Here is a 63,029-nt window from a genome sequence, read left to right as displayed (position 1 = left end):
GTAACAAATTAATTCTCATATTTGGCAAAATTAAAGTAACACTTTATATATAATTGTAACGCTTATAAAACGTTAGGAACCTAGTTACACTTTAAAACCGTTACTAAGCAAAAAACTGGAGCGTTACTAATATCCTGTTTTGGTGTAGTGTCCGCCCTCCTTTTTCTCTCCCCCACTATTACTCTTTATACCTTTCTTTTCATCCATCATGGCCCTCCACCTATCCCTCCATCTCGCGGTCCTCTTAGCTCCATGTGTAGGGTTTCCGTACCGCGACCACACGCTGTCACCCCAATCCGGTGGATCACGAACTTATGTGTTATGCTGACCCGGCCCATCTCACCATTGATATCCCGGTGCTACATCCTGCCACTACATTTTGGATCAAGTTGATAAAGAAGGGAAGAGTCTTTCAAGGTGGGAGCTTTGTTGTGATATTAAAGAGTTATGGAATTTTCGAAGATTCAAGCTTGCTCTTGAGGTAAATATTGTTTATTTTTGGTTTATTTAGAATGGGGGTTTGAGTTTTGTTGTTTTCATTGTGGAAATGTTTGAAATTATCTCTGTGTAGACCTGTTCATTTTGCTACTTCAAATTTGCAAATGTCTATGCTGTCACATCCATATATATACATACTTACATTTTTGATTGATAGTTGTGTCTTTATTCTTATGTATATTTATTAATTCAATTGAATTGTCCATGGTTAAACAGATTTTGAATTATATTCTTAAAAGATTGTTAAGTGCTGAATGTTAAATTGTTCTGTTTATGTACTTTTGACCAATTTCAATTTGTTTATCTAAATTTATTTGATCACATTTTTATGCGCTGTTGATTTCATACAATTAATTACTCGGAAAGTTTAATGTTTGAATGGGTGGATGTAGACCAAGCCTCTATAAAAGAAAAAAAAAAATGCTAATCGGTCGTGGAGGAAACTTTCAACATCTTCCCACTTAACATAAATTTTGGTTTGTGAGGTTTTTTTATTCCACAAACCCATAGGGCATACTGTTCTCCTTCTCCCATTTTTTTTGTGTTTTCGCCACCTCTATAATTTTTTACTTTGTTGGTTTGTTTAACTTCTCATATGAACATGTTGTGTTACAAAATCAAATAGGTTTTTAATTTCTCTTATTGAATTGTGGTTTAAATTTGCTAAATATTTTATACAGTTCAAATTTCCTTGAGTGATGCCTATTACTTTACAATTCCCTCAAATGGAATGGATGTACGCTACCCCAACTATTTATTCAACCATCCATAGTGTCTTTCCTTCTATATGTGTTTCCGTACATAAATAATTTAGATGTCTCTCATGGTCATTATGAGATTGTATGTAAAATCAAAATTCATTGAACTATGGATGATGCTCAATGTGGATTTAATCATGTGCGGCTACAATTGCAGAAATTGCTAACGAAATTAGGGAGCTGTAAAGGCTAGGAGGGACATGCTTATAGAGGCACCATCCTCAGATTGTGAAGGCGTCTTTCCAAAATCTGCTCTCCAGTCATCCACTTTCGATTTGTTGCAGCCAATGAAACTTATAGCTAGCATAAGGTATGTCAAAATCCGCTAAGCTAGCGTACACAAAGTTCATAATCGTATTTCATTGACATGACAATAACATAACAATTAAACTAAAGTTGCATTTCCCACTAATATACTAATGTAAGGGATGTAAATACTTTGTTCTTTCTTTGTATGGACAATATATTAAGCTTTATGTTCCTCACACCAAACTTTCATGTGATCTTTGGGAGCTTTGTGATACCAGGCCTTCGATGAGATTGAGATATTGACATCTTGGCTTCCTTACTATTTTAGACACCCAAGTGGGTACACTCTTTTCTTTGATCATATCGAGAGGCAGATAGGAGGAGCGTTCTTGTGTTGGTGAACAATTTCTATGAGTTAGAGATTACTTATCTTTGGTGACTATGCACTCTCTTCTTTAGTTTCTTTCTCTTTTCGGTGAATTGTTTGCGTCTAAATTTGTATTCGAACTCTCTTCTTAAGCTTCAAGCTCACCCACCACTTTTGGGGAAGAATGCATTTGGATTTGGATCTGGATCTGGTTATGATTTTGATGTTCATGTCCATTATGGTCTTTGGTGCCGACATTTGTGGTGAGAGGGCGGATGATAGGTATCTCTTTCTTTTCAATAGTAGTTTGTGTAATGCTATGCTACGAAACATCAAATTGGTATGTATAATAATATATAATACTCGCTTTTAAATCATCCCTCAAAACCATTCTAGGCCTGAATGTGTGGCACGCATCTTCTGAATCTTGACTCTTTTCATCACTTTCAACTAGAGTGCGTGTTTAGTTTAATTTTGGAATTGGGAATTTCTTTGACGAAGGCTGTATTAAGTACATATTGATCATCTAAAGCTCTACCTTAACGATGTTTACGTGATTTTTAACGCAGATAATTCATCAACTACTTTTCTTTCACCAATTTATTGGTTCTTAATTTTATTTATATATTTACTTTTTTTATATAGTTTGAACTCTCATCCATAGTAATCGTAGTTATCTTTCTCTCTCTCTCAACTTGGGAAGATAGTTTTTATAAGAAAAAAACTTCTTATGCTTTAATAGGGTGCTTTGTCATAAACTTCATTTCTCAATAAATCATTAAGGTGACAAGATGATTGCATAAAGTTGAGCTTCAGGATCATGCTAGCTTTGCATTTGTGTTGTATTTACTGAAACTTCTACTCTTTTTTAGGGTGTTGTTTGGTGACTTGGTCATCAAGAACCAATTAATCTTCAACTTACCTGGTCCACAGAATTTTCTTTCATTGGATGAGCTTGCAGATTATTGGTGTTTCTAATCAATCAGATAAAGATACCGAGGTTGAATAAGGATACACCTTGGATGTTGTTGTATCTCTCCGGGTATATATAATTATTTTGAGTACCTTTCTATTGTATTCCTTTCCCATCTAATTCCCCACCACAGTTACAAATGTTCAAAGTGTTGTTGGTTCTCCTACAATTTTAAGGCAAATGCCTGAGTGTTGTTAGAGAGACACCGCGATGGAGTTAGAGGTGGATAGGACAATTTACTTGCAGTAATACCAGGAGGTTCGTCTGCTCATCACTCTGTCCCACTTGCTTCTTAAGCACATATATGACAATGTACTTATGGAATACGATGCTCTCAAGGGCTATTTCCGGTGCGGGACTGTTGCAGCTTGTTGTGGTTGACAAGTCGATGAGGCGTTGTAGATGCAATTGCAAGTCTCTCTTATTTTTACGAGCATGAGAGCTATGGGCGGTGCACATGCAATATATTATCGGACATTTAAAACCCGAGCTTGAGAGGAGGATCAAGTAGCATCTTTGACACATTCCATGTCTTGAATATTTCTTTCAAAACCTGCGTGATAAAAAAATCAGTTTTGTGTTTTTTTTAAGACACTTACTTCCCAATTATAACTTCATGATTTCATGTTTGTATTGTTAAGACGTGCGTAGCACGTGCATGATGCTAGTGTTAATTAATGTTCTTATCTTACTGTAACAGAACATGCATGCAAGTAGCCACACGTGCGACTATTGATTCTGTCTAGGTCTCTAGGATGACAACACACCAATGTTTTGAAAACTGAACTGGTGATTGAACCGATTTTTTGTTAAAATGGTTCAACTAGGTTCAACCATGGTTTGACTCAGTCGGACCGATTGATGTTTATTTAATAAAATTTTTAATAATTACAATCATAAAATGAATAAATACATGTTTTAATTCAATATTAATTGGTATTATATATCAAAACGAATTTCTTATACAAGAAACACATAGTAGTATGTTGGTTTGGAGTTTGGACTATTTGGTTTAGGTGCTAAGTTCAACTCCCCACATTATTAATTTTTCAAAAAAAATAATAATAATAATAATAAAGATGATCCGGTTTAGAGCTGAACCGGTTCAACCGGTTCGCCGGTCCAACCATGGTTTAAACTTAAACCGATGGTCCAACCAAAAACTCAAATTATATCTGACCCGAACCGAAAATTTACCGGTTCCAGTCGGACCCCAGTTCAACCACCGGTCGGTCGGTTTTCTAAACACTGCAACACACAGGATATAACACTGTTAAGCAGTCACAGTTATGAGATCCAAGTTTTATTCCCACGCATACAGCCAGTCACCCTCAAATTTTCATAGTAAAACAAAAAACTATACAGTGTAAATGTGTTCCCTTCCTACATCAATTACTTTGACTTTTGTATTTTAGTTGGCATTTTGTGTTTTGTGACCTATTCCATACTTTACTGCCCTTTAGTTAGCTATGTGGCTACGTGACCGTTTCACGTGGCCTTTATAACTATTTGTTTTTTGAGATCTATTCCAGTAGCCATTGTTGCATGCAAACAGATAACATTAAAACAGATAACATATTTAATGGTAAACAGTGATATTGCCTAAGGTAAAATTAGCTATTGAGAGTATTTTTCAGATGTGTGCTTTTGTCGAATTCTATTTGCTAGTCTCACAAAAAAATTATTTGTTACAATTTAGTGTATAAATTAGTCTCAATATATGTTTAAGTCCTAAGAAAAACTCTTAAAAAAATACCACAATTTTTTTTTTCAAAGTCTCAATGGTAGGCTAATTTCAAAGTCTCAAGATAAGCAGCTAAGCCTAAGTATTTACATAGAATTTGAAGTTTTTTTCTTCTTGTTTTTACAAAATTATTGTGGTGAGTGCTATATATATAATCCATGATAATTATATAGTTTGCCCTGGTTTCAATGGATACTCTCCCATCTCGCAAATGGGCTATGAGATTACCTTTATAAATAAAAGTTGATCATCCTAATTAAATTCAATAATATACTCCAATCAAAAGTTAATTATATCTTTTCGATACGTGTTAATGAAAATAAAAAGGGTTAACGAGTACTATCCCCCAGATGGGAAATTAGGGTTTCTCTCTCAAAAAAAAAAAAAAAAAAAAAAAAAAAAATTAAACCAAATTGGATTGACCGTGTTTTTTTGTGTTTAGGGGGGTTTTCCATATAGTAGGGGGGAAATCCTAATTGGCTCGGGGGTTGGGTTAATACTCATTAACCCAAATAAAAATACTAGAAATCGTGCATTTACTTCTTTCTTTTTTTTAGTGAAGTGATTGGTATCTTAATTGGGCTAACACTCTCCCGAGTTCCTGGCTCCTGCATACATTTATACAACCATAAATATTTTATGACAGAAGAAATAAATAAATAATTAAATGATCACTTAATTTATCATCATCAGTAGACATTAAATTACTACATAATATTAAAGCCGACATTACTACACAAACAATAGTTAAAAAATATAGTTCTTCACTCAACTACTATTTTCCACATACATTGATCACTCAACCAGAAAGAGTCACTGTTATTGATAAAGTTCTCAATCTCTGTTATATTGGCTTGACCGGAAGACTCTTCCTTCTTGCGAAAGCGGCAATATTTAGCGCAATGTCTTAGTTTTCCACACACCAAACAATTTTCTTTGAGCTTCTTAGACGATTGTTGTCCATTTTCATTGGAACTTTCACGGGAAGACTTTCTCTTCTTAAACTTCACTACTAAAAATAAGACTTTTTGCCACGGCCTCCGGCCGTGGCCAAAAGTACCCAAAACCGCCACAAAAATATTTTTTTGCCATGGCAAAACTTCTTGCCACTCCCGAGGCAGTATTTGGTGTCACAAAATGTCTTTTGCCACAACAAAGGTACAGCCGCAACCAAAAGTACATCTCTTGCCACGGGAGTTACCGCGGCAAAATGTTTTTTGAATTATAAAAAGATAAAAAAAAAAGAAAGAAATCAAAATATGTGTTGCCACGGCTTGGCCACGACAAAAAATTTGAAAATTTTGAATTTGCCAAAACTTTTCAAATATCTTTAGCTGCGGGGGTGGCTGCCACAAAAAAATTCCTCCAATGGACTCTACAACTACATCTCGCTACAACCATGGCTGCTGCTAAAAGTGGTTATGCTAAAAATGATTTTTTTTAAGAGCACCTATTTTCAATTTTGCACATGTTCAAATCACTTCAATTTGAACCTATATCTCAACAAACTTCATAAATAAATAATAAGAAACATACTTAATTAACCAAATATCGACCAAAACAAATAGATAACATTCAACATCAAATTCATTACATCACGTTAAATTTGGCCAATACCATAATCCAAAAACCTTCACAAGTTTTCAATCTACAAAAGAATTCATAAGTTTCCAATCTACAAAAGAATTTATAACTAGTCCGATATAATGTCCGCTTCCAATCAAAATTCCAATGATGCCTATCTAACCAAATTCAAATCTGCAAAAAACCCTAGTATTCGTCTTGTTCATCTCTACAAAATAGAAAAAAAGAGAAAAAAAAAGTGTTAAACCTTAAAGAATTCTAGATACAAAAGAATTAAAAGCATTAAAAGCAGTAAGATAAAGAATTAAAAACAGTAAAATACAAAAAGCATGAGTTAAACTTACAGCATTCTAGAAAGGGAAGTTCTCTGCATTAGTGTTTCCATAAATCGAGCTTCCATCGCTTCACATTGTGTATCGAACCCTCTCTTTATCTCATCAAGCTTACGTTGCCTTTCCTCCTCTTTTTCTTGCGCTACCTTTCGCATTTCAGCTATCTCATTTTCCGATTCAGCAACGCGATCAGAAATTGTACCATGGGAAGATGCTTGAGAGCCAAAATAACTAGTTGGTGTCACACCACGACCTATCAGCCTCACACGCCCATGTCGCTCACGCGGCATAACTTAATGGAATGTTACTGTAATGACTAATAGAAGAAGTGGCAGCTCATTCGTACCTTATTAATTCCTTAAATCTATGTATTACTTTCAATACTATCAATACCAACAGGGAGTGGATGAGAGTCTTTAAGAGTATTAATCTACATACCTTAAAAAATATAAAGGTCAAGGTCCATAGACTAAGGAAAATTCAGGGTTATTACAGTTACCTTAAGTGTGTTCCATAGCCATAACTTATGATCTCCACCTTGTTGCTCCCAATATTTAGTCCAATCAAATCAATGTGATGATGTCATCAATATTCCCATAGATTCTACATACAAGCTTGGATGTGTATCTGGTCCATCAGGTTGATCATTGCCATTCCAAGTCAGTTTCAACTTCGAACTAAATGTGTTATTAAAAACCTTAGGAAGGGTAGAAATGCCTCTAACCTATTTCCCTTTGTTTAGAATGTTAAATATAGAAATCAGCACAACAAATAATATGAGTTAGATATTACTCAATAGTTAATAACCTAATAAATCAAAAATCAGTTGCAAATCTTACCATTCTTGTAACGCCCGTATTTTTAAATACGTATTTTTTCTATTTATTAATTAATTAAATTATTTATTTTCAAAATTCGTCGGATTGGACTCGGGATACGTGGGCCTGGTTTTGGGCCCGAGTCTATGTTGGGCTTGGGTTTCGGACCCAAGTATATAAACATATTGTTCTGGAAAATAGGGTTCAGAGAATAATAAAATATTAAAAATGGAGGCAGAGATAAAAGTTGGATTTCTGGAGGGTAGAGCGCGACGGCTCGGACTCGGAGAAATTCGTAGGAGCTGTTCATACAGGTGAGTAGCTATTTTGCTATTTCACCGGGTTTTCCGTGTATCGGAGTATACCGACTAAGGTTTCAGCCTATTAATAGTATTCATTATACTGTTGTGTTGGACTTCGTGACATTTGTATTATTAAACTTTGTTATATTTCGGATTTTGTCATTAAACTGTCGAAACTGTGTTAAAATTGGGTAAACTGTCGAAGCTTCGACAAAGCATCAATGGCGTCGCCCAAAACAGTATCGAAATCGTGTTTTTGACTTGTTGAACTTTCTGTATTTGTTGTTGGTGTTTGGTGGTGGACTGATGAGGGTCGAGTGGGGGCAGTGGAGCTTGGAGGCGTTAATAATGGCTCGGTGTTTGAAATTTGTGTTTTTGGTTTAAATTGGTTGTTGTGTTTTTTGTGGTGATGTGGGGTGAGAATGGATGAGTGGGGGTTTGGGGAGTACGGTGGTTGGGCTGTTGGGAGCCTTGACAGCGCCAAATGGCGAACGCCCATTACCGTATTCTTGGAGGTTTTGTTTTGATGCGTTGTTTAAAATTGTTTAAACTGTTTTGTTGTGGTGGGTTGGTTGAGTGATGTTTGGTGGTAGTGGGGATGGTTGGGGGGCTGTCGATTGATGCTCGAAGCTCCATCAATGGCGGCGGTACTAGATCCAGATCTAGTTTTGGCAATGTTGGATCTAAGGATTTGTGATTTTCGGTTTCATTAAAGTTGTATGGGTTGTTGAAATGAGTAAAACCGCGGGGTCAAAATGGGTGGTTGTGTAGAAGGTGTGGTGGCCGGATTTTGGTGGCTGTTGGTGGAGGGGAAGATGAACAGTAACCATTTCGGTTTGGGCCTTGGGCCAAAACCTTTTGGTTTTTGTTTGGGCCGGTTTAGATTGATTGGTTGGGCCGGATTCTATATTAGAGGGTTGGGCCCGATTATGTTCTAAAGTATTGGGCCAGTTCATTTCTATTTTTTGTTTGGGCCCTTTTCCTATTAGTTGATAACTTGTTATGGGCCAGTTCTAATTTTTGTAATTGTGGGCCGGTTTTCTTTTATTTTTGGACCGAACCACTTAACTGTTTTGGGCCCGTTTCTAATATTGCTTGGGGCCAGTCCATTGGACTTAAAATGGATCTATATGGGTTTTCCAATGTTTAGACTTCCGGGTTCTAAGGTTTGGGCTTGGCCAGTTGGGTCCGAACTATTATTTTAGTCACGAGCCCGTGAGCCATGCACTTTGACCTTAGCCATGAACCATGGCTATGACCATGAACCTGTCGAACATGGAAACGACAGTTCGACTTTGACGATGACAGTTTGACTTTGACCATCGACTATTGACTTTGACAGTTGACTTTGATCTTTGACCAGGATAGTTTGACTTTGACCAAGACCTGTTGACTTTGACTTTGACCATGACATGTTGAGTTTGACCTTGATCATGATGTGTTGACCTTTGACCTGTTGACTTTGACCGTTGACTTTGACTGTGGAAGGTTGACTTTTCTAGTTTTTCACATATTTGATTATATAAAATATTGTCGAGATTATATAACTTGGTTGGTCATTATCTAATTTAGATTTGACGTGAGTAGTGTGTAAAGCATATATATATTGGGCTTTGATTGTGAACTGTGGACTGTTTATTTGTGCTACGTTTTATGTGTATATTATATGGATACATATAGTAATAAAATGCTATGGAAGCTAGTATGTATTTGGTTGTCATTATCTAAGAAAGATTTGACATTGATGTTGTGTATTTTTGACACGTGACGATATTGAGATGTTAGGAGATATTATATTTCTAATACGTTATAATAAAAATGTATGCGATACGTTTGAAGCATTGTGACATGATATAATATGCTGGGATAGTTATATTAATGCAATATCTTGGAGAAATGTATATACGCTCCATTATTTTATCTATGAGATGCTACTATGAGGTAGTATAGTATTGATGAATATTTGCCCACGGGAGTGTGGTGTAGTGCAATAATATATTGGCACGTGAAAGAATGAAAGTGACTATGAGATATAATTGAGATGTTTCTAGATATTATGGCTTAGTGCAATAAGGTAATTGACCTGCACGTGATATAGTAGAAATGTTTATGAGTCATTAATGTATGACACCTGACTAAATTACGTAACGAAAATCCTAGAACCTGACTACCACAACTCATGTGATTGGCCCTTCCGGCGTTTCGATTAAATCTGAATGGCCTTCGGGCTGCCCCCTCCGGCGTTTCGATTAATCTGAATGGCCGCGGCGCCCCCTTCCGGCGCTTCAATAAAGTTTGAATGGCCTCCCCGGGCGATTTAATAATAGTGGCTTGATTATTCCGTTAAGCAAAATAGAACGATGATCATAATATTTTATGCCGAATAGTGGCATTACTTACATAATTGCTTCCGTGTGAGGATTTACGGTGTCGCGCGCATCCCGGGGGTAGTTACGCACGGAGTGGTTCATTATGTAAGGGGAGGCATGTGGATGTACATGTTAAGTTGGGTAGCGATTGTGGTAGCCAGGGAAACTAGGTAAAACATAGATAATGACGTGATTTTAGGGACACGCAAAGAAAACCTTAATTAATATAATTATGGTAATATGTTTGTTAATGATGTATATGTAGATAGATGATTATATATGGTTTTGCGAAGGGTGGGTCAAACTAATTACTTCAAGCGAGACGACCCACTCGTGATTGAGCATGAAATGAGGTGCATTATATAATATGTTTGTTTGGTTATTTGTTTAGTTGAACCTAAGGCGCCTCGATGGAGGAACTACATGCCTTATTTATTATGTGTATAGTTTGTTGTGTGGTTAGTGGGAAGTTAAGGCGCCTCAGTGGAGGAACTACCTGCCTTAAATTATTATTCTTAAGGATGTTGTTTTAGTCATTGAAAGTTAAGGCGCCTCAATGGAGGAACTACCTGCCTAAATTATTGTACTTAAGGATGTTGTTTTAGTCATTGAAAGTTAAGGCGCCTCGGTGGAGGAACTAACTGCCGTATAGATTATGTATATATTTGTATAAGTATATGTTGTTTTTAGAGCTACTCACACCAGCATTTTTATAATGCTGACCCGATTTGCATGTTTGCTTATCGGGTGTGTTCATTCAATGAACATAGTTGATAAGTTTTTGACAGGTTTAGTGTTGAAGAAGAGTGGTTGCTGCTTGTGGATTGCGTTAGCGTTGCATCTCAGGATTTGTTTTGTTTTCCCTTGAGGTGATATAGAATTTCAGTCTAGACAATGTTTTTGTATTTTTCATTTGTAAATTTTATTAAAGAGTTATTGAAAGGAGGGTTGTAATCTAATCTTATTTGTGAATCTTTGTCATGAAGAAGACTTTTGTTTAAGTTAAAATTTTTATTGGTTTTTATTATCCGCATATTTAAACTGTTTATGGGTTTTTGGGAGTGGAGAGTGCGTCACACCTCGGAGATCGAAGGGTCGGGGACAAATAATGTTTTTCCGAATTCTGTCGAAATTCGGGGTGTGACAATTCTCATCGCCACTTGGATCCTCTCGTCGTCTTTTTACCATTGTGTGCACTTATCTATGTTATACAAGAAAATTCAAGCAATGCCCAACGTGACTAATAAACACACTCATAAGAAAAGAAAAAACAATCAAATTAATAAAAAAAACTTATTGAGCACGACACAAGCATCTTCATATTAAGAAAGGTATCATCAATTTAAACTACTAACGTTTCTCTATTTTCTTTTTTATCAATAAAATATGATGTACAAAAAAATAGTTAAACTAGTAACTAGATGTTTATGGTAGCAGTGTGGTGCAACTCTATATAGGACTATCAACTCCATCACATTCTGCTTCTGAACCCGTGCTATAAAGACATCCTAGCTCTTTTGAAGAAACTATACCAATCATAAATAACAATTTTCGGAGTATAAGACCTAGGAGGACTTAATCTAGAGGCATGACAGGAAAGACGTTCCAAAGTTTTCACTGTTTTTTTCGTAAGTACATAGAGAGTTAACCAATAAGAATGCATTAGCATAAAGCCATAAACAGACTCTTCTAACTCTAAATATCAATTTTAGAATCAGACAGAAAATGCCAAATTCCACAAAGATATCTTAAATGTATACACCCTTATATACTTCCGCAGCCACAATTAACTTAGCTTGACGTTGTAATAAAAAAAGTAAAACTCTAAGAGTGAACGTCATTCAAGATATTCTATTGTCCTGAATTCTAATCAACTTCACTTCACTTCACAAGAACTAGTCGTACGCATTTTCACCCTCTAATTAATAGGATGAACATGATATTCCAAAATTCTCTATTACGTCTGGAAACACAATTTTGTAAATTAAAGTTTTCAGCAAAGAGATAGTAAACTCCGGCATTCATAGAATTTACTAAAATTTACATTGCTTATAATCTTATTTCATATGCATCTTCTCAATAGTTTACAATGGTGACTGATATTACGGCAGTATGTGATAACTAATAAAGTATTTATGAGACTTAGATTATCATTCACATTCACATTCTTGAATATCAAAAATGTTTTCCACAACTCTACTGACTTTCTATCATTAAGCTAAAAAAATTCTAATGTGAAAAAACTGAAGATGAGTTCCAAAGTTTTGGCAAATGAATAATGATCGAAGATTCATCCTACACTTGAATAGCTTTACAAAATCTACTCATTCCACATCTCTGGCAAGTTCACCTATAAACAAGAAAGTTAATAACCAGTTAATACTCCTTAAAGGATACAGCTATGAGGACGACTGGAAATCTACTAACTACATGGAGGACATCCTAACTCTTTTAAACCTTTATGGGGAACAATTTTCATTTTATTTGCTTCCTCTACTTACCAACATTTGTACGGGATTGAGGTATTGAGCTAGGAAAAGGAAAAGAAAAAGGAACCTCCCAATCAAAGCTATGGAAATAAAAGAAGATAGAGGATACTAACAAGCTAACTCTACTAGGACCGTCTACTTCATTTGACAAAATCAACACAGTGAATAAAGAGCAAGAGGTCACCCAATTACGATCTCTATTTCTTCCTGGTCCTTTCTTGTAAATCCAAGTTTCTTGTCTAAGAAACTCAATTACGATTTTTCTACTTAACACACAAAGAAACAAAAATAATTCAGTAAGGCTTACCTGAAATTAAATGAATTTGGTGAAAGGAAAAGAAATTGAACTGAAGCTTACCTGGTTCACTTTCAATACAAACGGATGAATGGGGGAAGATATAAAAATGGGTTTTGTATATGATGGAAATTTCAGTAATAGAAAATGGGAATTTAGATTAGCCGCCCATGGTTTAGTTAATATTTGGGAGAAAGAGATAAAACCCTAAACAAGCTCTTTCTTAATTGTTTTCATTTTTTTTTTCAATTTTTAGGCGCGAGATAATGAAAACATGAGCAGGATATGGAAATAAAGCGGGGGTCGATATTTTCATTTCTTTCTATATTAAAATTTACGATTTTAATTGTTTAACCAATTTAAAATACCATTTAGCAACAGCCAACCACACCTGCCGCAAAATGTGCACCTTTTAGTCGCGGCCTAACTACATCCGAGGCTAGAAGTATCGTTTAGATATGATTTAGCCACGGGATGGTGACAAGCTGAGGCTAAAAACTATGTGTTGTCTCAAGTAAAGATGGCCACCACAAAAAGGGGCTTTAAGCCTCAAAATCAATGGTTGTGACCAAAAACTCGCCGCAAGAAGCCCTTTTTTTGGTAGTGCTTGGACTTGGCGCTGTCTTCTATCACATTGTATTTGCTTCAAAAGGGATTTGATTTTTCTAGCTTGTCACACATTTTGTTGTCCTCTTCAACTCTCAACCTTACAATCAAGTCCTCTAACTTCATTTCATTGAGTTTGTGTCACTACAACAAAAGGGGTCTTTTGCAGCGCACTCTTTTGCAACGCCAAAAAATTGTTGTTAAAGGTCACCTATTGCAACGCCATATGGGGCTGCTAAAGGTTTGTTGTGCTATTAGCTTAACTGTACATAAATTTTTTATTGTGACACCTCTTGCGTGTCAAATAGTTATAATTTTTTTTTTCAAAAAACAGAAAATGCAATTTTTATAGAGGGCTTTATCATTTACCACGCCATTGTTGCTGTTAAAGTTAACTCAATCATTTGTGACGCCACTTTCGTTGTAAAAACCTTTTGTAAATGTCCATGTCTTATTGGATGTAATATGTGTTGCAGCTAGAGAAGCGTTGCTATTGGGCTTTTTATGGGCGGGAGTTAATTTCTTCTAAAGGTTTTTTTATGGGCGGGCCTATTTTTATTGTTGGCGCTCCAACAAAAAACCAAAAAATAAAAAAGTAAAATCCAAAACCTAAATTGGGTTTATTTTTCTCATCTTTTTCTCTTGCTGCCGCCCACCATATTGAAAACCCAGTTAACAGAGATAGTAAAAGAGCCTTTTGAATTTTGTTGGTGTTCATAGTACGTTGTACTCTCTGTCAATAATAGGTTGTGAAGGTGGCCTTGTTATCCGTAGCGCGTCATGAGCACCAGGCAAAAGGCGGGGCGGTTGAGCATAAGGACGGAAAGAAAACCCAAAAGAAAAACCATTAGAATAAAGATTCAATTGCATATATTTCTTAGCACCCTACACTTTCACTTCAATTGGACTAAGTGCCAATCAACCGGCGAAGCTTCGAGTTTTTGGTTGCTACTCTTTTCGAGGTTAATTGGTTTTAGTTTTGGATTCTTTTTGGGTTAATTTTTCTGGTTGGTTCTTTTAATTTATTTTACAGGTGTAGAATCTGAAATTACTACTAGAGAATAAAAGTCGGAAACATTCATTCTTCAGGTTGGTTCTTCTTTCTTTTAATATTCCTTTACATTTTTGCTTAGCATTTGTAGCATGTGGTGGTGTTGTTTTTTGGGTCTCTGGGGATGTTGAGTCCGTGTTTTTCTGTCTGTCCTGCTTTCTGGTGATGGTGTTTGTCCTCTGCCTTTGTGTAAAACTGTAAAATTAACTCAATGCAAAACATACGATTATGTGGGGAAAAATAAAACGGTACTTGGGTCAACAATGGAAGGACAACATTCACAACATGGTGACGACTTCATATTTGACTTTTGAGAATTCTTGAAAGTGTATCTATAAAATTTGTGTATTACTTGGGTTGGGATTTGATGCAAAAGCATGTAATTGTTGCTTGGCTTAGATACTGATTAAAATTCTTGAGGTCTTAGGATTTGTTTTATCATTTTGTTTTTTTTTATATCACTTTTCTTGAGTAAATTATGTTGATACTCACCTTATGATTATGACTGTTGGTTGTTCATCTAGTTACGGACATTTTTTATTCACAATGGCTTGTCAGTTCTCTTCAAAGAAGGTCCAGCAGCATACAAAGCCTACTATTTAAGGTAAGTTTAATTACATGAATGTTCTAATAGGACAAATTTGGTAGAACAAGATTGGGAGATGTATGATTCCAATAATAAATGAGACAAATTCTCAGTCTAATATGAGAGCCTTGTCATGAAGTGACTAATAATTCTTATTTTGTGATTTTTTTTTCCCTTAGTCCTAACTCTTGTGGTATGTGTCCAATAGAAGTATTTGTTTGTCAAATGCTCTTTCTTGTTTGTGCTCTTCAAATCTCATTTCTAGCTTCATATCCACTGCCTGACATTGATATTTCCCTGTAGTGTTGTCCCATATAAATTATTGATAATGGAATGAACCCTATTGCATGTACAGGCAAATGAAAACGTGGAACACTTCATTTGGGAAGCAAGGGAACTTAGCAAGATCTTGGATGAGTGGTAATTTATTTGTCCGCTTATGCGGTCGATGCATCTTCTCTTTATAAATGTACCCCTCGTATTCTCTTTGTTGTGACATTAGCTCTGAATTTTTGCTACTCATTTGGTTATGAAGGGCTGCTTATATCTGAAGGAAGTGTGGGAACAAGCAGCTTTCATCATCCATATACCTCAATGAAGTGAACCTTTCCTTGAACAAGTATGCAAAGTGCAGCCCGAGAATCAAGCCCCGATTGGTTCACTGGAAATTTTGTTAGGGATGAAGATTTGAGTCATTATTGAAGGAGGAAGGGATGAAGAGGGTGACCTTGAAGCGTAGCGCGGCGTCTCCATCAAGCCCTAGTTCTACAGTCATGGATGTAGTTCAAAAGATGAGGGCTTAATTGTATTCTTTCTGGTAAGTTCCTCGTCAGAGAGTTCTCGGCTCTCTTTGGTACTTCTTCAGTAACCTCCGCGGAGTGTATTGTAATATATTAAAAATAGAGGGTGAGTTTTGTTCTTTTATCACTGTTAGATTTCTAAGGGACGGTTGGGACCCCCACGATCTAAGAACCTCTATATAGGGGAGGTTTATGTTCTTTTTAGTATAGATTTCTAGCCCAAGCACGGACATGGTCTACTCTTCTCTCAGTATGGAGAGGGTATGGATGACACAATCCGGCAAGATGTCATCCCGAGGGGGGTGGTGGCCGTAGGTAGGTGAGAAGTGACACAAGTAGCTCCTTGTGGGACTGCTGGTGGTATGTTAATAGTCCCAAGGTCATGGTGTGCCTATAATTGCTGTATCTGACCCTCCATTCTCCATCTACTCACCGGGTGGAAACATCATCTGGTGTGTTAAAAACTGACCACAGATCCATTAGGCCATTGATTACTGAGAGTTCTCAAGTGAACAAATTAAGTCTGGATCAACCATGACTACTCCCCGCAACTTGTCTACCTTTAGTTCGTTGCTCAAAGTTAATATTGTTTTATTTAATATTTAGTGACAAGTTTCAGTTTATCTTATAAATGTATTTTGGTAGATTTTCTCCCGTTTATATGTTTAATCTTAGTTTTTGTGGGTTAACTAGTATTACGCACCCTTGTTGAAAACGCTTATTATCTGTGCAAACCACCTGAAAGATCTGCTTGAGTGTCTAAAACCCGTCCACTTTTGCATCAGGTATAGCTTACATTTGACTTGATTTGAATCAGCTAATACGTTCACCAATGTGGTCATGTGGATTTTTTCCTTTTGACAGCAACCAGCAGATTTTATAGCTTTCTTAAAATGTTTTTCTTCCCCTTTGTTCTTTTTCTTTTTGTAGTATATATATTAGAAAGCTGCTTTTCACGGACCTGGACAAATCCTCCATTGAGCATATTCTGAGACAGTTGCGTAAATTGCCCTGGAATGAATGCGAACCATACCTCATAAAATGTTTTATGAAAGTTCACAAGGAAAAATATAGCCAAGTTCACGTGATTGCTTCGCTTACAGCTGGTCTGAGTCGTTATCATGATGAATTTGCTGTGGCAATTGTGGACAAGGTAGGTTCCTATTCTCTCTCTCTAACAAAAAACCTCTTTATAATAGAGGTTGATGCTTACAGCCCAAGCAACTAGGCGTAAAGAAATTGAACCCCCCCAAAACCTGATGTAAGTGGAAATCGAACCCAAGACCTCCTAATACAACCACCAGGGCCATGACTAGTTGAGCTACTGGACACTTGACAATCACACACTCACAACATGCAGACTCACTCATAGTTAGGCTTTCACTTGACAATCAAGTGTTACTATTTAAAATAGGGATATTCAAATGTGATTAATTGCAGTTCTTCAGTTATATCAGTTGATCATTGTTATGTGTATACCTTCACTTTGTCCTAGCTTTCTTATAGATTGTTATGATTATTTCAGGTTCTGGAGGAGATTAGATTGGGTTTAGAGTTGAACGATTATAGTTTTCAGCAAAGACGCATTGCACATGTGTTTCTTGGGGGAGCTCTACAACTATGAGCATATAGATTTCTCTGTTATTTTTGAAACACTATATCTGATTCTCGCTTTTGGCCATCTTCACCCAGGTGAGTTTCATAATGGCAGAGACAAGAGATCAAATTTTGTACTTTTCGAATATGAAGTGCGAGCTTTCTAGGAGTCGTTACTAGACAATCTATCAGTTGTATTTTCTTCAAGGTTTAAATGATCCCGACTTTCATAGAATGAAATGTAAGATTGTGGATCATATTTCGGGCTTGATACTCTAGTTCTTTTGATCTCATCTTTAAAATGAGATAAACTTGGAGAAAAAGTGTAGTGTAAAGTTTTCAAATTGATTGTCCGAGATTGATTTTTTTTTTTTCTTGTGACTATTAATTATCTTTGTATATCGGTTTGCATTCGATCTTTCCAATTTTAAAACAATGCTTATATTTACTATTCGGGACTTCATTGTCGAGAGGGGCAAAAAATTCCCCTTGTACAGGTAACTTGTATTAACATCTTATCTTTGTGATATTGGTTTATTGCGATCCTCATTTTAATGTATCAGTATTGCTATATGCGATCACGATCAAAAAATATAGCAACATACCTTGTTTTTCTTGCGGTCGTGTTGTACAAACCAATCCACTTAAAGTTATTGTGGTTCCTGCTGTTGGAAAGGATGTAGAAACTGAACTAAGGGAGCATGACTTATCATGGGGAAAATTTTTTTTCGCATTGATCGAAACCGATGGTAATCGAAAGTAATCCATGATTTACGCTTGATTGGCTTACTTGAAAACGTCTCGTTTCATTATGGTTTATTGAAAATTTTGGGCTCATGTTTTAGACAAAATTGAGTTGCAAGCTGTTCATTGTTATCTAAATTTACACCTAATAATCCTTCTTTAGGTAAACTGGTCTTTGCGAGGTCAAGTTATTACAATCCGGTTTATCAACCAATAGAATCGTGACAAATATCTTGTTTTAAATCGGGGAACCACCGGTATTAAAATGTTTATGAAACTTACTTTTGGCCAAGCCTCTATCATGCTATATTGCATCTAACAAATTATTCCTTTTTTGTTATGGTATGGCTTCCTATAGGAGAACCGAAAGCTATTCCTTGGACACAACTTTCTCCCATCTGTTTTGCTTGGTGACTCATGGGCTCACCGTATGGCTGCGGAAGTGGAGACGTCTTCTGTTGGCCAACCAATTTAGGGTGGGTGATGGGACCAATTTTACTTTATTCATGCTTTCAAACTGGTACCGCTTTAGCCCTTTACCATGGCTCTCCTCTCGATCGAGGTTTTGGAAAATTTATTCAGGTAGTGGCCACCAACATGCAAATTATCCTATTACTTCCCTTAAAATGTCATTCTTCTTGCTATACATGAATGCCTTTATTGTTTCTGTTCTGTAATACATGTTTAGGATGCAGGGGTCACTCATTTGGGTACAGTACCAAACCTAGTGAAAACTTGGAAGAACACGCGATGTATGGAAGGCCTCGATTGGACAAAGATAAAGTAACCTAATGGCCCTAAACTTTTGTTCATAACGAATTTCGATAAGTTCTGGAAACCTAATATGTTCCTGTGCAGGTCATTTACGCATATAGGAGGTGTATAGTTTCACATGCATTGCCAACTTGAGTGTATATTAGGTTTATTAATGTTTCTAATAAATTTACTTACGTGATTTTTTTTTTTTTTTTAATTTGTTGTGCCAGATTGGTCGATTGGTTGCCAGAAGTAGTAGAATCAAGAAGAAGCTCCGAGTGGATGCTGCTCAAATTAGCATGTTATAGACATTATTTGTGGAATTTTAGTTTTGAATAATTCGTCTAAATTTAGTTGAACGTTGTTAAGATTATGTGAGACGATGTTTTTTCGCAAAAAATAGTTATGTGAATTCTTTAAGATCTTTTGTATTGAATGATTTAGTAATGAAATTCATTTTGTTATGATTTGTGGTGAATTGTTATAGGGTTACTGTGTTCTATAAAAATTGTTTTGGGTAGGATTATGTAAATGGAAATGTACATGTATATATATGAATTGCACCATTTGCAATGCTAAATGCGTCCCAAATAAAGTACAAGAGTTTATATCATTCGCAACAAATTTGGTGTAGCTAAAAGCTTTGATTCTACAGTAACGTAGACATTTTTTGCCACGCTTGGTGTGTGGCTAAATTTTTGGACGTCTTTTGCCATGCCAAATGTTCAGCTAAATATTTAAATTTCCCGCACTATGTAGGCAAATATTTAAACTTTCCGCAACTGAAATAGTGTTGCAAAAGGTTGCCTTTTGCGATGCCTAGTTGTGTAGCTAAAGGTATCACTTTTGCAACGCCATCCTAGTTGTTACAAACTCTCTTTTGCGATGCCATGCGCTGCAAATAGTTTGAAAAAAATTTGCAATTAATTTAATTTTAATAAATGAAGTAGCAACGGAATTAGTGTATTAGCAGCACCCTCAGGCGTCGCAACAAACTAAGAACATTTGCCACGCCACCTTTGGCGTTGCATTTGAATATTTGAGACGCACTTTTTAGCCACGCCTTTGCAACGCCATCTGATGCGTTGCGACAGATCTTTTGCCACGCTCAAAGGCACCTTTAGCGATGGAGTATGGCGCTGCTAAAACCATGCTCTGTTGTAGTGTGTTTAAGATAGTTTTTGAAATCTCCCCAAGATAGTGGTAACTTTTCAATAAAAGATGCTACTTGGAATAATTCATTAACTATCATTCCTTCTCATGAAATTCATGCAATACGATTTGAAGTTCTTGGACTTTGTTCATAACTGTCTTGGAATCCACCATCTTATAGTCAAGAAATTTGCCAACAACAAACTTCTTAACTGCTTCATCTTCGGTTTTATATTTCTTGTCAAGTGATTCCTACAATTCCTTTGCAGTTTCAACAATACAATACACATTGTACAATGAATTGTCCAAACTATTGAGAATATAGTTGCGACATAGAAAATCATAATTTTTCCATGCTTCGACTGCAGTGACAATAGCGTTGTCAGTCTCATTGGCCTTCAAATTAGGGGCTTCCTCTTGAAGGAATTTCGCCAAATTCAATGTTGTTAAATAAAACATCTTTTGTTGCCACCTTTTTAAGTCGGAGCCATCAAACCTCTCGGGTTTCTCTTGGGGAGTATGCATAAGAGCACTCATTTTTCTACATAAAAAGAATAACTTAGAATCACAAATATATAACTTAGAATGAATATATTATTGTCTTAAGATTGTTACCTCCTAAGTGTATATATTCGTGATCTCACAAAAAATTCAATGATAAAAGAAGAACTTATAGTCTTATGGAAATCAAAAAAAGAAGAACCGATTGAGTCTAGTGTTTCACACTATTTCCTTAAGACAATATTTCCCCGCAATGGTGCTCACGGTCTTGATAACAACTCCCAGGATACAACAATCAATCGTGTAGATGCAACACTACAAGTCTACACGCCTGGCGAACCGAAATTATGTTTGTACTCTTTAATTGAAAACTTGATGAAATTTGACAGAATATATGCACTTGTGAGTGTAGAATTGTGTATGTGAATGCATGATCCTCTTCCTTCCTTCAATGCATAGAGACTTTGGGTATATATTGTAACACCTCTATTTTTATTAATGTCCAAAATTAATTATTTTATAAAATGTAATATGTTATTGACTATGTCTTAAGTTGACTATTAAATTGAAGTGAATATGTGTGTTTCACTTTTTGGAAAAAAAAAAGAAGAAAAATAGTTTGTTTAGTTTGAAAATGGTGTAATAGGAAAGTTTTTAAGTTTTAAAATAATGTGTATAGATTTTATTAATAAGAAAACATTGAAAGAATAATTTTGTAATTTATGGGAGAAAATATGGAAAGATTTTGATGAGAAAGAAAATGTCTATAATTTGTAGAGAGATGAAGGCTTTTATTTGAAAAGAATGTGTAGAAAATTTGTAAATATGGGAATATCTTGAGTTTGTTTTAGATCTAAAAGAAAGAAGAAGAAAACAAAAGAGAGAAAGAAAAATAAAATAAGATTAAAAAGAATAAGAGAAAAAAAAAATAAGAAAGAATGAAGGAAGAGAGTATTTCTATGCTTAGTGTTTTCTTAGAGTTTTTCGTTGCTTAGTATTTCTTAGGGTTTTCTTTAATCTACATGGAGTACTTCTTTTATTGTTTGAATCTTACGTGGAGTGACGTTCTTTTTCTTATTGTTCTTTCGCTGAAGTGGGATATGCGGGAGCTGCACCAGCATTTATATAGCGTTTACGAGCAGGTTTTCCAGTGCTGGTGGGATTCTTCTCTAACTCCAACTTCATCTATACTCTCAATTCTTATCTCATCCGAATACTTTGAGTCCAATTCGTATTTAACTTCCTTTTATTACTATTATTACTAAACTGCTCCTACGTTTAATTTTCAACGGCATAATCCAAGTATCGCTATTCCGTTGGCACGCATCGTCGAATTCAAATTTCGTATTATTTCGTGACGCGTTCGGTACAGTTTTCGCCAATCGAGTTTTTTTGCAATTTTATTTCTGTGCATATTTTATTTTTTTCTGTGTATTTTCGGCCATCTTTTATTTAACTACATTGCGTCCCGTATACGTTAGTTTGACATTATTTCGTTCCCGATAATTCACGAATTTTTTTCGACAGTCAATTTTCCAATTATTTCTTTTCACACGACACTTCATTATACATTCCGCTCATTTTTCTTTCTTCTTTGCCATATGAACTTTGTTCGCATGCCAAAGAGGGGGCAGTGTTTCGACCCCCACTTACGTGGCGAACGTCCATTGGTAGGAATCTCCACTTTATTCGTTTAATCGACAAGGCTAAAGCCCAATTCGCAATACCATGGATCAATGTACAGGCCCATTAACTCATGTGTCTAAGGCTGAACCTTAGCCACATGGCTTGCCACTAATATACATTGATTTATGTCCAGATTTGTTTCTTATCAAAGAGATAATTATCAGTTGAAAGTTATAGTCTATCACAATTACTCAAGCTACAAGATTACTTGAGCTACAAGGACTCTCTACTCTACCTATATAAATACCAACTATTTTTCATTCAGAACTACGTTCTTGAGACTTGATCCCATCGATAATTTGGGTACGTAGGCAACCGAAAGGTGCAATCTCATCATTCTCTCAATCACCATCACTTTCCTCACTACTCTTCTATGTTATTCACCTCTTTCGTCATCACTTAGTGTTTTAATCATATTTGGTCGAAATAGTTTTGCAGAAGGATGGGTTGAATTGATTATTTATGCAAGTGTGACCCACTCTGTGATCAGGCCTACACCAGTGTAAGTATAGAGTAAATTTTACTTTTGTTATTTTATTGTTAGATGCAGTCGATCTAGTACAGTTTGAAGCTAAAGCGCCTCGGTGGAGGAACTAGATGCCTTAGCTTATTGATTATGTAAACATATGTATAAGCTTGTTTTGTATGTTAGGACTACTCATACCAGCATTGTTTATAATGCTGACCCGATTTGCATGTTTGCTTATCGAGTGTGTTCATAAAATGAACATAGTCAATAAGTCTTGACATGAGTAGTGTTGAAGAAGGTTGATTGTTACTTGTGGTTTGTGTTAGCGTCTCATTACAGAATATGTTTTGTTTTCCCTTGAGGTGCAATAGATTTTTAGTTGAGACAAGATTTTGTATTTTCAATTGTAATTATAATTAAAGCGTTGTTGAAAAGAAATTTGTAACTTAATTATATTTGTGAATTTTTGTAATGAATAAGACTTTTGTTTATGTAAAAAATTATTAGTTTCAAATTATTAAAATAATTAAACGGGTGATGGGTCTTTGAAAATTGAGAGTGCATCACACCTCAAAAATCGAAGAGTAGATAACAAATATTATTTTTCCAATTTTATCGAAATTAGGAGTGTGACATATATATAGTTGTCAAGACACTCCCAACAGGTGTGAAACCTATTGGAAAAGGTTGTACCCTTTTGACCGAAAAGGCTTCACGCCTGTTAGAAAAGGCATTATGTCTTTTAGACATCACAACCTTTCAAAGCATTGTCTATTAGAGACATTCTCCAAGAGACACCTATCTTGTTTGAACGGTCACACATCCATTTGATTCACTCATACATGCACAAGAAGTTACATAACAACCTAGCTACACATAATTTTTCCATTCAAAATATCCAACAACATGTTTCTTACCTTTCACCATAATACAAAATATCCCGATATATCACGATATTTGGAGATAACTATCCAAATTTTAGAAAAAGATATATAAATATCACGATATATTTAGAGATATATACGACTGCAAATATCGATAATATTTTGACGATATTTGCGATATTTGTAGTATTTAGAGATATTTGGAGATATTTTGTGTATATAACAATTTTATTTAATATTTACTATTATATTTCAAATAAATATAAATAATGTATCATGATATATCAAGAAATATCTACAATATCTACAATATTTATCGATATTTTAGATATATCTACGATATTTGCATGTGAAACAATATCAAATATTCCCAAAGAAAGGGATATATCCACGATACATATCCAGAAATTGAATATCGATAAATACTCATATCCTGATATTTTGTACTATGCCTTACACTACTATTAAACTCCTAGAACATCTTAGAACATGAGAAACTTCAAAATGACCACATTACTTCGAACTTAAACCGATAATAAGTTTGAAGTCTAAACAGAAGAAAAAAGGAGTATCCCAGTCATAGACTCATAGACTCATAGTGCCTGTACATATACCATCAAGTCGATGGCACAACAAACTTTATCCATGTATTGCAAAGATTAATCTTGAGAATGATAAACAAATGAAAAAAATATGCACAAAAGGGCACGTAATTACCAAATAAAAGTGATTACAAAGTTCTATTCAACTATTTAAGCATCCCTTCATAGATTTTCCCTAATCGTTATCTTCCAATGTTGAGAACTAACGCTCCATAACAGTTTCATCGAAGTTCCAGTCTCTCACAAGATCCCTTCTCACTGCTCGGCTGCGAACTAATCTTGGTGTGCCCATAAGACCTTGACCATTGGCCATAAAAGGTTGTGGGGTCACTTTGGAGGATGTAATCATGGCGTTTGTTGTATCATGTGCTAGAGAAACTTTCCTGGTCAAGCAGGTGATGATGGTGGAACATCGGCCCTCGTTGTCGGAACTTGAAACAGAGTAACTCCTGAAAGATTGTGTTGGACTGTCACTGTGACAGACGAGGCATGCTAGACTCATCCTAGACCTTGGAGTACCTTCAACCACAGAAAACAGTAGCGTCATCAATTGAAGTACACACACAGCAGCAAACTTCATTATCAGAAAATGTATTTATGGTATTTTTTTACACTACCACATATGTTGCCAGCACTCTTGTATAATAGAGTCTGTGCAGCTGTTTTTCGTGAATAGACGTGACACAAAACAAGATATGAAAATGGGAAAGAACAATATTTATCTTCTATACATTGGAAACCAATTTGCTAGTGGAACGTAAAAAGACAAATTCAGGCAAAAATGAACTTACAAATTTGAACATTATGAAAATGCTACTCAGTAACTGAAGCATGATTAAGATTTTTTTTAACCATAAAAAAGATGGTCAAGTATGATAAATTATCGAAAACACACAAATTTTCCATTAGCATGGAAAATATGTTGACTATGAGAAACTGATAGTCTCTTATTGGCTCGACTTTACACCATAGTAGCATATCGAACTTGTTAACATCTGACTTAAGAGCATCACTCATGTCATGAAATTTTCAGCTCATTTTATGAATTTTGTCGGTACATATATTCAGGTTATGATTCAATGTCGACAAGGCAATTAGGTGGCTTGCAACAACAATACTACTCATGCTCTCAAGATAGGGAGAATCCAGTCTTAGATGTTTTTGAAGATCTACGGTGTTGCCCTGTACATGATTTGTATCCACCATAATTCTATTTTGTTAGTACGTGTAAGAAATAACTTACTACATTGTGATTCAAATTTCCAAAGCAGAGCTAGATTAAACATAGTTGTACCAAAATACCAAATCAAGGATGATTTACATCTACCGAGTTGGGAACAAGAAAACGATAGAAGAAGGGTTATGTAATGTTTCATTGACAGAGGTGCTAGCCTTCCTAAATTGCACCTTGCACCTAGATAGATGCCTGTAAGTCGTAGGATGCTTGAATCGAATAAACAGAAGAAGGGTTAAAACAATTTCAACGATACATCACACAAGGTAAAAGAATACAACTCGAGTTCACGAATTTCGCTTAAATTTAACGAGTAATTCAGGTTAGTGAGAGCTAAGCTGATCAGATTACAACAATCATATCACCAATGCCTTGATAAGAGATGCATACTAAAACATTAACCCCCTATACACCATCACCAGAATTACTCCATCACAGTATTAAATCAACACCCAAATTGTAAAAACCGCATCTTCTAGACAAATCATCAAACAACATAAATCAACAAGCCCATATCTCAAAACTCCACAAATCAAACAAATATATATATATATATACAACAACAACAACAACAACAGATCTAAAGAAAGTAAATTTATTATATTATAGAGTTGATAAAAGATCAAAAGAAGAAAATATTTGAGAGAAGAACCTGTTTGTTATTATTGTGGACGAAAAAGAAGAAGAGTGAAGACTTGAGTCTTCTGTGAAGAGAAAAAACGTGATGTGCCTTTTTTTTGGAACAATGACAAAATATTCTTATTATTATTTTTTTTTATTATTATTGAAATTTGAAAACCACTAAAATTTAATAAAGAGTTCAATTATTTGCACACAAGAGTTTGAGAATAGAGACAAGGACATTATCGAAAAAAAAATAGACTTGCCGAATTATTAGTAGCTTTTATACATACTTATTAAGATTTGGAGAGAACACCACACTAACTTAATATGTATTGAATCATTGAGAGATTATTCATTGAGGTCAGTCTAAATAGGAGGAGGTTACCTTTGTATACAACTAAGTAACCTCCTTTCAAAGATAAAGGATTATAAGGATAAATACCAGATAGAGGGTTATCAGTATAAACACCAGATAGATGACTATCAGGATAAACACAGATAAATGGTGGGCATCCATATAAGCCCACATATTTCATAACATTCCCCCCTTCGATGTCCACCATTCTTGTGGAAATTATAGTGGATGCATTTTTTCGTAACATTCTTCTGGATGCTTTATAACTATCCAATGACAGTTGCCTCATTAAAACCTTGCTAAGGAAAACCCAGTGGGAAAAACCAAAGCGAAGGGAAAAAGAGTACAACATTACTCAGAATCATTGTGACTTGCTTTATACTGCTTCATTAAAACCTTTACTAGGAAAATCCAGTGGGATAAAACCTAGATAAGGGAAAAGAATACAGTACATATGTCCTGGGACACATTCTTTAGGATGCTCCCCCTGTTCTATTACTCCCCCTGATAAAGACAAGTCTTTATATGGCTTGGTGGTGAACTCTGCGCATGCCGATCCCATATACAAACTTTTGAAATGTATGCTTCGGTAATGATTTAGTGAAAAGATAAGCAAGGTTGTCGCTGGAACGAACTTGCTCCACCTTAATCTGCTTCTTCTTCTGAAGTTGATGAGTGTAAAAGAATTTTGGCGCAATGTGTTTTGTCCTGCCTCCTTTATAAATCCTTCTTGAATCTGGGCTATACAAGCTGCATTATCCTCATAAATAATGTTGGGAACACCTATTATAGAAGGTAATTGACAAGAACTACGAATATGCCAAATTAATAACCTTAGCCATACACATTCACGACTAGCTTCATGAAGAGCTAAAATTTCAGAGTGGTTAGAGGAAGTTGCCACTAAAGTTTGTTTAGTGCAATGCCAACAAATGGCAGCATTACCACTAAGAAATACATACATGTTTGGGAATGACCCTTCTGAGGGTCAGATAGATAACCAAAAACTGCATAACCAACTAGATCATAGTCATTAGTGGAACCATAAGAATAAAATAGTTTCATACAAGTTATTCCATAAAAATATCTCAATATGTGTTTGACATCATTCCAGTGTCTAAGTGTATGTGCACAATTATATCTTGATAAGAAACTAATAGAAAATGCAATGTATGATCTTGTGCACGTATTGTGCTAGATACATAAATGCACTAATTGCACTCAAGTATGGTACTTCAGGACCAAATACTTCTTCATTTTCTTCTTTGGGGCGATATGGGTCTTTCTCTGTATTCAGTGACCGGACAACCATTGGGGTACTTAATGGATGTGCCTTGTCCATATGAAAATATTTCAAAACATTCTCGATGTAATTAGTCTAGTGGACTAATACACCACTAGAACTTCTCTCGATCTGCAAGTCGAGACAAAGTCTTGTTTCCCCAAGGTCTTTCATCTCAAATTCCTTCTTTAGGTATTGAGCAATTATCTCGAGCTTTTCCGAAGTTCCAATCAAATTTATGTCATCCACATAAACGGCTAGTATTGCAAATCCATTTAAGGATTTCTTTATGAAGACACATGGGTAAATTTCATTGTTTGCATACCCTTCCTAAGGCAAATATTCACTAAGACGATTGTACCACAATCTTCCGGATTGTTTCAAACCATACAATAAACGTCTTAGTTTAATTGAGTACGTACTCCTTGATTTTGCATCAAGCAAACCAAATCCTTCAGGGATTTTCATGTAAATATATTTGTCTATGTCCCCATACAAGTAGGCAGTCACTACATCCATGAGTCTCATATCTAAGCTTTCGGAAACTGCTAAACTTATTAGATATATGAAAGTTGTAGGGTCCATAACAGGAGAGTATGTTTCTTCATAATCAATCCCAGGTTTCTGCAGAAAACCTTGTGTCACAAGACGTGCCTTATATCGAGAAATTTCATTTTTCTCGTTTCGTTTTCGAACAAACACCCATTTGTAACCTACAGGGTTAACACCTTCTGGGGTTTGTACTATAGGTCCAAATACACCACATTTATTGAAAGAGTTTAATTATGCTTGAATAACAAATTCCAGATTGGCCAATCTTTCTTTTATCGACAAAACACGTGGTTTATTTATTTTTCATCATTGTCCTTTGATGTTCCAATAGCTATACTATAGCTAAATATGTCATCCATGACAAGTGTTTTTCTATCCCACAATTCACCTGAACATGCATGGAATATTGAGATCGATCTCTTCATTTTCAGGTACCTGTGCCTCTTCATGGCAACCATATATAGGCATTTCAGTGAATTTGGATATTTGCACATTTTCATTATTTGTTTATGGAGCTCCAGCCATTAGCTGGCTATTATTTGGACAAGATGGTTCCTTAGTTCTCATGTCCTAGGAGCACTCTCTTTGGATCCTATAGGTCTACCACGCTTTTAGCGTATAGTAGATTCATTTGCCGCCATGTTTGGACCCCATCCAAATGGAACATCAATTCTAGCTGGCACATTCATGGTTACTTTTACCATATCATTAAATGCTTAGGCATTTTCTCTGCAACCACTTGCAAGTGTATCATTCTCCTTATCTCATATAGTCATATTCATTGTTTGGATCCTTAATGAGACAAAGGACGTGATCCAAGTTGCTTCACGTTGTTTCTTAGAGAAACCATTGCTTTTCTCCCCCAACGACGGGAAGACTGTCTCATTAAATTGACAATTATGTAATACAGACTGTCTAAGTGAGCTTCTTGCTCCCAACGTTAGATATGATACACAATGTCTTTCTCATTTATGGGTATAGTCTACCGGACATATATCTATAATACTTTTCTCCATTTATATATCCATACATTTTAACATAAAGCAAAATAAATTTGTAAAGATTGATACTAGCACAAGTATATTAAAAAAAATAACACTTGAGATTCATAATAATGAAATTCAAAATATTAACGACAATCAAGGCCTAGACTTTCCATGAAGAGAATACAATATTAACTATAAACATTCCATGAACTGGTAATAAAAATATACTTAACTAAATAAATCATTCCAAGTATGAAAGTTTGCTCATCAAACTTGCCCATTGCTATTTGGATCCTAATACTGAACTTCAAGTCCTTATTTATGTTAGAACTTCAAGTTCTTGAAAACAAAATAGCTATAAAAACGAATTGGGCCTACATAAATTACCACTATAATGGGCCAAAACCGGACCAGTCTTTATGGGTTGGACCTGACCAAGTCGATATAGTCAACCAGACGATCTTGGAATTTCATGTTCCTAAAAATTGAATCTTTGGAACTTCAAGTTCTTAAAAAAATAGATCTTGGAACTTCGGGTTCCTAAAAAATCGACCTTAGAACTTTTGGTTCCTAAAAATTAGATATTGGAATGTCAGGTTCCAAAAAAAAAAAAAGATTTTGGAACTTTGGGTTCCTAACAATTTAATTCTTGGAATTTCAGGTTCCTAAAAAAAATAGAGCCTTCAAAGATTTGTACCGGTCCCGCTATGGTGGATACATTTTGTAGATTAAAAACTAACTCTAAGAAAAACTTATGGTTTTTCAGTATTGTGTGTGTTGTGGCACTGTCGACTAGACATAAGTTATCATCTCAATCATGTTTTCCATGATCCATACTTTATAGAGAAAATCATAGAATAAAATAAATTAAGGTAATTAGAGAATCACAAAATAATAACTAATACTTTCTAATTTTAACTCAAACTAATATTCTTTTGTATTTTGTACTTTCCGCTTCTTCAACTTGTAAGTTTATCTAAATCTTTTATACATTATGTTTTCTTTAACAAAATTAAACTAAATAAACGACATTGTACAAAAGTATAGACAGGGCAGGAAGTCACCATTGACGGGTGAGAATGTGAGATGAACTTAAACGCCCACTCTACAAAATTATCTAAGGCTGTAAACGAGAGCCACTAACACGATCCTTCTCAGAAGAGTTGATATAAGTTTTACAGAGGTAATACACCCTTTCGATTAGTGATCGGAAACAAATCTTCAGTGTCTTGATGACAACTTCACACAAATCAAACTCAACTTGCAAGGTATGCTAGATTATCTTGATCTAACATGTGTAAGGCGCACTCAATTACTCATAGTGTAAGTAATCAGTTGCTTTCATGTTTTCTCGATTAGCTTGAAGTAATTGTTAGTAGTCATGTTTGTTGGAGTTATCCCTCACATGAGGAGAGAAAACAGAGCTGGAGAGAAACGGAGTGAATTCGGCATCGAAAATGTCAAAGCCAGCGCTTCATAAAGCGCGACCCGACTCATAAATTTTCGACTTCGATTACATTCCACCCATCTCAAAGAAGCTGCCAGCAGCGCCCAATATTTGTGGGCTTATTTCGCACAACAATGAAATTTGGTTTTTAGAGATAAAAACCAAAAATCAAGGTTTTGGAAAAACAAGAACCTAACAAGTCAGAAGGATTGGAATCCAGACTAAACAAAGAGAGAGAAACTCAATCTTGAAAGCTATCAAGATTGAGAGAGAACATTTACAGAGATACAACCCTGTAAAGAGATAAGAGTGATCTAGTAAGGTGAGAGACTGAAATGAGAGATTGTAATCTTCCTTCCCACTTTATTAAGAACTGGCTCTTGTGGAAGTACATCATCGTTTAACCACCGGTAAATCTTTGTGTTGTGGTTTGCTTTTACTGCTTTACATTATTATCTGTTGTTAATAGTTATTTAGCGAGTTGGGCATGCTAGTATAGGTTGTAGTTGATATTTAGATTTTGTCCGGAGTATGAATTGAGTTCATATACAAATTATCTGTGTAGTGGGGGAATCGATTGGTATTGGTATAATCCCCAACAAGTTTTTCTCCAACATGATAATCACCTTAAATGCACTACTACGTACCGTCTTATTTATAGGGCTGGACAGAGTTTCCTCCTTTATTTATATACAGCTATCACTCACATGGTACTGTACATTTGGATTATGACATAGTATAACATAAGTTTAACCAAGACAAGGGTAGTTCACTAATTAGATAGTTTCCTATCTTAGATTATTTATCTATATCATTCTTTTAAAAGACCCACACCGGCCACACATGATATCTTGTAAGTCATTAAGATCGCAACACAGCTAACTTGGCATACAACCCACAAACAATGCCTACTTGTATGATAATAGTATATGTGTTTGGTCTGTGAGTAGTGTGTTTGTCATGCTAAAACAGCCAGCAAAAATAGTCGTCAAGCATCAGCATCGCACAGAGCGTGCACATCAACACTGATCGGTGGATAAACACCACAACATGGGAACAGAAATGTTAACCTAAATAAATGTCCAATTTTTCATTGAGGTCAGTTTAAAGAGGAGAAAGGTTACCTTTATATACAACTAGATAATTTCCTTTCCAAAATAAAAGATTATCAGGATAAATACCAGATAGAGGACTATGAGGATAAACACAGATCAATGGTGGGCATCCATATAAGCCCACGGATTTCATAACATTGTTATTATTATTATGCATTGATCAATAATTTTGAAATTTACAAAATTCCGATAATTTGGAATATGTGAAACTTGCGAAATTAAAATGTTTCGGAAAATCTCGTGATCTTTTAGATACCACAAAACTTGGGCTCATAGACTAGATACGAGTATGCGAACCATGCTACGCATCGGTGTTTTTTCAAATCTTTAAACCTGTCGCTCTAGCATCTCTCTCTGATAGTATGATTTTTTGAATTCTAGTTATAATCTAAAAAATAATATAAAAACATTAAGAGGGGTTGGATATAATTTGAGTGACGTGAATGAAGTTTTCTAAATTATTTTAAATAATATGAAGCTAATTCTAATTTCAATAAAGTGATAGAGTTTTTGGTAAATTGTTTAAAAATGAGGGAGATGATTAGAATAATTAAGGGAGGTGGTTCTAAAATCATAAAATAGAGAGATTACAAATACACATTTCGGTTTTCCTCCTAAAGATCCGGCTATAATATAGTGTAGAGATAGGCTTGGGAGTTGGGAAGTGGGAGCTCAATAAGAGCAATTTATTTCCTCCCCTTGATTTTGGATGTTTTGAGAGAGGAAAATGGTTTTCTTAATATCACACAAATGCAGTACTTATTACAGAGATTCTAATGTATAATGATAATAACATATTAAGTGCAATATCAAATCACCAACCATCCATACATGGCAAACCAAATCTCTAACATTTCAGGAATATATCCTTTATATAAACCTGGAATTCCTTAGTAAAAATACTACCATAGCACCATATGTTGCACACAGCATAGGTACAAAGAATAATACTAGAAACATATGGAGCATATTAACCATATTATTAATTACTCATTAGTACATTTCATTTGAAGCAGTCTTAAATATACCACGTAAACAATCGATACCAAAATAGCTGTACCAAAAAGACAAATTAGAACCTCATTTATACCACGTAAACACTCTCAACATAGTTACCCTAATCGAGTAGCTGACCTTCCTGTTAAAGAAACATAAATGGACCATTAAACGCCTATAAATTGGGTATATACCGGTATAAGCTTCAATTCATTACACTATTTGTTGAAATTTGATCTGAAATTTTTCTTGTTCTTCTTTTTGTTATTTTAGCACCTACATTTTGGTAAGTGAAACGGCTAAGAGGACAGAAATATGGGGTCTATTTCAAGTCCTTTGGTCCTCGTAACTCTACTGCTTCTGGCTCATCAAGTTTGCTTCAACAGTAAGTCAGCTCGATTGAACGTTGAAGTTCTATCAGCAATTGTTACATACGGTTTTTTTTACGTCCTACTAATTGTTATCAAGAATATATTTCTCTCTAGTACTAAAATCATTGTTTGCTATAATGAAGATAATTGATTATGATTATATTTGATTTGCAAAGCATGAATTCTGCTTACGAAATATTTGTTCCAAATGTATGTATTTCGTCTATCTAATATTGCAAATTTGATCTTCTGTATATTCCAGGCGCTCAACAGCTTGGTGTTAACTATGGTATGGTTGGAGATAACCTTCCATCCCCACAGGATGTAATAAGCCTGTTTAAAAGTAATAATATTGGAAGCATTAGACTATTTGAACCAAAACCAGAAGTACTAGAGGCACTGAGAAATTCCGATATATTGGTCTCACTTGGTATGAGGAATGAAGACATAACTAGCATAGCATCAAGCCAAGATGCAGCCAATTCTTGGGTCAACACTAATGTTGCTCCATACAAAGACGAAGTCACGTTTCGTTATGTCACGATTGGAAATGAAGTTATCCCTGGACCCTTTGCAAAAGATGTCGCAATGGCCATGAATCACATTTCGAATGCTCTTATTGCTATTGGACAGGTTGGCGCTGAGGTTACGACAGTGGTCCCAGCTACCGTTCTCGGAACTTCTTTCCCTCCTTCAGCTGGTGCGTTCTCTGCTGAGGCACTTGGTCCTATGACAGACATTGCAACAGTCTTGCAACAGACACAAAGACCTCTAATGATCAATGTGTATCCATACTTTGCTTTAGCTTCGAATCCAGACCAAATTTCTTTGGACTATGCATTGTTCCAATCGCAACAACCTATTGTTACAGATGGTCCATTGAATTATAATAACTTGTTTGATGCCATTGTAGATGCCTTCAACGCGGCATTAGAGAAGATCAATTTGGCAGATGTTCTTGTTGGTGTATCTGAGACTGGATGGCCTACTGCTGGTAATGAACCTTATACTACTATAAGCAATGCACAAACTTACAACACCAACCTCAAGAAGCATGTAGCCGAAGCTGGTACTCCAAGAAGGCCAAATGTCCGTATGGACTTGTTTATTTTCGCCATGTTCAATGAGAACCAGAAGAATGGTGGGGCAGTTGAGCAGAATTTTGGTTTATTTTATCCCAACATGCAACCTGTTTATCCCTTGTTTTGAGCAGGACTTGGATTATTTTATCCCAATATGTATTATTCAATCTAAATATTGGTTTTAATTGAAACTGGATGCTTGATAGTATCAGGATTTACTTAATTTTTTGGGCTAATTCGATCTTAATTTATGCAATGAAAGCCATTGAAAGGTGTTGTAATAACTCTCGACAACATTTGTCCATGTTCTAATACAGTATCAGATCGAGTAATATAGTAAGGAGGCGAAATTCGTTCTCGAACTCAATTCCTCTTAATAATCCAATGAAAAATCATTTTAAAAAGAGAGTACATGCACTAAAGTTTCAAATTCAAACTTAGAACGCTAATAAAAACGTATTGGCACCACACTTTTCATTTATCATTTGGTAACTCCCTTATAACACAATGCAATCTCAAATACTCAATGACATCTAAGAATAGGACAACTTTGGCTTGTCATTTACCAAGATATGGGGATGGGAGATTTGCGCTCATACAATTTGTTCACAGCAACCTAGGATCAAACTTAAAAACATGATGATGAGTGTAGGGGAGTGATATTCTCTATCCAGTACGCGCTTAACATGGTGGAACTAATACACCGACCTATGGTCTCAGGTCGCATCCATGAGCCAACATCGCGCCACAGGACAGATCGCAACATCATGCGAACTACGCCAGGCAATGACACAGACCCCCTATCCATAAGCAATCATGACTGAAGGTGTACTTGCACTCATCCTAACTGTCAGTCACTGGTCACGGCCGCAAGCTACTCGCACAGACTGGCACTCCTCATCATCACAGCAGACCTATGTAGATATTTCTCACGTGCTCCCATGATCCACTCCCCACGTTGGTGATATCCTTTACACGTGGAGGGTTAGGATACACTCTCGATCTCTATAAATACCTCTCCTATGAACTACGCCAGACCTGATTCTACTCTGACCCCAAGGACCCAGAGTAAGATCGTGAGGCGGTTAAGCTCTCAAAAGCGAACTTCGGTCTCACCCATCCATCCATATCAGTCCCCCAGAGACTGTTTGTAAGGGAATATCACATCACACCTTTACATTGGCGCCGTCTGTGGTCTCGATTACTTGAGAAACCAAACCACTTTACAATCAGAAGCCAAAAATCAAAACAAAAGATTCTCGAGCCCACGAAGCATGGCAAGCCCTCAAGCTCAATTCCACACTTTGGCGGACCCGGCTAGGAACAATGAATGAACAAATTGCCCAACTTCGGACAAAGCGTCACATTCGTGCACAAGTTGAGACCACGAGCCCACTACCGGCAGCGAAGGCGGCGTCATCAGCGTCGATCAGCGGATCACCGAGCTAAACCAAAGGCTCGACAAGAATGCGGTCAAGAAAGATTCCACCCGGATAGTGCGCGAGAAAATCTGAAAACCTATCGTGCATCTCCATTCTTTTTGAAGTACTTCCACAAGGTCTCCCCTCCAGATTTTGTCCAACCCACGGTTCCCCTTTGTATGGCGGTCGCGACATGCCCAGGGCGGCATATAGCACGATATGCTCAAAGCCTTGCACTCTACGGTAGCGCCAGAGTTGACCATCTCCGATCGCGGGCTCTTTCGGCAAGCTTAAGGGCGGCCCACTCGATTGGTTCTTCTCCCTCGAGCGGACTCCATAAGAAGCTTTGAGCGACTTACCCGACCTGTTCGCGAGCGATCATTACCGCATGAGGCCTTAAGAAGGGTGATCTCAATTCACTCTTCCCATTTCGCTCTAGGCAAGGAAGAAACCTACGGCTCCTTCCTAAAGCCGGTTCAAAAAACGAACTCTTGGACATGGAAAGCGGCCTCAAGGAATCATTTTGCCATGATGGCTTTCACAACCGCTGCCGCACCCGCCCAACACCGACCCCTAACCGGTGTCGCTCTTGAAAAGACCAACCCGAAGCGTTGGCGGAATGCGCGCTCGAGTGGATAAATACATCAAGCTACAAGAGGCTTTGCTAAAAGCAGAAGCGGGAAGAAGAAGAAGCGAGAAGAGGGAGAGGTTCAAAGTAGCATCATCCTCTAGGAAGCGACCAACAACAAGGCGACCTTCGGACCCAAACCAAGAAGTGATCGGGAATTCGCCGTGCTCACGCGGATCTCCTAGCTACATACTAGAAAGATCAAGCGTTTGTTGCATTCTACCGACCCGGAGATAAAGGCGACCAACGGTCGCCCGGACCGACCCTCTTGCGCTTTTCACGCCAATTGCCCGCGAGACCGGCGTATCTTTGGGGGCTCAAACATTATTTGCGAGGAGGATCCGGTCGGTGAAATTTGGGCACATCAAGCGATACACCAATATACCGGACGGCGACTGCGCCACAAACCGATGGGCCCCCGAATGCTTATTGAGTCCCCACCCGAAGGGCGTTAGAGGCCTCAAACCCGCCCTCACGGCGAGGGCGTTCGGAGAAGCAGCGTCCCTCAAGATCGCCGCCAACCATCAAGAGGCGATGCAATGAGAACCATCCACATGATCACCACACTGGGGCGATTCCGTCTCAAGTTAGCGAAAAAAGAAGGCGCGTCGGTGCCCTCCATGAAGTGTACAACTTCTCTTCACAAGCCGCACCCGCGCCATGCAGTTCAAGGCGTAGAACTGGAGACATCACATTCTCGAGGCCGACCTCAACAAAGTCTGCGCCTCCGCGATAACGCTTTCGTGGTCCACGTCAAAATCGATTATTTGGGCCGTCAAGTTTAGTTTTGATCGATCCTAGTAGCTCTTGTGATATTTTGTTCTACCACACGATCAAGAGATGAACTGAAGTCGGTCTTCATAGACCCCATCGCACCCCTCTTCGATTCAAGCGGCTCGAGGCCGATCCAATAAGCGACATCATACTCCATCTCGGTGGGTTTCAGGAAGACAAAGTCGGCTTCAACACGCCTTCGGCGTCCTAGATACCAAGTCGTCTGGCAACGCCATTCTAGGGCGGCGGTGGATACATCAGATCGCGGGCCGTACCTTCCCGTTGCACCAAGTCATCCGTTTTCGGCCCAGAGGGAATGATGGAACCGAAGCAACCCATTTCGAGGCCCATCATTGTAACGGATCATCGCGACAAACAAGACCACGGAACCTCCCATCTCCGTCGAAGCGAGCCTACCGGCTATCAATGGCCAAAGATTTTAGTGGTGAGGTGAGAACTAAGCGGCGCCAAAGCGAGCGATGGGGGCTCCAACAAGAGTTTCCACTCGCGCCCCGATCTCGACCACTACCAAAGCAAAGGTACCGCGCGGTGCAACTCACGGAGGTCGCCCCGGAAAGCATCATGAACAAGCAAAAAGTCGAGATACCACCACCACCTCCCCTCCACCCGGAAGAATGGCGGGGAACTACGAGTTCTTGTTGTCACAACAACAATGGCCATTATTTCCGACCACATTTGTGCGTGACTACGATGGGCGTCAGTTCCTCCGGCCACTCCGGCCCGACCAGTGAACCAACACCGAGTCTGCAAAGAGTAATCCTCCAGAGAACGCTCAAAGCGCACAAGACCAAGCACCGACTCAAGACAAGCAGCAAGTGAACCTGGGAACCGAAGACGACCCTAAACTCGTCTATGTGGGAGCCAACCTTGACCCACACTTAAGGCTCAACTTGTAAATTTTCTATCCATGAATAAAGATGTGTTCGGCTTGGTGGTATATCGATGTGCACGGTATAGACCCTAGTGTTGCATGCCACTGCTAAAGCGTCAACCACCGGTGCCAAACCGGTTCGGCGGCGACCTAGAAGATTGTCTCTACGCTTTCAAAAGTAGTCGGCGATGAGGTTGATAAGCTCAAACAAGTAGGGTTCATCCGCATGAGGTTGACTACCGAGTGGGGTCGCAAAAACATAGTGGCGTTCAATTAAGAATGGCGATCCGCTGTCGTCGTCGACTTCACCGGCGTCAATCAAGAAACTCCAAAAGCGACTTCCCCCGCAAGAATCGACCAACTAATTCGACCAAACTTGTGGGCGCGAGCTGCTATCATTCATGGGCGCCGGCGTATAGTGGGTACAATCCGGATACCACTAGGTGAAGAAGATCGAGGAAGACATCATTCATCGAGCAAAGGAATTTATTGTTACAAGCGTCCTCCCGTTCCGGACTAAAAGAACGCGGGGCGACCTATCGGCGACTAGTAACTAACATGTTCGGGACATGTTAGGGGACACCATGGAGGTCTACATCGACGATATGGTTGTCAAATCAAAATCGACCACCTTGCTTCGCCTCGAGCAAAGCGTTCTCGAACTCACGACGAACGGAATGAAGCCGAACCCGGAGAAGTGTCTTTTCGAGGGCCCGTCCTCGGAAAAATTTCTCGGATATCGGGTCTCATGGCGAGGTATCGAAAGCAAATCCGGATCGATTCGGGCGTTCTTGGACATGCCCCACCAAAACAAAAAGCGATCTGAGAAGTTGCCGGGCATGGTGCGACACTCAACGGTTCATATCAAGAGCATCCGACAAAGTGCCGACCGTTCCTACAGATACTAAAGAAAGGCGAGCAATTCTCATGGAGCGATCAATGCCACCAAGAATTCGCCACCCTTAAGGAGTACCTCCAACACCTCCGCCCCAGCCAAACCAGCGGGCGGAGAAACTTTGGGGCTCTATCCGGCGGTATCCGATTTAGCCATCGATTCGGTCCTATTCAAGGGCGAGCACAATTCAGAAAAAGCCAATCTACTTCACAAGCAAGACACTTTACTCCTCAGTGAGAAGAACTACTCTTACATAGAAAAGCGGTCCTTGCTTTGTTATACTCGGCAAGAAAATTCAGACCGTATTTCCGGGCTCATCCAATCAAAGTCTTGACCGATCTCCCTTTGAAGAGGATTCTTCACAAAGAAAACAAAACTACTAGGATGGCAATATGGGCGAAGAGTGGCGAGCACCACATGGACCGTCAGTCCATATCCTTGAAGAAGTCGGTCGTTTGTAGACTTCCTAGCAGATTTTCGGTCGGCGACCCTAATTGGGAGGCAAAAGCAGGTCGCACTCCAAGAAAGCGAGCATGCAAACGTGTCGGGTCTCTCTGCGTCGATGGTTCCGGCAACCACGGAAGGCGGTGGCATGGGAATCGTTTTAGTCTCCCGGGAGCTATGGTAGAAAGCGGTTAAGTATGGACCCATGGCGTCAACAATGGCGATCTGAAGCACTAATAATGGGAATGCGTCTGGCCCGATCCATTTCGGAGTAAAGAGATCAAATCTTTAGTGACTCGCATGGCGGCGTTCGCGGGTTGCAAAAAGTACACTACCAGCTTAAGGTAACCTCTAAATACCTTCAAGTTGTTAACGAGTTGCTTAGTCATTTTAGCGGAGCGACGATACACCATTTTTGCGAGGCGAGAACCGTCACGCGGATAGCTTGGCATATCTAGCCACTCGGACGCAAACTGTGTCCCTAGACAAGCCGAGTATCGAAGTAGTCGATCGACCGGCTTACCTGGCGGACCAAGTCTTGACAATTAGCGACTGTTCCACTCACGAAGATCGGACCAGCCAAACACTGGATCGCGACCTATTATCACGGTACATCGATCGCGGCACCTCGGATAAAGCGCACAAAGCCAAGAGGGTTCCACGCAAGCATGTAGCTATTGTTTGGTGAGCGCAGATTATTCGCAAATCAGCGGGGGACCTCATCGAGATGTATCAATCGAGCAAGGCCGGCTAATTTTTCTTAAAAATCACGCGAAGGAGAGTCACGGCAACCATCTTTGGAGGTCGATCATTAGCCCAAAGCGATCTAAGGGTATGCCGGCCTCATTATGCGATTGATGCTAAAGCGTATGTCCTCAAGTGTGTCAAATGCCAAACATTTGGTCACAACATCATCTGACCCGGCTCGCCGAATTGATTAACATCGCGAGCCGCGGCGTTCCACATGTGGGGCATGGACATTATGGGACCATTAGATCCCCGAGAAGAACCGGCTAAACCCGTCCTTGTTGCCTGCACTACTTCACTAAGTGGGTTGAAGCAATTCCATTAGCTACGTCAAAAGAATCACATGTCGAAATTTCATTTGGACTCATATCATCACCGGTTTGGCTTACCACATACACCGGTGATGGAATGATGGCTCCAGTTCAAGGAAAAGCGATTAAAGAGTTTACGGCCAAATGGAAGATCGTTCATGCATTCTCTACACCACGATGCGGCTCAAAGCAATGGACAAGCGAGGCCACAACAAAGCCATTCCGGAGAATTTGAAGAAGAAAATTGAAAAGAACAAGAGCCGGTGGCCAAATCGGTGGAGAACATACTATGGGCTCATCCTTTCTGACTTCGCTCTTCACCGGCGGCGAGTCACCATTTTCCTTGTGCTATGCACGCGAAGCCCGTCATCACCCGTACGACAATCACGACAACCCGATCTGAACTTATCGAATCGGGCCTTAATGGCTTCGATTCTGGCTCGAGATCGACCTCCTCGAGAAGTAGCGACCTAGCGACCATCGAGGGTGGCGACCAACGGGTCCTCGAGATCTTACAACAAGCGAGTACATCCACGGTCTTTTCAGCGGGGGGATCGTTTTGAAAAAACTCAAGATGGCGCTAAGCTAGCACCAGCGTGGGAAGGCCCCTTACATAGTGGAACGTCGTTAGCGGCGGCGATTGGATTAAAACCCAAGAAGGAAAGTTCTTTGCCACGACCATGGAACACATACTTGCTAAAGCAATTTTACAATAGTCAGATACGCATTGTAATTCCGATTTCCCAAGCACTACAAAGTTTATCTGAAAGAAACTCAAGATTGTTATCATAAATGGCGGATCTACTCACATCTCCAAAACCATACCTCTCACGCGGCAAGCTCCATACGAAACACTCTCATGCGGCGGGGCGGCTCGGGGAGCTTACGTTTAAAATATCGATATCGATCAATATATGGAAGTATTTAGCTCAACCTAATCAAACTTACATGCAAAACACATTATACCGCTACAAACACTAAAAAACAACAACAATAAAATGCACTATTATGACAAGAATATACTTTTACTCAAGTCTATGATTCCTGATCATATTAAACATATTCATATTATGTTCATGTTATCTATATGAAAGGAATCCACAAAAGATTCTAATGAATCTTAAAGAATAGAATAATTAGATGAAAAGGTTTTACCCAAGATAATATCATTATCATCCTTTTTTCATCATTCAACATTCCAACCTGCCATCGGGAGACAATCCACGATTCTATATCACCTTGACTATTTATCCATAGTCATAGGAGGATAATGCCTAATAAGACAATCTACAAACGCTACATCTCCTTGTCTAAAATAGTCATCGGAGGATATTTCTAAGAAGACAAACCATTACCTTACATCTCCTTGACTAAATTAGGTTTAAAGGATATTGATTGTTTTCCATATTGCTCTCAGAGACAACGATGCCCATTACTTATCAATATATGACATGGTTAAACTTCACATATTAAATAATGCATTCATGCCAAACATGGTAAATAATATCATATCATAGGCTCAGAAAAGTAAACTTTAATCGTATTCCTCACAACAAAAAGTATACATTTAAGCAAATCTAGCCACCAATATGCAAAACAACTGAGGACTCCACCTCCTTTTACATGAGCTCAAGTAAGATAGAATACTCTATCAACAAGACCTCAAGTACTACCACAACATCTAATGGCTCAACCCATTAATGTCTTCAACTAGAAAATTTACCAATAAACTATTATCAAGTTTAAAGTAAATCCATCGATGATTAATATCCAAAACTAGCATGATACACAACTTTAACATATGCTATATGGATATAAGCTACAAATTACTTCATCTAACATGTATTTGCACAACAAGATAATTATAACCATCGCCTAACAACACATTCACTCAATAAAGGTAAGCAATTATGCATCAATATATTACTATCCAAGATTTGAGTGTGGTTGATATTAACTATCTTAAGGTATCTCTTAGACCATCTACATATGTACAAAGAAAATTAATATCAACTACTTCTAGTCAAACCAATTAATTCCTCGCTGATAAACACGATAATTTGTCGACTAGGTTATTAAAGAAGTTTAAGCTTAGGATTTCCTCCTAAAAACTAGCATGCAACTCAAGGCAAGAATATCACCATATAATTAAACCAAAAGAATTGCAAAAGTGAAAGAATAATGATACCTAACCAATTGAAAACCAGATTACCATATTCTCCTCCTTCTAGAAAAAAGTTCAAAAGAACTGTAATTCTAAACCAGCTCAGGACGAATTGGGTATCAAACCTTATACCACTGGTCTTTGAATCAGCTATCCAACACAAGAAGCGGATTGCAAAATCGAGCTCTGAGCTGAAAGTTATAGTAGTTTCCTGAACGAAAGGACGAGCTGTCAAAAAGACGAACTTTGACGTTTTTCTTGATAGAAATCTCATATTTGACTCCCACAAACGAGAAAGGTCTACAACCATATAGGGTTTGATAAACCACAAAAGATCAATAAATATTCAATCTTTAATTGGTTTCTACCAAAACGAAATTATTAGAAAATTTCTAAAGTCATAACCCAATAACACAAACAATAACTCAAAGTAAAGACTTATCTTTGATTGTCGATAAAGCTCTCGCTTTGTTACTACTACGAGATCTTTATTAAGATTGTTAGAATAGTTGTATAAACCTGACAACCAAAGCAGAAATCGAAGAAACGTTATAATGCCAGCAGCAAATGAAGAGACAAGGATAGCAAAGAATCGAGAACAACCACGCACGGATTAGAGACCGTCGTAGGAAAGGATTTAGCCCCTTCAATAGTGCAGAAAGGCAACTCAACGTACTTCAGGATTCAATGGCCAATGACTTGACTTTGCACTAGGGCGGCACTACCCTAGTATAAAGAATATAACTCTCCGGTGGCCCGATGAAGATAAAAAGAAAAGAATCGGTTTGAGTTTTACGTTTTTGAAACAGTTTCTTCGACAAGATATTATCTAGCTGACTCCAAATTCCCATTTCTAGAGAGGTTAAGGAGGAAGAAAGACCAAATCAGAATTATCAAACTTAACACTCAAAAAAGGCAAAACAAGTTTAGGCTATTGGTCAAACCACTACCTACAACAAGTTAGCCTCCAAGCCCAGCCCGAACCCCTAACTGTGGTGGATAAATCCAAATGTAACTATCTACTATGACTAAAGTGGAAGAATGCTATTTGTTCATCTCTTCCACTTTGCAATATACACTAGTATTTAGGGAAATACACAAGAGATTCTAACAAGAAGTGCTTAGATTTTTATGTTAAAGAATATATGCTAGCGTTGGGAAAACATTGGTAAATTCACGGAGACAAAAAAAATTGTTTCTCTTTAATATGGCATATGCAACTCACAAAGTGTGCTGCATGTCTGATAATAGCCATCTTATAATTAATCCTGGTTCGGAACTTCAGATCAGCTTTTTCTCATCACTTTTCTTAATAATATTTTACATTTTTCTATAATATAATTTTGGATGGGTTAACTGGTATTATCCTTTACTTAATGAACCAATTAGGATTTTTCCTCTTATTAGATGGGAAATTAGGGTCTCCCTCTAAGTACATAAAAAAAAATCAATTTGGATTGACCATGTTGTTTTTTATTTGGAGAGAGACTCTAATTTCCCAATCTAGTGGGGCAATATTCAATTAACCCTATAATTTTATTTTACTTAATTTTGATTTGATAATGACTCCCAAAGGTTCGGGTTCAAACTACACTTCATATTATTTGCAAAAATCACCGTTCTCTAAATTTGGTGAAACCGTGAAGTAAAGTTACAGTAATTTGGTGTTTCATATCACATAGATTTTTAGACAAAACAAATGGGTAATGTGAACATTTTCTTGGAAAGATAGGTACGCCATAATCGAAGAGAGAGTAGTAAATTAAGTTGTCAAACTGAAACGAAATTGAAATACATAATTTGGCCAAGTTATTAAAACTATACAAAAGCATTTGTTGACCATACCATTTTACAAAATAAATTTTAGAAAAAGTGACTGGCAATATACAGTTATACACAATCCCAGATATGCTGTTGAAGTTCAAGAAACTTAGAATATAAGGTTGAGTTCAATAGGATCATAATCTAACCAGCTAAGTTGTGTGTAATAAATTATAAATAATCAAAATGCGATGCCATGCCTCAAACGTGGGTAAAGGCTAGGACTTCACCTGTCTCTATAATTAAAAGCGTGATCCAGGGAGGATGGGTAAACAAACATATCGATCGAGGAGCAGTAAAATGAAAGTCATTTTCATCAATCACCACTGATTAGTATATAAAATAGTAGCTTCTTCTCGATCATTTTAGTTTTGCGAATTAGTAGGCAGTGTGTCGTCATCAGCATGGCACGGATTATCTTGTTGCTTGCATGTACCGCAGTTACATTTGCTACTATCGATGCTTCTTCAATTGTTGAACACAAGTTTAATGTAATTTGAGCCCCTAATTTTGCCCCCCCCTCTATCTCTTTCTTCTGACTACTGTTCTTTGATTTGTTATAGTTTTAGTTTGAATTGTGTTTGGTTTGATCGCTGAATCTGTTTTTGGAATAGAGATAAAACCACTACCCTACAGTCTATTCAGCACTATGCATGCGAGCACTTTTTGTTTCCTAATTATGCATATTGTGCATTTTGCTGCTGATTGAAAGAAGACTCATTTAACATCCAGCAGTACTTGAAACAATCACCTCATTTTATGGAGTGGTTTCTTGTGTTGGATTAGGCTTTTGACCTGCGGGTTTTGTCCACGACCATCAGAACTATATGTTAGCTAATGCTTTGAAGCAATAAACTTTGGGTAGCGAAGATGGCGAACAAGAAAAATTCACTAAAATAAGATCATTTAGGCTTTAGCCTTTCATTTGAGCCAGGACATCCCCCATTTTCGAAAAGACAATGTTGTCATATATTCAAATGCTTATTGTTCCTGATGTCTGTATAATTTTTTTTTTTTTTGTGGTTTCAGGTAGGTAATTTTCCAATCCAACGTGACTGTCAAGAATATGTTCAAATTGCAGTGAATGGCGGCTTACCCATTAAATCCATCGAAGTTCGAGAGGGAGAGATTCACTTGTAATTCATGTTTGCAATGAGTCGCCGTACAACATCACCCTTCATTGGTACATCCTTGGACTTTGGCCCATTAATCACAGATAATAAATTCATTCTGTTTGTTGTTGATGAAGTCTAAAAGTGATAATAGTGGTGCAGGCATGGTTGTGTTTCAAAGATTAAGTGGATGGGCTGATGGGCCTTGCTTATGTGACTCCAATGTCCCATACTTCCAGAAAATAGCTACACTTACAGATCTCGCTATCCTCACTGAACAGGAGGGAACGCCCTTTTGGTGGCATGCTCATTGCTCATATCACAATGCTCCCGTGCAACAGTCCATGGCGCGATTATTATCCGTCCTAAATTTCGTGGATATCCTTTTTAAAGTCCTCACATGGAGATTCCCCAATATTAGGTAATAATATCAGATATAGATCGAATGCACGTATATTGTAGTATTTTTTTTTTATGTTCCATTTTGAATTGTGATCCAACTTTAAGAAAACGTTTACTTCCTTATGGACTACCAGGGAGTGGTGGAATGAAAAACCTTGCCGTTGTAGAAAACAATATTCTTACGCGTGGTGGTGCACCGTCCGGCAGCCCTTTCAAATGCTTTTACCATCAATGGTCAACCCGGCCACCTCTACCCATGCTCCACAGATGGTAAAAGATTCCTACTATCATTTCCAGCACTTTAATTTTTGTTTAATTTTGCCTTGAACATTTTTTTCTTGGTGTTTTGATTTCATTATGCTATTAGGTATGTTTAAATTGAACGTGGTGTCAGGCAAGACATATCTCCTTAGAATCGTCAATGCTGCTGTTGTTTATCAGCTTTTTCAAAATAACTGCAACATACTTTTCACCGTAGTCGCCATCGACGCCAGTTACACTGTTCCATACGTCACCGATGTGATTGTTATCGCACCTGGACAAACCACAGATGTACTCTTCGAAGCTAATCAACCCTAATGGGGACTACTACATGGCTCTGCTCTCAACTGTATTCGGATTCACCAATCGTAAGACTCCCAAAATGGGACTGCCACGGGCCTTGTCCATTACGTTGGCTCCACATCATCAGCAGGATTGATGCCGGTCCTACCATCCCAAAGGACACCTCAACAGCATTCAAGTTCTATACCAGTTTCACTGGCCTCAGAACTTGGGCCCTTTCTGGCGTCCTTGCCCGGAAAACAGTGGACGAGAAAATGTTCATAACCATTGGTGGTGCGCTTCTACCATGGGGCCGGTTGCAAATTGTTCGAGTCCAGTTGGTCCACGCTATCAACTGTCGGCTGGCATGAACAACGTGTCCTATCTTTCCGCGCCACGTTGTCATTGTTGGAGGCATTCTATTATGGCGTGGATGGGATCTACACCGACGATTTCCCAAACAATCCGCCTGTGGTGTTGTTCTACACGAATCCCAAGGAGAGTCTTAACTTCGATCTGTTAACGCCGGAGAGAGGACACGTGTAAAGAGATTAAAAGTACAACTCAGTTGTGGAGATTGTGTTTCAGAACACCGCATTACTTGCAGTTGACAGTCACCCGATGCACCTTCATGGGTTCGATTTCTATGTGTTGGCCCAAAGGTTTTGGGAATTATGATCCAATTAAGGGCCCACCAATGTTCAACTTGGTAAATCCGCCTCAAAAGGGAGCACTCTTGCTTTCAATGCCGACGGGTGGATGGGCTGTCATCAGATTTCGAGCCAATAACCCAGGTGAAAACGACGATATATAAATGTTATTTTATGTGTTTTAATTGCCTTCTGCACAATTATAATCACTACTACAAGTCTTAATAAGTTTGACAAAGGACACAAGAGACGCAAGAATAATACACGCTCTTCTTTGCTAAAAACAAGTGAAATACTAAAGACTAACCAGCTTTAAATTTTGGACAATTGTTGTTTACAGGTGTTTGGTTCGTGCATTGCCACACGGATCTCCACATACCATTGGGTTTAGATATGGCGTTCCTAGTGGAGAAATGGGCAAACCAAATCTTCAACTCTTCCATCGCCACCCCAGATTATATCCTCGTTGTTAGAACTTATACAATAATTATCTATTGAAATTACATTCAAAAGAGCTTGTTTTTATTTTTCATCTCCAATTCACCTTTGAAAAATGTTGGAAATAAAGGTCGATGACTTTCACCAAGATAAGGATAAAACCATCGTAGCAGGCGACTCTTATCCTATCCGATATTTAGATGGAAGATAGTGACTCTTATCCTATCGATATTAACACGAGTATACGATTCTATCCTATCTCGATATTGGGATGAAGATAGTGACTTATCCCATCGATATTAAACGGAAAGATATAACTCTATCCTATCCTATATTGGGACATTTATGCATAGACTTATCCCATCGATATTGGGATTTACTATAACCTATCCCATTCGATATTGGGATGAAGAGGCACTTATCCTATCTGAAATAGGAGCTAACCTCTATAAATGTAAACCCCCCACCTCTCACATATTAATAATCCAAACAACAAGAAAAGCTCTCTCCTTTTAATGCCTACAGCCCCAACATTTTCAAAGTGGCCAATTTGTGGAGATTCCATAGGGTGTATCCTCCCTAGCCATTGTCTGCCCCTTTGGTTCCAGTTGGTTCAGAAAAAAGGTTGCTTCCCCGTCAGGGTTGAACTTGACTCAAGCAAAATTGCGCCAAGCAGCGATCTTTGAGTGGTGTCAAGAACATCTTCCCCTGTGGGAGACCTTCGAACTTCAAATCAAAGTCAGGGACTATAGTACCATCTTCCTGCTTTCACAAATGCCATTTTACGACGTTGGATATAACGAATTGTATATATATCAACTCGAATCATGCATGAGATATCAATAAAAATCCAACATCGCATCGAGTTTTCCATGGTTTGCATGCTTTTTAAGTTTTCATACATTAAACGATCTACAATTTTGAAAATGCATTTTTTCTCAAAAATATTTTAATTAATTTTAAAATAATTAGGTTGTTTTAAAAATTAATTCTCAGATATCATGAATTTTGTAAAAAAATTATTTTCATGGAAAATAATTAGTGAGTAAATTTTTTCTAAGAAATTTTTTCTTAGATATTTTACATGGAAATTTATTTCAGATTTATTTCTCTATAAATTTTAGGGATTTTTTTTCCACATGTATTTTCCACAATTAAAAATTGACATTAGATGTTTATTTTACCATGGGCATTATTTGAACTGGATTTACTTATTTGTATTTAGAATATAAAATTGTTTGTTTTCATCAACGGTCATATATGAAAACTATGCACAAATGCCTAAGTCACATAGACCTCAAACTTTAGAAAATCCAGTCCAGATCTTTATATTTTGGTTTAAGAAACGCATGACTCAAGCAAAATATGATAACCTCAGTTCCCGTCTTGAAATCTGATAAGATAGAGATGAGCCACCATCACCAGAATATACACTAAAGAGCCCCAAATCCTATTCAAGATAGGAACGAGGCTCTAATTCACTTAAATCTCTCCCTACAACGACACATGGACGATGCTATGGAACCAAATCCATATGATGTGTCATCGGTTTATTTTCCCACCTCACCTGTGGAAAACAGAGGAAGTGGCTAGTAATTTCAAATGGTCGATAGTGGACTGGTGAGGGATGAGGATGACTCCGGCACCCGGGTGATCTCTATGTTCATGGTCGACTAGCTCCCTTTTTAGTTCTACATTGTTTTGAAAGATAGGAAACTCTTTTGTAGAAACAATTTTTATGAAATGGAAATTTAAGTAGTAGGATTTTTTGCATATTCTATGTTATCGATAGTCAAATGAATTGATTTTATTTAATGGCTAGAATCATGCTAGTAGATTATCATGATCATCCTCATATGTGAAAATGATTACTTAGGATTTAAATTCCAAGAGATGATTCTATTCGGTGAAGTATCTATTTTTTTTGGAATTCAAACTTGATAGAATGGCACCACGGAAAATCCCCGCTTACGTATGCTACCGAAAAGGACTTGTTAAACGATAAGAATTACGTAACTTCGGTCTAGGAAAGTTAGGCTAATTTCGCAGAGAGGAAGGTCATCGATGTAATAACCGGCATAAGAGCGTAATCCCAATCAAGGATTAACACAAGTCGCTATATACTGCATTTAAAAAGTATAACGAAGTATACAAGAAGATAATGCTGCCCGAATCAAGCATACTTCTGGCAATCATGAGGAAATCTAATTCCATGACGCGGTATGGATGGGGCTCGATCGGGCAAAGAGGCTACGGAAGCGCGAAAGCCGACCTGGGGTAATGCACACCGCACACCGGTGAGGCTACAAACGAAGCTTTGACAAATTTATCGCTGCCCACAATTCTATGACACAACATCGCACGTGATGAGAAACATGGTTGCCGAAAGTTAGCCCAAGGGTGACAAAGTCCCGGCTAAATGAACAAAGAAATTCAAGCTCGCCATTAGGTCTTTACCTAAAACTGGGAACAATTTTGTCTTATCTTGACGATGACGACAAGATCACAAACTTTGCACAGTGCAAAGGGAATGCGATTGAGGAACAAAGGCTTCAATGAAAAGCCTCATTGCTCAAAATCAGAAATGTTGTCAACTCCAAAAAGAGGGAAGGCTCCTTTGGAAAAGCAAAAAAGTGAAAAAGGAAAGGCAAGGAAAAGGCCGTTTAACCCATAAGCAAAGAAACTCCAGGAAGTCGATAGACATGACTAGTGTTGAATGCTTCCGTCATTATCGATGGGACACATGCCAGGCATAACCTTTCCCGAGGCGAAGTTTTACTTCTAAAGATCACAACGTGATAAGTAATCGCTATGCCGCCCCGATTCATCACAATATCGATTGTAGATTCAATGGATGCATGCATCTTCACATAAGCCCTGATAGGTCCCTATTTGAAGATTTCTGAAACTTCCACAAGGAACTCGAGAGTCCACATGGGAAACCAAAGTGTCACGATGTTTTCGGGCAATGCACTTCGTAGGGTGGATTTTGGCGAGCTGGAGATCCATCCTTTATCAAGAAGTACTTTTGTACCCTCAATTAGAGAAATCTTTTATCACTTTGAAATTACTTCAAGAATCCTACGGGTTTAATTTTTCCCGTTAACTCCGCCAGATATCTTTAAATGCTTGATAAATCATGCTTATTTTAATGAATTCTTTTACGACATTACACTTAGCACAAACCGGCTTTTACGTTAAAAATGGTCAAGCCGGGCTAATCGGGTGGCATGCCAGACTAGGACATATCGACACAAATGATAGACCGCTTTAGCAAGGGAGGGTTATTGGCAACTTAACCCTCTCAAATGGAAACCTCATGGAAAGTCATTCTTGCCGAAAAGCCACCAAGAAACCTTTTTGGGCAAAGCGGCAACTTATCCTTTATAACTTATTCACTGCACATCCTCAGGGACCAATGAATGTAACGTTAGAAGGCATGGGCTTTGGATTTCATTACCTTCACAGATGACTATACACGCGCATGGACCGTAGTAATTCGATGTCTCACAACCGACGACTTTGGACTATTTTAAAAGTACACAACTTAGTTGAGAATCAACTTGGATAGACAAAAAAAGCCTTAAGAACTCCATCATGACGAATAATATCTTCACGGAGCTTCTTAAGGAACTCAGGAAAATAAGGGTATAGTTAGACAGCTAACTATTCCTTATACCCTCGCCAGTAATGGTGTTCTCGAGAGAAGGAATAGAACCCCGGCCGACATGGTTTAGATCTATGATGGCTCGTGCTAACTTGCCTATCCCATTTTGGGGTGATGCATTGTTAATCTACCGCCATTATTACTTAACCTAGTTCCTTCAAAAATCGGACAAAACACCCTATGAACTATGGATCGCAGACAACCCGCTTTGAACTACCTTGTAGACCACGGGGCGCGCCTTGTCACTTTCAAAATCGAGAATTTGGAAAGTTAGTGCTCCTCGAAAGAAGCAGACATCTTTATAAGATACCGGTACTTCTATGGGTATGTCTTCCTAGTGGGAGGATACTGCCATGGGCATGTCACGAAAATAAAGCACGAACGCCGATTCTTAGAGGATCAATAATTCAACGAGGGAAGGTTGATAAGTGATATACAACTTTACTTGTTGATAACCTTATAATCACGGAATTTAACAAGGCTATTTTGAAACTTTCATCAACCCCTCGATTCTAGTAAATAAATGGCATCGGGTCAAATGATCGATCAATCCCAACCTCGTAAGAGTTGTTAGAGGCCATATCCCCAAACGCCGGTTGAGATTGAAGTGGGAGATAAATATGACCATCGCACTTACAAAATATCCTGATGAACCTAAAACGCTCAAGGAGGCTATTTCGGTCCAATACAAGTAAGTGGATGGAAGCTATGAAGGAAGAATCGAGTCGGCGAAGAAAAACAAAGTATGGGACTTAGTCGATCTACATCCAAACAGAGATCTATCGGGAACAAGCCGGTTCTCAAGATCAAGAAAAATGCGGAAGGGAACATAGACAAATTCAAAAGCTAGGCTTGTTGCAAAAGGTTACACCCAAAAAGAAGGAATAGACTATGAGGACACCTTCTCACCAAGAGAGTAGATTTGCCTCCATAACGCCTCCCTCCTTGTCAACGGTCCCCATTTAGATTTGTGAGCTTTACCGATGGATGTCAAAACCGCTTTTTCTCAATGGAGAATTACAAGAGGAAATCTATATGGATCAACCTAATCGGGTTTTTCAATCAAGGGTCGTGAACACAAAGTGTAAACCTAAAAGATCCATATATGGTTTAAAACAGTTTCTGTGACAAAATGAATATGAGATTCCATGAAGCAATGCTTCAAGACAAATTCAAATGGTAAATGAGGACTATCACATATATGTCAAGACATCTAAAAATGGTTTTGTGATTCTATCTCTATATGTGGATGACATTTTGTTAGCAGGTAACAATAAGGCATTGATAAATTCCACTAAGGAGTTGGTTGTCATTAAACTTCAAATGAAGGATACCGGTGAAGCTAGTTATGTCTTAGAGTTAAAATAACTCGCGGATCGGCCCAAACGCTTTGTTATCTTTGTCTCGTGAGACATATATCAAGAAGGTTTTGGAAAGATTCAACATGACTCGATTGTAAGCAAGTGGATCTCCCAAGAAGTCTAGGGAGAGTCTTGAAGTTCTAAAATGTCTCCCAAGAATCCTATCAAACCTCGTGCTATGAAAAATGTACCATACTCAAGCGCAATGAAGCCTTTATGTATTTAATGTCAGGTATTAAGGCCGTATATCCGCTATGCAGTCAAATTAGTATCAAGGTTCCAAACAAATCCCCGGGTCGCATTAATCGGAAGCGTCAAGAAGATAATGAGGGTATCTAAAAGGCACCGCGGACTACTCACTTGTCTACCGCGGAAAGATCTTGTTTCCGATTGGCAATTCGATGCCGACCGGGTCGAGAATCTTGATGAGAGGAAGTCAACTTCGTGATATACCTACATAATGAACGGAGGTGCTATATCCCGAGCAAAGAAGAAGCAAACTTCCATAAAGACTTTCAACTATGGAAGCCGAAAGTATATCAGATAAGTCGCCCCTCGCCACAATGAGGTCAGGTGGTGGTCGACGATTCATCAAACACTTGTCGTTGTTTTCAAGAGTCAATAACCACCACATCCGACCGACAAAGATGGTCGCTTCGTGCATATGCTAAAGATCCAAAGTACCATGGAAGAACCAAGCATATGAAAGTTAAAATACCACTACGCATACTACAAATGATAATCAAAAAGAAAGTGGTTCTACAAACATATATCCATCGATCGATGGGTTGCGATCCAATCGACCAAACCTATTCCAAAGGAACTCTTCCTGCACATGTAAAAATGCTCAGGGTTAAAGAGGATGTGATTATGTTAAGAACACTTTGATGGTTTAATGAATAAAAGTGCATTCTTTCCATCGACAGATTCTCATTATAATCGCTTATCATCTCATATGTATGTCAAGAGGTCGATCGTTCACTCACATGAACAAATACTCCATTTTAAACAAGTGAGTTTAGCTTGACAAGTCACTAAACCTTATAGGAAGCGGGTGGACTTAGGTCGAGTCATGCCCCTTCTTATAATCGATAAGAAGAAACAGTTTCATAGTGGAAGATTCGCCTTAAACCTACAAACGCTATCGCCAAGTGGGAGCATAGTATCCTTGGAATTGTCATTGTGGGATGACAACACTTGCATGGTATGAGTGGACATACAGATATCTATTGTTGAGTAAACAAATTTAGATAATTCCTTGCCATGACATGTTTTCACACAACACGTATAGTCGATTATCCGAGAGCAAGAAAAGAAATATCCCTAAAAATTTTGCTAATGAGCTCTATCGATATATTTTTGTTTAAAAACATATCGAATGGTACCCTCCTCAACTTTGACCTTGTCAAGAAAAATAAGAGGACTACTCGTAACTTTCCTTTGCTCCCCACAAGCCTTACTAAAAAGCGCCGATCGATGCATACCGAAGTTGGTAGAACTTCCCGACGACAAATTTACTCAAGGCAGCGGTAAAAGAAACCTGGTTTATCACACAATCACCGATTCTACCTCGCCAGAATACCGGATGATAATTGTGAATCATGTGATACGCTTTTTTTTACGGGTGTGGACTCATAGTGGACGAAGTGCTATTTGTCAAAGCCGATTTAAACAAACAACATCTTTGGGTATACACACACCTCCCGATATTAGGTTTTCGATTCATCTTCTTTAAGATCACTTTCATGGTAGACCACACGTGGTCGCTTTTCATCACAATTTGCTACTTCACCAGATATCATGATACGCGCTGCTTGAAAGTCACACAAACCATTTGCCGCGAGATTACCACAAATGGCTAAGCATTCTACTTAAATGCTTCTCTTTAAAACCTTATTCAGCTGGAGATGTTGGAAAATAAGGTTGGATAGATGCCCAAAGATAAGGATAAACCATAGATTCACCAAGATAAGGATAAACCATCGAAAGATGAAGTATACTATCCTATCCCATCCGATATTGGGATGAAGATAGACTCCCCATCCCATCGATATTAGGATGAAAGATAGATTCCCATCCTATCGATATTGACGAGTATATAACTCTATCCTATCCGATATTAGACGCAGCGATAAAGATTCTTATCCTATCGATATCGGGGACAAGATATAATCCCCATCCCATTCCGATATTGGGACAAAGATATGACTTATCCCATCCAATATCAGGAGCGAACCCTTATAAATGGGACTCTTAATCTCACATATTAATGATCCTAACAATGTTAAAGCCTCTCTCCTTTTAATTGCTAAATTCCAACATTTCTAAAGTAGTTCTTGTGCGACTGTATGAGATTCCATAGCCAGATTATCCTCCCCAACATCACAGCTCGTTCTTGGTTCGTGAAAAGGTTGCCTCCTGCTCTGAACTCGACTCAAGCAAAGTTAAGAAGAAGATCTTGAGTGTGTCAAGAACATCTTCTCCTCGAGATCAAAGCTTGAACTTCAAATTGAAAGCCGCGGACTGTACGATCTTCGCTTCTCACGCTTATTTTATGCATGTGATATAACGAATTGTATATATCATAGAATCATGCATGAGATATCGATAAAAATCCAACAAAGATACACAAGGTTTGTCAAGATTTTTATCAATTTATTTTAAAGAACAAAACACAATTAATGTATGAGTAGTTTCTACGCAACTCACACTTTGAACCGAATTTGTAAACACACCGAGGTGGCAAACAGAGACCTTGATTTTCAAGACTTTCTTGACTAATACACACGCACTCTCTCGCCCGATGAGTGCCACGCTTGTTCACAAATTCGGTTCAAAAGATTCGTTGCTATAGAATTTTGGTTAATGTATAAATTTGTTTATTTAATCATTTTAATGTACGTCCAATTTGGTTGAAAAGAATGACAATATCTGAATTGTTATTAGTGTTATTGTGTGTTTGATTTGTCGGAACTTCCTAGGATTGGGTGAATAAATCTGTTCTTGTTACAGATCTTTTAGTTCAAACAATAGCGAGCTTAGGGAGGTAAAATGAGTTGAACAGCTAGTACTACATACTATGTTTGTATGGGTCAGCGAAAATAGCTGTCCACCACAATAATCCTAGAACAACCAGACGTCATTAGTCAACAAGTTATCAAGTAACTCTAATCGTTGTGCGCTGGCAACCATCTCCCTAAAGTTTTAAACCTCTATACCGAGATTGATTTTTCCTTAGTTCTCCAGTTTCTAGTTATAGATTTCCAAGTTCCAGTAGACCTTTAACGGGTCTTTTGGTTTCCTTGACTCTTATGAACAGATGAACTTGTATAGAGGTTTTTGCGTCTCAGATTTCTGAGGTGGCTAAAAATATATATTGTATTAAATACAATGACTTGTTTTCAAGTAGTTTTTGCCTTATTTTATTGTATCATACACTATACATTAAACCAGTTTCAATAGGAGGTACGTTTTCATGTAAAGCAGAATAGTCTACACCCTAAATAGGGTCGTTGATAACACAGATAGTAAACTCTTCACTGAGTTATCTTGATTCATTTTTTCAATTCTGAATTGATTTACGACTTCATTTGGAGCAAAATGGCTGAAAAGAGAACTTGGGATTACCTACCAGACGATTGTTGGGAATTGGTTGTTGATCGTCTCAATCAGCAAGATCATCATACTAGACACTCTTAAAATCCGTTTCATTAGTCTGCAGGAGACTTTCAATGACGAATCATCGTCTATCCAGGTTAACTATCAATGATCCAATGATTCATGTAAACCGATCTGTTTCTGGCCTTCTTCATAGGTTTCACCAGCTTAAACATTTAGATTTTGTCGACTTTAATGGTGACCTCAATCGAGCTATACTAGAAATAGTTGCCTCTGACTTGTTATAGGCACAAGAGAGTGTTGATCTTCGAGACACATGTACTCCCTTGTACATATGTAGGGTGGAGATTACGTAATGAGTGTTAGGTTAGTTCCGTAGGAAGGCGGTGATCATCGAGTGGGTGCGAGTTCATAATTCCCGGTAATTGGAAGTGCAGATATGGCTTTGGTAATGATTACCTTTGGATTAAGGAAAAAGTCTTTATTCGAAGCGTTCTGCTCTAGGTCGTTCAATCTTCTTGGAACGTTCTTGAGCGAGCTGGAGTGTACCACCTACATAAAACGAGCTGCTTGCGAGTCGCAGTGATCTCTACTTATGCTTAACGCGTGCTTAATATTCTTTAATGAGGATATTGCTCCTTACACGCCCCTCGATTAGATTGTCTTTGTTTATGGATGCGATCCCATCGAGAGAAAAGCGGCAACGAACGTGTTGAGCATGAGTGGACGAGCGGCTGGTGTAAGTTGGATAATTGGCACGCTGTAACGTTTGACTTGGGTTGCATGACGATTCAGTTGGAAAATAAAAGTTGTCACGTGATTGGCATGTGACCGAATCATAGCAGTTGGTAGAGAAATGTGTTGTTGCATTTTCCGGAATCATGAAAAGACAGTTCCTTGAGCCACGTGTGTGGGCTAGGCCGTAGGTTGTAATCATAACTCCTTGATAACTGAACGGGCGGTTGCACAAAATCAAATTTGGGACAACTGCAAAGTTATTTTTTGTTTTCGTCTTCAACAAAACTGCAAGCTAGGGTTTCTCAGGTGAGTGTTTCACTGCTTTGCTGCTTTCCTTTCGCTTTCCATTTTCTTTCATCTTAGTCAAGCGTTGTGTGTTTAGTAGATAGGTCGGTGTTAGGCTTTATTATTTAAGTTTGGGTAGTCGGTAAAAAGAAAACGTAAAAATGTCTGACTCTGACAATACTCGATCTGAAGAGGTTCGAGAGGTCTCTTTAAGCTGTGGTGAGTATGAGGATGATAAGGAAGAGTCAGTGAGTCTTGGTAATCAAACTGAGCATGGTGAGGAAGTTAGGGGAGATGAGAGTAGTGTTCAATCTGGCTCTATTGGTGCTGTGGCTAGCACGTCAGGTCGTAGTGAGGGGTCGTCTTCAAGTGGGTTGCCCCCTAGGAAGGTGGATCGTCGTGCAGCGAGTGTGTTCCCCGAACTGAGGGCAGCTTATGGGATAAACGTACCGGACCTAGAGATATACGAACCAAGGTCGAGTGAAAATGTGTGGAGTGAAGAATACAATCCGCCGAATGGTGGGATAATAATCTGTGAGGTCAGCTGAGAACGCATATGCAAATACCGTTCTCAAAGCTGGTTTGCGACTTTCTAGCTCATTGTTAGAAATCCCCTTATCAGTTTGTTGGTAACACCTGGCGGCTGTTCAAGGTGTTCGACCTGCTGAATGCAAGTGGCGAGTACCACATAGGGGTGTCTGATATTACTGAAAGCACCGTTGTAAAGGCGTCACGGTAATTTCAACTTTAGCTTGCAAACTATGACAACGCGTTCTGGTGTGATCGACGGTGTAAGCAACGAGGCTTGGACCAAGAGGCCGTTACTGCTAGTTGGCAACTACTGTGCTAGCGGGTGTAGGTTGCAAACTAGGATTTGCAATATCTCCGGTGGGTGGGAGTGTCTTGTACATGTCATTTTAATGGGTGAGTTGTTGCTATTCTAACTGATCTGTGTCTTTGCTTGGTTTGTAGATTTTTCTGTCAAAACACGAACTGATCATAGGGAAATAGAAAGGTTCGCAGAAGCGCGTCGAAAGTGTAAAACAAGCAAAGCCGCCTCGGTTGCTCATTTCTTTGTATAGAAAGGGGGTCCAGTGATCCGAGAGAAAAGAAGAATTCAGAAGGATCAAGCTTGAGGTCAAGCTAGAAGGGAAGTGATGGAGAAGCGCGCAAGTGACTTGGTAACCAGGGAGGATAGAAACCAAGGTCGCGTTAGCTCCGCATCGACCCTCGAGGAGGATTGCCGCCCTCAGTGCGGGTGGGTCAAGCCGGGCGACTGGTGGTGGAATCGATTGATGCTCCTGTAGAGCTGGAGACGATGGTCTTCAACCCTCATGTAAGGAGCAGGTCGTCGAAGAGGAAAGCTGATGCGTCTGAGCAAGACGCTGTAAGGGTTGCTAAAGCTGTGAGGCATGCTTTAGGGGAGAGTTCCAACACTGGGGGTGGTTCTGGTGGTGGTCAAATTGGTGGGACTACCACTCACAAGACTCGGGCGAGACCGGAGCAGGTTCTGGACCTTGCTACTTTTGGAGCTAGGCCGAGCTCGTCGCCGGTGGTGCGAGAGACTAGTCCGCCAGCGAAGGCGAAGAGTTCCCATAAGGCGAGTGGGAAATCAACTATGATTGCTGAGGACTTGGAGACCCAACTTGTATACCTGGATGACAATGGGTGCAGCGGACTGTGAAGCGGACTGATTGCAACTTCAGGTCGAGTAAGGTAGCAGCCTGTCTGCTTGATCATATAGCTTTGGATGGCAACCGTAAGGAGCTGGATGAGAGGGGGTTGGAGGATAACTTAAAACGGATGGAAATCGCTCAATGTCTGGTACGTGGGGCTGTCTTGTTTTAACTTATTTGCTTGCTTATTGAACTTCGTTCTTGAACCGATTATTAGCATATGTATACGTCCTCAGTAGCTTGTGAGTGGATTTCGTGGAAGTGAAGGAGATTTCCAGTCTCTCCGGACGGATAGGGAAACCGTGGTGAAACCGGACGAGCTAAAAAAGAATGTTCGGGATCTTTGCTAAGATGGAATGCGAGGAGCTTGAAGACCTGAAGAAAACGCACCAAGCTCTTAGTTTGGTGAAGATGGAATCTTGGCGAAGATCTGGTTTGAAACTACTGAAGGTGTTTGAAGAAGAACTTGAAATAATCGGAAATCTTTAGAAATTAAATCGAAGATGGAAATTGGTAAAGAGAATAATCCGCGACCGCAAGGGAGTCATTCAAGACGCTTGTCAAAACTTATCAATTTCTAAACAATTACAAAGTGAATATTTGAAATATAAATATCTCAAACATCACTCGGTTCAATTGTCTAAAAACCCAGGCTATGACGGGGTGGATACAATCATACAACACATGTCAAAACCTAAAACCCACATCATAAAAGAAACAACTTGAAAACAATAATCTCCAAAATTTCTCAATTTCACTTTATTAAAATACTATATTTCGTTCCAATAAAACATCAAACAAAACTCTAAGAATAAAAGTCTTCAACATCTTATGCTCAGGTCATGATGGATATGAAACTACGTTATTACATGTTTTCAAAAAGATCAGACCTAATAAAATTAAACTCCCGAACTGCTCTAGAAACAAATCCAAACCAAATGTCGTGGTTCCACTGCCTTCCACCTATGTTCCCAAAAACACACCCACGTTGCCAAAACAAAGCAAACATGGGTCAGCAAAATGGAATTTGCTGGTATGAGTAGATTAACTACATATAAACATTTCCAGTCTTTACTTATCAAACTATCACTTTAAATATATCCTAACTTAATCATTCTCAGCTTGGAAGATAGGTAGTTCGGTCATTTCAACCGGCATTGTTTCTTCCCAAGCAAGACTTCCATTTTATTAACTCATTATAATAACTTGTTTTAATAACTAAGTCATTGAATTAAAACTTACCGATATCCACTGCTGTATAAGGGTAGGACTGCGTCCTTGCACAAAATGTTATTAAATCCTACCCTCCTGCAAAAAAAAGTTAGAACTTCTATATAACATATGTAGATATCCTATAGGTATTCAAAAGTAAGCCCAAACACACTCGCATAATCAAATCAATTTCTCTTATATATAAATTAATCAATTTCTTTTCTTATACACTCACCCTTTAGTACTGATGTACCTTAGGTCATTCCCGCCACATTCAAGGAATACAACTAACCCGCAAGGCGAATACCTTAGTTCCTATCTAGGGCAGTCCAAACAATCTAGTCATTCATGCACATTCAATGAATACTCAGTGTATTCATGGCACAATCAATGAATACCCCTTTATAACACTAACGGGCCATTTATGGCACATTCAATAAATGCCCACATAACATATGACATCATCAGTCATAAAATCTCATTTCCAAAACTTAATGTGTGGAGAGATCTAAAAGGGTACGGTAAATTTGTTTACGCATTATTGGATTTTATTGCATATATTATCTCAGAGAACGAAGGAGTTTCTTGTTTCATGTATTTTTGGTTTACGCGTTATTAATTATATGGATGTCTAAGTGTCATAACGTTGTATATCATAAAAGACTGAAATATCACATAGTAGTTAATACACGCATTAATATCGATATATAGAAAGGTCTTAGCCTAAAGCCAAGCATGCTAATAGCCCTAGACCTATCCTAATAGACCAAATCCTAATCCGAGTTAAAAGGTCAAATTGGGTCAATTGGTCAAAGTCAACCCTGGTCAACAGTCAAAGTCAACCTGCCAAAAGTCAACAAAGAAATAACCAAACCCAAACTCCAACCAACCCCCAAACTCCTCTAACCCAAAAGCCCAAAGTCTAAAACTAAAATCCAAATTGAAAATCTAAAATTTAAAAACACATAAGCCCACCCACAATTTGGCCCAAGCCCAAATCGAAATTTCATCGTTCACCTTCTTCTTCCTCCAAAGACTCTCCTCCACCTCCAAACACCACCGCCATCACTCAAGATGAGTTGGTTCTACCCAAACCACAATAGAAATGGTTCGCCCAAGCCCAAAAGACAAGGAAAATCATCGGTCATCATTCTTCCCTTCCCCTCACGCCTCACTCCACCACCATACCACCCGGCCACCACCATCACTCCACCACCCATTTGAACTTCGGCCGGTTGGGTTCCTTGAGAAAACCCCTAAACACCTATACCAATAATTCATGATTTTATTATACTGGGAAAAACTCGATTGGACGCCATTGATGCGTCTTCAAGCTCCCAACAGCCTCCCCCTCACTCTACAGCACCCAAACAACCATCAACAACCCATAAACCACCAACAATTCACAATCAAAACAAAAAATAGTTCAAACTAAAACAATTTCGACAATTTCCTTCTTTTGGCTTGACGACGCCATTACTGACTTCTATAAGCTTCGCCAGCGCTTTCCCCTCACTCTACAACACTCACACACCCCCTGCAATCAAACCTCATTCAAGTATACCACAACAAAACAACAAGATTATCAAGGTTCAATCCAAAAATACTATACAGGGCGATTTCGTTAGGCTTGCCCACCATTAACAGCCTCGTCCGAGCTCTAACAGATTAAATTTCCTAGTTTCACTAATCAATTTCTAACAGTTCACTTTAAAATCTCAGAGTTCAATAGGGTTTAACAAATCACTTCAGAGTTAACAAACACTTCACTTTCAGAGTTTCACGGTTTAATTTCAAATCTTAGAATTTCAACCGAGCAATATCCTAGCATTTAACAAGTTTTAACGATACAACGATTTATTCAAGATAATAAATGTAAGGGCAAGAAAATGCGCCGGAAACTTGTAGACAAAGAAAATTATTTCTTTATACATGTCAAACTCTAGATTCAGTGAAATAGAAAAAAAAAAAAAAAACTACTCACCCATGATTAGCTTCGACCGTCAGCTAGCTGCGCTATTCGTAGATTTCCAGAAAAACTTCTCTTTTCTATACAACTCTATGTTTTTGACCAACCATATTTTGTTTCTTTTCTTTTAAAAAAAACCCCCGAAATAGGGAAGAAGGTTTATCCCAAAAACCCACGTCTCCTATTTCCACTAACACTTATCCTATTTTATTTTATCTATTATCCATTATAATTATTATTATTATTATACTAGAAAAATAAAAGAAAAAGACGGGGTGTTATAACGCTACTAAAGCTTATGACGAGCTGGACGGTGACTTTGTTGATCTAGAAGCCGATTATAAAGCTTTGAAAAAGAGCATGGACATTGTACTCTTCGTCCTCTAGTGGTACCGGTACAGGGAGATACCAGTGGTGCTCTTACTTCTTCCAACGATACTCCGGAGATTTTGTGCCTCGCACTAAAGCTGCTGTGTCTGATGTTCTTATGAGTCTAAATCTAGACGGTGTGTCCATAGTAGTTGAGGGGAAAGAAGCTGAAGTTGACGACTCACTGGTGGCCGGAGGTTTGGCCGTTATGCCTGGAACTAGCGAGTTATGATGTAAGGTTGGTAATTTGAATGGTTGTTAGTTGTGATACAATAGAACTGGTTTCCCGGGGTAACCTGGGCAGTTCGCTTTTCTTATTTCTGTTTGTGAATACTGGATAACCATGCGATGATAAATGTTGGTTAACCGAGCTGGATTTCCTGAGTAGACTCAATAGCTCGGCTGCCATGTGAACTGTGTTTGGGCCTGCCTTGGCAAATCGCTTTTTGCTTATATGCTATGCTTATCCCTTATTTCTTTGCTTTGTAAGATTCTTGTATTGGTTAAATATATGAATGGAGATATCGCTATATCTGTATGGCTGTGTAGACGCTTCCTAGTGACCATAGTTGACTTTAAGTAACCTGTGATCGTTAAATGAGCGCCCTGTCCTTCCTAGGTCCTTTAGCGCTGCAGG

At 38.2% G+C, this 63,029-nt stretch overlaps 1 protein-coding gene, 2 long non-coding RNA genes and 2 pseudogenes across 3 annotated transcripts; 3 read left to right on the top strand and 2 right to left on the bottom strand.

The window, feature by feature from the left end:
- Positions 1–11,143: 11,143 nt before the first annotated feature.
- LOC147490971 (uncharacterized) lies at positions 11,144–13,071 on the bottom strand. The gene is made up of 3 exons (XR_015199209.1): positions 12,842–13,071; positions 12,668–12,746; positions 11,144–12,344 (listed from the first exon to the last, which is right to left on the bottom strand). It is a non-coding gene; the product is annotated as an uncharacterized LOC147490971 (long non-coding RNA).
- Positions 13,072–14,949: 1,878 nt separating this feature from the next.
- Positions 14,950–19,381, top strand: LOC147490970 (uncharacterized). The gene is made up of 2 exons (XR_015200290.1): positions 14,950–15,039; positions 19,148–19,381. It is a non-coding gene; the product is annotated as an uncharacterized LOC147490970 (long non-coding RNA).
- A 4,922-nt stretch (positions 19,382–24,303) lies between these two features.
- On the bottom strand, positions 24,304–26,232 carry LOC147490969 (PyrD). Its single transcript, XM_086566743.1, has 2 exons — positions 26,098–26,232; positions 24,304–24,730 (listed from the first exon to the last, which is right to left on the bottom strand). The coding sequence occupies exon 2, from the start codon at positions 24,711–24,713 to the stop codon at positions 24,414–24,416; it is 300 nt and encodes a 99-aa protein (XP_086422869.1). The 5' UTR covers positions 24,714–24,730; positions 26,098–26,232; the 3' UTR covers positions 24,304–24,413.
- A 6,885-nt stretch (positions 26,233–33,117) lies between these two features.
- On the top strand, positions 33,118–34,382 carry LOC147490968 (glucan endo-1,3-beta-glucosidase pseudogene; annotated as a pseudogene).
- A 12,334-nt stretch (positions 34,383–46,716) lies between these two features.
- LOC147490967 (laccase-8 pseudogene) lies at positions 46,717–47,557 on the top strand (annotated as a pseudogene).
- Positions 47,558–63,029: the final 15,472 nt, after the last annotated feature.

This window comes from Coptis chinensis, chromosome 6, assembly GCF_015680905.1.
Source record: "Coptis chinensis isolate HL-2020 chromosome 6, ASM1568090v1, whole genome shotgun sequence".
In the NCBI taxonomy this organism is placed as follows: Eukaryota; Viridiplantae; Streptophyta; class Magnoliopsida; order Ranunculales; family Ranunculaceae; genus Coptis; species Coptis chinensis.
This window is presented reverse-complemented; position numbering and strand designations above follow the sequence as displayed.

Coding starts and splice junctions, on each gene's coding strand:
- LOC147490969 (XM_086566743.1), bottom strand. CDS start 24,713: ATGAGTCTAGCATGCCTCGTCTGTCACAGTGACAGTCCAACACAATCT.